General features: G+C 39.8%; 1 protein-coding gene across 1 annotated transcript; it reads left to right on the forward strand.

The window, feature by feature from the left end:
• Positions 1-44,501: 44,501 nt before the first annotated feature.
• GPR78 (G protein-coupled receptor 78) lies at positions 44,502-49,913 on the forward strand (the record flags this gene model as incomplete). Its single annotated transcript, XM_082050791.1, has 3 exons — positions 44,502-45,169; positions 45,673-45,786; positions 49,676-49,913. The coding sequence occupies 3 exons, from the start codon at positions 44,502-44,504 to the stop codon at positions 49,911-49,913; spliced, it is 1,020 nt and encodes a 339-aa protein (XP_081906917.1).
• Positions 49,914-60,948: the final 11,035 nt, after the last annotated feature.

Raw genomic sequence — 60,948 nt, forward strand, 5'->3', positions numbered from 1 at the left:
TGGTTCTCTTTAACATTGTTTCTTGTGGTCCCGGAGGACAGCCATGGTGTGCCGGAGGAGGAGTGAGTATCACAGCAGCTGCTGCATTTCCCTCCCACAAAAATTTCCAGCACAGATCTGGAGAAGTGCTGACTTTTCCCATGGTGATGTGGCATTTTTTATTCCCTGCCACTAGCAAACTGATGCTGCCATAGGGATGCTATGCTATTGAAGTAGGTGTCACATGTGTTCAAAGATCCTGAGGACACTCATAGAGGGTCAGGGAAAGCACAAGCTGCAGTAGCATGTCCCAGATAGGGAAGATGACAGTGAGAAATGAAGAGATAACCAGTGTATCATATAGGGATTAAACCTCAAAGGAAAGAAAGGAAGAAAAAGCAGCTTCTGACAAAAAAAAGGGGGGGCGGTTGTTGTTTGAGATTAGTTGAGGGTATTTCTCAGAAGCGATTGGTAGTTTTCTTCCTTTCAGGGAGTCCTGAACATCTCTGTTTCTCTACCACTGCTCAGGAAGAAGCTGCCTGGTTAAACAGGGAACTGCTCAGCAAGCTCAAGTGGAAGAGGAGCATTTACAGATCATGGAAGGAGGGGCTGGCCACTCAGGAAGCACATAGGGCTGATGTCAGAGGATGTAGGGAGGCAACTAGGAAAGCTAGAGCCTCCTTAGAATTAAATCTTGCAAGAGGGGTCAAGGACAACAGAAAGAACTTTTTTAAATACATGGCAGGTAAACCTAACACTAGAGGCAACATAGGCCCACTGATGAATGAGGTGGGTGCCCTGCTGACAGAAGATACAGAGAAAACAGAGTTACTGAATGCCTTCTTTGTCTCTGTCTGGTCTGCTGGAGGCTGTCCTGAGAAGCCCCATAGCCCTGAGGCCCCAGTGGAAGTCAGGACAATGGAGGAGTTTGTCCTGGTTGATGAGGACTGGGTTAGGGAGTGATTAGGCAATCTGAACATTCATAAGTCCATGGATCTGGATGGGATACACCTGCGGGTGCTGAAGGAGCTGGCTGAGGTCATTGCTAGGCTAGCCTCCATCATCTTTGCCAAGTCTTGGGAAACAGAAGAGATGCAGTCAGCCTCACCTCCACCCCTGGAAAGGTGATGGAACAACTTATCCTTAATGCCATCTCAAGGCATATCAAGGATAAGAGGGTCATTAGGGGCAGTCAACATGGCTTCATCAAGGGGAAGTCAGGCTTGACCAAGCTCATAGCCTTTTATGAAGACATAACCAGGTGGATAGATGATGGCAGAGTGGTGGACGTGGTCTACCTTGACTTAAGCATTTGACACAGTCTCCCACAGCATCCTTACAGCTAAACTGAGGAAGTGTGGTCTGGATGATCAGGTAGTGAGGTGGACTGTGAACCGGCTGAAGGGAAGAAGCCAGAGAGTCGTGGTCAGTGAGGCGGAGTCCAGTTGGAGGCCTGTATCTAGTGGAGTGCCTCAAGGGTCAGTACTGGGACCAGTACTTTTCAATATATTCATCAATACTTCGGATGAGGGAATAGAGTGCACTATCAGCAAGTTTGCTGATGGCACGAAGCTGGGAGGAGTGGCTGACACACCAGAAGGCTGTGCTGCCATCCAGTGACCTGGACAGGCTGGAGAGTTGGGCGGGGAAAAATTTAATGAAATTTAACAAGGGCAAGTGTAGCGTATTGCATCTGGGTAGGAACAACCCCAGGTTCCAGTATAAGTTGGGGAATGACCTACTAGAGAGCAGTGTAGGGAAAAGGGACCTGGGGGTCCTGGTGGACAGCAGGATGACCATGAGCCAGCACTGTGCCCTTGTGGCCAGGAAGGCCAATGGCATCCTGGGGTGTTTTAGAAGTGGGGTGGTTGGTAGGTCAAGAGAGGTTCTCCTTCCCCTCTACTCTGCCCTGGTGAGACCACATCTGGAATATTGTGTCCAGTTCTGGGCCCTTCAGTTCCATAAGGACAGGGAACTGCTGGAGAGAGTCCAGCACAGAGTCACGAACATGATTAAGGGATTTTGTCTACGAAAAATGTAGTATCTGTTTTTCAGCATTTTTTGTCTACCATCAAAAATGACTAATATTTTAGAATAAACCCAAGCATATCAAACACTGTAATCCACTTATATTGCCATTCTTCATGTATTTCTTTTTTTTTTTGTTTACTTTAATCTTACAAAGTTTTGAAGTTTTCTTCTTCCTCTTCTTATGCAACTTTAGTACTGTCATGTCAGGCTTCTGTCATGAAAACCGGTAATGAAAGTACTGCTTTTTTTAAAAAAACCCCTCATTCATTAATCATGGTGACACCTCATTTTAACTAGTTAATGTATAAAGGCCTTTGGACATTTATGAATCTGTCATTTCAGAAGAACTAAAATGAAGTAACAGTATTTCAGGCAACCAAAGAACAATTCACCAAGGGCAAATTTAACATTATGCAACTGTTCCAAAAATATTCATTCTATACACAGAACAATACACTTTTTAAAAGTAAAAATCAAAACACACCAAAGATTTCACATATGAAAGCCTGGCTGCTTTCTAGGCAGAATGTCAGTTCTGTATTGAATCCTTACCATTCAAAGGGCCTCTTCCTTGCAATCAAAAAACTCTTTGAAGAGAACAGGAAAACATGCTGACTAAATTTCTTAGGTGTTTTTTTAAGGTAGTATTCATAGTTATTTGCTAGTGATCACTTTATAGGAAAGCGATATATCATGCGAATAACTACTGGTTTTATGATACTCTTGCTGCCTTATGCCTTACCTAACAAATAGTCCCACAGATTTCTAAGGGGTTTTGTGTTATTTAACTGGAGTAAATTTTGAGACCTGAGTGTTTCTTACTAGCACGTAAGCATGCTAGATAAGGCTCTGAATCTCATGTGTAGTTTGTCACTGTCATTAGATTAAGTTCCTTCTAATACATTCAATACGCAAATATAACAAAAAGTGCTAAAAACCCCTATATCACCAAAGAAGCCATGCATGCTGGGAAAAGACTGTATTTCACAAATAGAGATAAATTACTTGAAAACATTGAAGTGAGGTGGAAAAGCAGAATGTCCAAAAAAAGAGAAATATTGAAGAAAAAATGAAGTTAGAAGAGCAGCTTTAGAGGAACATACCTGAAATGTGACCTGGCAACATCTCATGCTATGATCTCTGAGTTGCTTTTCACACCTGTACAGAGTATCACGGAATCACAAAATGTTAGGGATTAGAAAGAACCTCGAAAGATCATCCAGTCCAATCCCCCCGCTGGAGCAGGAACACCCAGATGAGGTTACACAGGAAGGTGCCCAGGCAGGTTTGAATGTCTTCAGAGAAGGAGACTCCACAACCCCCCTGGGCAGCCTGTTCCAGTGTCTATCACCCTCACAGTGAAGAAATTTCTTCTCATCTTTAAGTGAAAACTCCTGTGTTCCAGTTTGTACCCATTGTTCCTTGTCCTTTCATTGGTTGTCACTGAGTCACTAGTTTTTTTCTCTTTTTTTTTCTTTCTTTTTTTTTTTCCTTTTTTTGTGAAAGAAAAGCACCTCTTTTGACTGAGTATGTATGAGGGCAGTTTTCAGTTAACCATGCAATAACAGTGAATAGGGGTAGTAGAAATGGGTCTGTGACCTCCGATCAGGGTGACCCACATGCAGGCTTGCTGGAGTTGCTCTTTACTTCTGCTGTACATTTCTGTGCAGTCTCTGGTAGTTGTCCAGGTGCATGTTAAAGAGCTCAGTGTGGTATTACAAGTCAAATTAATTATTTAGTCTGTGTGAGTCTTGAATTCATTACCTTGTATCTCCACTGAGCACAGGGATATGGCTGCATGAATAAATTACTGTGAGATAAGACAGGCTGTGCACTTAAAAAGTATCAGCTGCCTTGTGGAACTTGTCTACTTGCATGCTTTCACTCTTGAAAAATATGAGGGAATTTGGGGTAACTTGCCTCTCAAAGTTTATGGTTGGACTTGATCTTAAGGGTCCTTTCCAATCGAAGTGATTCTATGATTCAATGCATGAAAAACACCTTACAGGATAGTTCCTGGGAGCAGTTACTATGAGGCAGCTGCCATGCTATATATGTCCATACTGGTTTTGATGTTTTGATAACTTTGCAATGACTCCCAAAATATGGGAATGAGAAGATTTGTACGCTGTTCTTACCACAATGAATTATGGTGGGATTTTTTGCATTTACAGCTAATGCATCAAAGAACTGAATATTCTTTAAGAGTAGAACATTTTCTGGCAAATACTCAGGATGTTCAAAATTGACACTTTAAACTGTTGCTAATGAGGCTGAAAATGACCTGGAAATGTTGTTTACTCCATTCCTTATCCAAAGACAGGATCAACAATACATTTATCATTCTTTACAGAAGTTTGCCTAACCTTTAACATGACCTCTGGTGCAGAAACTCTGTGACTTCCACAGCCAGTGAACTTAAATTCCTTTTAAATCAGAGCTTGTAATTAAAGAGTTTTCCTGGTGTCTTACATAAATATTTGTTGTCCTTTCTATCACAGATTAGAAGAAGGCTTTACAAACTTTTTTTTTTTTTCCAAAAGAAACTTGAAAACCATCTTGCAAGACTTTAAAGAGTCTTTTTGAATGTAGATGGTTTACTGCTCCACATCAGTCTTCCAAAAACTTTGATTCATTCAACTGTTCCTTGCATGCAACCAAAAGCAATATTTTCCAGACTTCTGTCAGGCTCATGACTTCTTTCTGGACCTTCTTTCTCTCCGCACTCTATTTCTGAATTGCATTTCTGCAAAAGAGCTACACAATCTGTTGTTCACCAACCTGTCCACTTTGTCACTCTCATTTATTTTTAGAACCTTGCACTTGCTGAATTTCACCCCAGTTTTGGACCATTCTTCCAACTTGTCAGGATCACATCCTATAGCCTATGCAGAGTCATTTCTAGCTTTGTATTATCTTTGCTTTCAGTTATTGACCGTCCATCATCCAGATAATAAATTGAAATATTGTACAGACTTTTGGAGAATCCTGCTTGAGAAGTCTTTCAATTTTATCAGTTAATTCAATGAATTAGTCTCCGGAAATGAGTAGCCAAACTCTTTTTTAGCAGAGTCATTGAGAGCACTGGGAGTCTGTCCTAAAGCACAGTTAGCGGACTTACTAAAACCTAGATACGTGATACCTACTTTGTCCTTCTATCCACAAAGGCTGATGACCCTGTTATAGAAATAAATATCTTTTGGCAGAGTCAAAAAAGATTATACTTAACAACTCTGTGTTATATGCTCCTTGCTTCCTTGCTAAGAAATGGTTGGCTAATCAATATTTTCTTTGTTGCTCTCCTTTTTAAAGGTAGGCATGTTCTTGGGCTTCCTAGAGTGTTTCAGTGCTATAGCTGTCATTGCTGGAGTCTTATAAGCATCATTAGTTGTTCTGAAATTGCTTCTTTCAATTCCAGCCAACAACATGCTGTACTATACCTTGGAGAATGAAACACTCAGGTTCTGTTTTTCACTGATAGCTTGGTAAATAGGAATACCGAAAACAAATATGTTCCTCTTGATTTACATTGAACGAACTGGAAACACAAAATTTGTTTCCATTTGGGTGTTGCCTTCATGGTGCTGATTTAAAAAATTACAAAAGTGATAAAGAAAGCATTATTCATTTTACAGATAGTGCAGAGATCAAATTAAAAATGAAAAATTTCTTCTGCCTTTCCCATAATGGTTCTTTCTGTTGTAATGTCCTTCTTTCCTGGCTATGATTGATTGCTTTTATTAGTTAGTTACAGGCTGGTGTATCTTATTTCTTTCACACACACACAGACAAAAAACCAATCCCCTGTCGGTATATTTAGTAGAGAGTCTAGTCCACAGTTTACTGCATTAACTTTATAGTGAGTTGGAAGCATGTAGGGAAGACACTTATAATTCCTGGTTCTAAGAGCTAACTATAGCTAAAAGTAGACTTCAGATCCCTGGTGGGCTTTCTCTAAAGTGAGTAATTAATATTGGGTACTTTGTGTCTCTACTCAAGTGACTCATCTTCAGTGTCACTCTTGTTCAGAAACTATAGACCGTAGTCCCATGAGTTGATTGTGGCATCAGAGATTGGGTCACATCAGAAGTCAAGTTTGGCAACTGAATTCTCTGAGGGAAAACTGGATCTAAATAATGGCCTCTTTTGCTTTCTTGTTAGTTCCAGCACTCTGTAACAGAGCAGGATGTCTAATCTTATGCCCTTTTTTTGTTCCTTTTACTTAGTCAATGCGTTAAACTCTTGTCTTATTTCTTTCCTATGTTTTGTAATCAAACGAAGTCAAAACACACTATTGTATTCCCCATTTCATTAAAATTCTTGTTAGTTATTACTTTTTCATTTTCTCTCTTTCGAATGCCTCAACATCTGAAATTATCAAGTGGTTCCTTTAATGTACTTCAGTTCATGAAAACTGCTGTACATCTAACCTGAGAATGTGACAAGTCATTTGATCTTTCATGGTATATTGCTTGATTTCATCTGTTCTTGAGTGGTGAATGTGCTTACCTTTGGTCAGCCCCCTGGTTTGAACTGTATCATACATATGTTTTAAAATGCTGAGTGCCCTCTACCCAGGAGCTGTTTCAGATGGCCCTCCTTATAGATACTCCCTTATCACTACATTCCAGTGTTTCTATTATTCTACATAGTTTTCTTTACAAAATAAAAGTAAATAAAGAAGAAAGCTCTCTAAGGGGACTGTGAATTTTAGCTCTGCTTTTCATTTCAAAAGTAGGAGCTGGTTTTCTGCAGTTGTTTGAATTGGTGTCCTTTGAAGAACATTATTGCAGGCGGGGGGAAAAGTTAACTGGGTCTGGGAGAAGTGATGGTAGTTGTATCCCAGTTGTATCCTGGTAGCAATGGCTTAACTGGGCTGACATGCATCCCTGAAGCTGTTATGGAGGCATTGAGTAGAAAGAAGATGATTTTCCTCATTTGTGCTAATTTGATATTTTCTAACTTGGGCAAAATTCCAAAAAGTGGAAAATAAAGAAGTTCAAGGAAGATGAAATAACAACATTGAAAGACATGGTTCTCATACAGCAGGGACACAGATCTGACATTGACACCATCTATGTCAATCGTTTCTTCTTAGCCCAAGCTGGAGCTGAGATAAGCACCTCTAAGAAATGGTCAAAGTTTGTCTTTAAATTTACCAGGTAATATGTAATATTCAATTAATAGCTATCTGCTACGGTTTTTGAAGAGGCAAGTTCTTACTGAACTGCATAAAATAAAATATGATGTGATGTTATGAAGCTACCATGGAGCTCGACGTATGTCAGCACTGAGAGTTATGTGGCCATTGTAACAACCTCAGGATTGCAGTGAAACAATTATATTGCTAGGTCAGGGGAATCTAAAGTAAATTATGGTCCTATATCTTATGTAATTGTTATTATGGTCTCAAATAAGTGAATGAGAGCTCTTCTAACTTCATTTCTAATAAATATTCTTGATGAATTTTTTGCTGGTGAATGTAGCAACGGGCTTCTGTTCCATATATGTCAATGAAATTAGTGCCTTGTACTTGCAAAATGTATCATCAGTAAAGTGTAAATCAGAGATGAACAATTCTGGTTTATTGTTATTCTTGTAATAAGGAAATACTTTTTGAAGCTGGAATCATCCTATTTTATTTTGCTGTTACATTTGGGAAAACTTTATGTGAAATTATGTTTACTTCTTGGCCAGCAACAGATTTTTCTGTAATGGCTTGGCAGGTAAACAACATTTCATTATTTCTGCACTCTGTTTCATTACATCATGTTAATCTTCTTATGTAGGTACAAATGAACATGAATTCAACACTGGAAAATAATGCATGCTGAAAGACTATTCCTCTTGAAATATTAAATCTGATTTTTCTAATGTGAAGAGAGATCTGCGTACAATGGGCCTGAGTTTTCTAACAGAGCCAAATTTTTCCAGGAACTCAGCTTTCAGACCTAAAGAAAAGTGGGGGTTTAAATCTAAGAAGTGTCTAATTTTTTTCCAAAGATACCAATGGATTATGAAAGGATTTGAAGTATTGAACTCTTTTAAGACACCCGATCATTGATTTTGTTTCATGTTCTTTTGAAAATTGCGTCTACATTATGCATTCTTTATGTCTTGATCAATTTCGTGTCACACCTGTGAATTGCTATTTTCATAGAGATTCATAGCTGTAAAGCTGTTCTGATACAAAGCTTAATGCTTTTGAAATTACTTTATTGTGTGAACAGATGTGTCTGAATTACAGACCTAGAAGTGGAGGAGTTGGTATCTCTAGTATTCATTTTCTTTGTGTCATTTTCTTTAATTAAATCCTCCAAGGAGTGACAAATTCAGAGATAAACAGCAATTAATAATTCACAGTGGCCAGAGGGAAGGAACAGCCGGTTGCACTTCATTGCACAGATCTAACAAGTAACACATAGCTTGGACACCCAATTGAAGGAGTTGGTCACTAGCTGATTCTTCTTCAATTCAATCTCAGTTTGGATAAAATGGATCTGTAAACCTGAATACTTGTCTTCATAAAGCAATGTAAAGAATACTTATTTCTCTAACCATTGTCTTATTAATGCAATCTGTAATCTATTCTGCAATGCACATTGGTATTTTATCTCACTAAAATGGGATTCTTTTTAATCATCTGGTGTGCAATAGAGGAAAAAAAGTCCCTTTCATGTCTTTTCTATGTTCGGGAGACTCACTGTGGTTACACACATGGTAGCCCCATGTCATTTCCTGGAGTTTACCACCATGGAAAGTGACTATCACAGCCATTTAGTCATTGCAAATGCAAACATAGTTTTTAAAATCTTCTCTCATATTCAGGCTCTCTTCAGTCCCCATGAAGACTTCTTTTGCCTTCAAAACCCACTTCTTCCTTCCCATGTCTGTGCCTTGGCTCTTGCCTGTTGACACCTTCCCGTTCTCCAGGGATTGACTAAAAAGCTTTTCTACGTTATGGACTTCAAAATCCATCCAAAATGTTCTGCTTGGGTCACATCATGTCTAGAATTGCCTCTTCTGCTTTCCACATTAAATCCATCTTCAGCGGTCACATTTTCTAAACCAGAAAAAGACAGACCTGAAGTGAATATTTCTGCAGACTAATCTCCAATTCCCGTGATTCACACTGGCTTTTTTTTCCTTTTTTTTTTTTTCCTTAGGACCTACTAATGCAGTTTTCTTCAACTAATTTAGATCACAGAAACACAGAATATTTTGGGCTGGAAGGGACCTTAAAGGGCTTGTCTAGTCTAACTCCCTGGAATAAGCAGGGACATCTTCAACTAGATCAAGTTGTTCAGATGGTGTCCTCTTGAAACAAGACAAAATTTTACCAGTCATGATAGAACCTCTGTGACAAGGAGTTCCACAGTTTCTTTTGTTATTGCTTCAGATTATTTTCGTCCTGCCATATGCTCTTTTAATTTAGGCTCACTTAGTGTTTTTACAGGACATAGAAATGAGCAGCCATACTTTGTTTACTTTTTCCCTCCCATCTGAACTATACTTTCCTGTTGTATTTCTTCCTTAGTCATGTCTTTTGCAATGCAATAGATTCCTGATCTATTTTATCAGCTCTCATGCAGAAACTATTTGATTTTCCTTATCCTTTGCACTTACTTGAAATCAAGACTTTACAATTTGTTATATGCAGTATAGACAGATCTCTATTCAAATCCTAATTACATGTTTACTTTGCTTCAGCAAACTAAATATGAAAAGTATGTCTACATCTGAAAATGCTGACTGATAACCTTGGACTATTATTTTATCCATATTAGATTATAAACTACATGGGTTTGGTACCAAGTGCCAATTTCCCTTTTGAGTACATCTGCATTAATATTGAATAATAATAAGTAATTGAATATGCAACTGATGTTTAAAAGTCACATCCATTATGTAGAGACTTTTCATTGAAAACAGGCAAAATAGTAGTCAAAGAGTTCCAGAAAGGATTAATCAGCTTGATTTCCTGTATACTAATAATAGTTTAAGTTCTGAACGCTCAGTAGTGTTTTGTTTTTTTTTTTTAAGATAATGTATCTATTTGTGGTATTTATCTGGACTTAATCTGGTGTTTAGTGGTAAGAATTGAGCACCTTTGGCTTTTGAGCAGCAGTCAGAAACATCCTGGGAGAGTGCAATAGGATCAGCTTAGCTCAGATACTTTGGTAGCGATTTCAGGCTGAATTTTGCACCAGCTAGGGGCAAGGATTAGATTTTTCACTAAATACAACATTTCTTACTGTTGCTAACATAATTTTATTTTGACATGTAGTAAGGACTATTGCAATTACTGGGCAATTCATATATTATTTTGAGGATTCTGAACTTAAGCTATTCAAGATCTTATATTTGGTAAACAAACTTTCTCCCTTTTTTTCCCTTTGGTTAATATTTTTCATAAGCATACTGTTTCTTGTTCCATACACTTTTTCCCTGAAAGCATGCATTATTTACTTTTATTTGTCAGAATTCATCTTATCTTGCAGCGTGCTGAATTATAGATAAACTAGAAGGTTAGGTGAGCTGCCTCAAACTTGCTGAGAGATCTTATCTATTCTTATCCTGTTTCAGGAAAAAAACTGCTCTGTTAAGGTGGTTTTGGTGAAAGTCTAAAGTCAGCATTCAGAACATGGATATAACTTTGAAAAATATTGCTGGTGAGTAGAGTGACAAGTATCAGTAAGATGCCAGAAAGAAGCAAGGTTGGAAAACACATATTCTCAGTCATAGGACAGCAATGTGAAGTAGTTTTGTTTTGTTTTGTTTTCAGAAGGATGAAGGCTTTTCCAAGAGTCAGTAAGTAGTGAAAAAAATGTAAAAATGAGATTATTTGTAGTTGTTGGAGAAAGCAGCAGGGTCTATCTCCCCCAAATTAACTTGTTTTGTTGGCTCAGGTAGCAGCTTTTTCTCACAGTTTCTCTTTGAAACTCATGCACCTGAAAACTGTGGATAAAACCTCCACCTGGTGTATCAGGTCTTCATACATATATTTGTTTGGGGTTTTTTTTGCTTGTTTGTCTTGTTTTGTCATTTTTGTTTTGTTTTGTTTTGTTTGTTTTCTTAGTTGTTGTTGTTGGGTTTGTTTGGTTGGTTGGTTGGTTTGTTTTTTGTTTTTTGGGGTTTTTTTGTATATTTGGTTGGTTGGGGGTTTTTTGTTTGGTTGGTTTTGGTTTTGATTGTTGTTTTGTGGTTTGTTTGTTTTTTTTTCCTCTCTCTATTCGCTTAATATGCAGTGAAAAGTAGATTCTAAATTTGCAGGTAAAGAAACATGCCAGGAATCAAATGTTCTCAATGTTGAGGAAGTAATTTGACACTGTCTGAATTCCCTTTCATAAAACACAAGCCACTTCAGAGCTTTTTTCAGGCTGTGTAACAAGAGTGAAGTGATGGGGTCACGGCTGAAATTAATTACACAGATTCTATGGATCTTGTCATGGAGGGCGCCATGAAAGTGCTTTTGACTGTGATTGGGATTGTAGAAGCTCATTGACTAAATATAAAAATCATAAGCATCTCTCTAGTGAAGTAGTGTTTTCAAAGTGAGTAAGATGTGGCAAGGTCATTTTGACATCTTGTAAAGCTGTTGTTAGTCAGGAATTTCCAAACTTGCTATAGAGCAGATAATAATAAATACAAGATCTGTAGACTCATCTCTTTGTAAAAATGCAGTAACTTATAGTAACTACAGCAGTTGCAATTGTATATAATTATTCTTAAATATTTTTAGGGTAAAGTGCCAGGACATTTCTTAAAAAAGTAGAATTTTAACTTTTATTTTTGTTTTCTGTACTCAGTCCCTCGGTACCATTCCTGTCTTCCCTTTCATAAAGTCTTCTCTGCTATGTGTGTTACTTTTGATTATTCTAGCTACTTCTGCACTTTGGATACCAAATATCTGTCTGTTAATCTGACAGTACTTTCTACTAGTGCTTCCTACTACCTATTAAGAGTCCATGGCAGAGAAATCTGATTTCTCTTTCAACGGAGAATGTAAGAACATAGTAACAAAATAGACCACAAAGATCATCACATCCTTTCCCCTGGGAAAGGGAAGGATTTTCCTTCCCTTCGTTGATTCTCTGTCTCACCATGTATTGCTTTTGGTTTGCCTCGTTTCTTCTTTTGGAACTGTTCTTAGATAGCAAGGAAGATTGCATTTTGACTATAATTAATACCACTTCATTCATTACCAAATAAATATTCTTAGCACTATTTACAGCTATGGCTATTTTAAAATTCTTCCAATGCCAGCTTACAGATGCATTGATTAAAAGCTGATTATAAACCATAAACCAGTTTACCATTACTGTAAACTAAGAAAAAAACTAAAATAACACAAATAATGGTGAACCAGCAGATTCTAAATTTTCATTCAGGTTTAATAAATTAACATTATCCATAAAGTGAATGATACATCTCTAAAAATACTTAATACTTTCAGCCAAACATTATATCTCTCAGTAGCAATGTCTATCAGAAGAAACATCAACACATCTGTAGCATTCACCATGTTCACCTCTGCTAGAGCCTGTGGGAACAGTGCAACATGTACAACAAACTGAACATCTTTGTAAATCCTACTCAGACTGTTAGGAGTATTAATGCAGAGGTATTATTCTGCTAAGGAGAATGTATGAATCAAAACATGAGCCTTTGCACCTGTCTGTCCTTGGCCATAATTTTCCTATTTTTTTTGTAAGAAAGGATACTATGGTATTGATTTATCAGTATTCATCTTTGTCCTTACTTCTCATCTTAGATGTAACCAGTTAATTCAAGAGGTTGCTAGAAACACAGAAAAAAATAATTAAAATTTAAAGATTTTTAGTTGCTAATGACTCTGTCAATGATATACAGGTTAGACATATCTGTATTCATTATTTAAAATAATGTACACACCCCCATGCTTTGATAGACTCTGTAGCTGACAAGTTCAGCTTCCATTTCATTTATTGCATTTCTTTATTTGTTCTACTTATTGCTTCCATTTCATCCTTCACCAGCAGAAGCGCTCTAAAATGTGTTCTTCATTTTGTTAAATAATTTTTCATTTGTCCCCATTGCCAGTGTACTTCTGCAAGGCTCCATTTGCAGAATATACTGAGAAGCTAATATGGGTTTGACAGCAAAAGGAATCACTGGAAGAAAAGGGAATAAATTGTAGCCTTTACTAGGATTGTCCCTCTTTGTTGTACTGAGAGTTAAGCCTTTATAGCTGACTTCTGAGTTCATTTTTAATAGCATGAACTCTAAATGTGCAAAACTTCCTCAAATCTGCCTATTACTGTTAAAAGTCTTTGGTTTCCTGGGGCAGAGGTTTTAGTCTGAGGTGTCTCATTATTTAGACATCCAAGTGTACCTGCAGATTATGTGTCATGAGTCAAATCCTGTGGTCCTAGCATCATTGTGCCTGACCTCTGAAGTCAGTGGGAGTCTTATATGACCAAAGAAAATGGCATAATATTGTTAGGTTTTTAAAACAAAACAAAACAAAACAAAAAAAACAAAACAAAACACCACATCTCTGGTGTGAGAAAGAGATGGAATCCAAGGTAACACAAATTAAGGAGCTGAACAGTGAATTAATAATTCTGAAATTACTGAATAGTGCTATCAGTGAAAACACCAATAATACTCCGTGCTTATGCAATGAAAAAAGAAACATACAGGTATTTCCAGTCTTTCATTTTAATGTTTAGACAATTGCATTTATACCTCCAGTTAAAAAAAAAAAAAATCTGTTTAGCAAGTGATTAATTACATTTACTGAGAATATTAAAAAGTCATAGATTCATAGAATCATAGAATGTTTTGGGTTGGAAGGGACCTTAAAGATCATCTAGTTCCAACCCCCATGCCATGGGTAGGGACACCTTCCACTAGACCAGGTTTCCTCAAGCTCCACCAATCTGGTCTTGAACACTTCCAGGGATGCGGCATCCACAGCTTCTCTGGGCAGCCTGTTCCAGTACCTCACTACCCTCATGGGGAAGAATTTCTTCCTTATCTCTAATCTAAATCTATCCTCTTTCAGCTTAATGCCATTACCCCTTGTCATATCACTACATGCACTTGTAAAAAAGTCCATCTCCGTCTTTCTTGTAGGTACCTGTAGGCTGCTATAACGTCTTTCGGAGCTTTTGCTTGTCCAGACTGAACAACCCGAACTCTCTCAGCCTGTCTTTGTAGGAGAGGAGCTCCAGCCCTCTGATCATCTTCATGGCCTCCTCTTGACTCACTCCAGCAGGTCCATGTGCTTCTTATACTGGGGGCCCCAGAGCTGGATGCAGTACTCCAGATGGGGTCTTGTAAGAGTGGAGTAGAGGGACAGAATCACCTCCTTTGATGTACTTGTCCCACTTCTTTTGACACAGCCCAGAACATGATTGGCTTTCAGGGCTGTAAGTGCATGTTGCCAGCTCATGCTGAGATTCTTATCAACCAACACCCCAAGTCCTTCTCCCCAGGGCTGTTCTCTGTCCGTTCTCTGACCAGCCTGTATTTATGCTAGGGATTGCCCCAACTAATGTGCAGGATCTTGCACTTAGCCTTGTTGAAATAAATTATTATGTGAGAAAATTAAGTGTAAAAACCGGAACCAACTTATTTTAAAATGACAGGAAACAATAGCTAAGATATAAGAGAGTTAGGTGCTCAGACATTAAATGTTGTGTTGTCCTAGGTCTGAATTTACACTTATTTGCCTTTCAAGTTAAAACAAAACCAAACCTTCCATTATGTCAGATTTGTTCATTTCTACTCCTATCTTAAACCTGGCAGGACCATTGTGATCACCTGCTCTGATTTCCTGCATGAAAAAACAAAAATAAAATACAAGCAACAGAGCATTAGCAAGTAATACCTGTATCAGGCTCACAGACAGCAGAGACTTTATTTTTCAAAGAAAGAGATTTAATCTTGATCCTAATATTAAAAGCCAAATGCATAAACTAGACTGAAAAAATGAAGACTCTGTTTGCAATGCCTTTGCAAACCCATATGACTAACTCATTACTTCCACTTTAAAGTTTTCAACTTTGAAATGTTTATTTGCTCTATCTATATATTATAACCTGTATATAAATTATACTTCTCATTGTGTCTGACAGCTGAAAAATGTTTTGTCAAACAAAAACTCTCACCGTTCCACTCCCAGTGCATTTTTCCTGCTGAGTAAGAGGAAGAACAGTGAAGGAACTTATTCCTCTGTTGCTGATTTTTATCAGATTTCTTTTGATGAGGGAAAAAATCTCCACATAGAATGCTACATGCAGTCTAGAGGGATTTCTTGTTTTCATAAATGTAATTATACTTCACTTACCTTTGGTTATTACATTTGACAGAAAAATAGAAATGTGCATTGGATTAAAGGTAAAATAGGAGTATCGCAGTACCTTGGTTTTAAGCACGTAGTCCATAGACAGTATCTAAAATCCAAATTCAAGTAGATAACATCTTTATATATGTAATTTTCATATATTAATGTATATATATAATTTACAAAATATTTATTATATTTTATGGAAGACCGTAATTATTAATTATTACAGTTAACAGAAAATCTCTGGATGGTCTGAAATCCCCATGCAGCTGGTAAGAAGCTGCCTGAATTTAGGAAAACTGGTGAAAGGAAGGTTGCTGAAACCCTTCATTTCCTCAGAGCTTAGCTTGACTCTGGTCTTGAGCCAACTGTAATCCATGCTGAGCTCTCTACCATGCAAATAGTAACTCTTGTCAGTTAGCTAAGGAAGGGTTGGGGTGTTTTGTTTTGTTTTGTTTTTTTTCCTTTATAATGCCTCTTTTGTTATTGTCTATAGCTGTCTAATGGCAATATCCTACACAAGACATATGCGTTAATTGACATTCTTCAGTCTGATGGAGGAAAAACCTCACAGCTGCAGCCTCCTATAATGTCCAAAGGTACATTTATGGGGAGGGGTATTTCCCATTTCACTATGGATGTTGTGTCATAAAATAGCCTTGAGGAGAAAAAAGTGTAAAATGGCTTTGTAGCTTTTCTTCCATATAAGTACAAGACACTTAAGAGTCCTTCTTCCAAGTTATTTCCAAGGTCAGGTTTTTGTGTTTGTATTCAAAGACTCCTGAACGTACAATGCTCGAAGGGGTGTTTTGAATTCAGGTCCACAGAACAGTCTCCATCATGAGAAGATAACTGTTCATTTCCTCTTTTCCAAGCAAGCAGCCTCAGTGCCCTCTCCCAACTGCCCAGTCCCAACAGAAAGTAGAGAAAAACACATGGATTCAGATATCACCCTTCTTGGCTGCAGATCTCTGTATATTTTACTGTTGCTGCCTGGGTTGTAAGGAGAAAGTGACTGCAACCCAGTTTTAGGGGGTGTTCCTGGCTGTGCTGGGCATGGCCCATACCTGTTGGATGGGGTAGGAAACCAAGCTGCCACAGCACTCCACCTCTTTGAATCAGTGAGGATGGTAAAGCAGCTTAGGTGGCATCCAGTAGTAGACAGATGCTCACCAGAGATCTTGGGGCATCATCTCTTTTCCAGATAAACACTCCTGCTTTTGTGGATCACACAGCTCTTGCAAGACTGAAAAATTTATTTTCTTGGTTTTCTTGAGATACCAACCTAGATGGAAGTCTCACAGCAAATGGCATTATCATAACAGTTTAAAAACCTACATCAGATTATGGTTAAGCAACATTCCTACACAATTTCACTTTTTTCCTGCTTGCAAGGAAATGGCAAATGGTTGTACAAGTCCACAAGTCCTGTTGTAGTTTTATCCAAGACACTAAAATGAAAGGGAAAATTTTATTATACTGATTTGTTCCTCTTCCCTTGAAATTTGAGTAGTTCAGTGGGTTTAATTTCTCTCTAAAGAAATATGAGTCCACATAGTATTAGATTAAGAATTAAGTGTTAAGAATTATAATGAGCTACCTAATATGTGATTTCCAGCTGCTGAGTACTAATCTTGCTTCAGTGAAGCTCACAGAAGAAAAATGCAAAACAAACCAAATTGGCATAAAGCCCATTTTAGCGATAAATACGTTAAACCTCTCCAGTCAACCACTGAACATCATTGACTCATTCTGCTGGCAAGTGAAAAGGAGAGCTGGCTTGCCCATGTGTTTATGACAGACTCAGCTGGATTTCTCAGAAGAGCTGGCACGGAGGCCCTGAGTGCCTCCAGGGCAGGTGGACATCTCTAATCCCACTTTTTAATTGACTTGATAAAAAACCTGGAAACTATAAAATACAGGAAACTAGAAGAAACTACAGAAATTACTTGTCTTATTCTTTTTGAATAGGGAGGATTGATGCATTTAAGAGTGGGCATATTTGCCAGCAGTAGCGGGTCTTTGAACTGGAACTACCATTTTCTCTCTGAGGGGCAGTGGACAGTGCACCTCTCCCTTCTTCCAGGCAAGTCTGAAAGCACAATCAGGACTTCCATCCTGGCTTTCCTCAGTTACAAAAAATATTTTTCCATGTGGCCACTCATCGTGTTGCTAGACTCTCTGACACAGAAATAAAGAAGATTCAAAACCTCTCCTTGACAGCTGTAATTTGGCACAGAGCAACCCCATTGCAATTGATTGTCCTAGATACCCACATCATGGTCCTTTCTGGGTGCCACAGTATAAGCAGGATATAAAACTACTGGAGAGTGTCCAGAAGAGGGTTACAAAGTTGATGAAGGGTTTGGAGGGGAAGCTGTATGAGGAGTGGCTAAAGTTTGTTCAGTCTGGAGAAGATTAGACTGAGGGGAGACCTCATAGCAGTTACAGCTTCCTCACAAGGGGAGGAGGAAGGGCAGGTGCTGATCTCTTCTCCTTGGTGATCACTGACGGAACCCAAGGGAATGGCTGAAAGATGTGCCAGGGGAGGTTTAGGTTGGACATTAGGAAAAGGTTCTTCATCCAGAGGGTGCTGGACACTGGAGCAGGTTCCCTAGGAAGGTGTCATGGCACCAAGCCTGGCAGTATTCAAGAAGTGACTGGACAACGCCCTCAGACACATGTTGTGAATTTGTGGTTGTCCTGGACTCGATTATCATTGTGGGTCCCTTCCAACTCAGGACATTCTATGATTCTATGAAATTTTCTTTCTATAGAGAGCATAAGGACTCTACAGAATAAGTGAGGCCAGTGTTTGTGGCCCCTTGCACTACAAGCGGATATTCTACCTGCCATCTTGACAGGACACACATTGTTTTCAATTTTATTTTTATAATCATCTCATGTTGGCTTAGTTTAGTTTTATAGTTTATTAAAGTACACTAGAAAACAGGAATTCAGGAACTGAAAAATGTATTTGTGCCTCAAATATAAACAAATGCTGCTGAAGCTCACACTTCTGAATGATGCAGCCATGCCAAGCTCCTGCCAAGAAAGCTTGCCTACGTGCAGTCTCAATGTGAGTCTCTCTGTCTGGCTCTGTCTGCTGTAAATAAAGTTACTCATTGGTGAACATCCCAGGAAAACTTGCTATTCATATGCACAGAGAATACAGATCCTCAAAAAAAAAAAGACAAAAAGAGGAAAGAAACAGGTGATGACCAAGATGAATTGAATGAACCATGAAATAATAGAACTGGATTTCTTTTCATTCCAGGACAATGTTCAGTTAATTAGTGAACCATAAAACTGGATGAAAGAGCAAAAAAAAAATACAATTTTATCATAAAACAAAAATCAACAAGCACCCTATCAATAGTTACTGGAGCAGTGCAGTGTTGTTTTGGGTTAGCAAACTGAATTATATGTCTTGCTTGCAGATTTTGATGAATAGAATTATCTGGAAAAGAAAAAAATAAGCAGTTGTATTTTATTGGTTGTGAAGTATTTTTATCACTTCAGCTGAAGTACCAGCTCTATAGACACTTCACACATGTAAGTCATTATAATAAAGTCGAAAAAGCTACTTGGATGCATGGGGTTATATAATGGTATCTTCAAGAGCAGGCTTTACTTTCCTTGGGTTTTACATTGGACTTTACAAGAATAAATACCAGCTCATGATTACACAGCAGTAAATAGTCTTAGTTACTCAGGTTGATATTTGCTGTAGCTTAATTAGGAATTTAGGCAGCTCAGGTAGAGAATGGAAAGAGGTACGCTCCTACAGAGCATGATTCAGAGCAACTCATTTAGTAGCCTAATAATTGCCTAGCCCACATGTTCTGAATATTCTCCTCGAGAAGTCTGCCTGCCAGGGAGGGCTGGGCATGTCCAAAGTCAGGACTTAGGAATACCAGGTTTGCCTCCATGGTCCTTTGGCTCAGCTCAGCATCAGGACTGAGGACAGCTGAGCTTGGTGTGAAAGAGCATTAGATGGGCTCTGTGTCTGTTGAAGGTCCTTTTATCAATTTTGTTAACATCTTGTTGGCATGGCCTTGTAGCCTTCATTCCTCCCTGTTTCCATACCACAATATGTCACTAAACCCACAGCATTGATTTTCAGACTCAGAATCCAGATTCTGTATCCCCCAAAAGGCAGCTTAGCTTCAGCTGAAAGGCTCACCAGAAAGAGATCCCTCCTGTTCTCCCTTCAGCACAGGAACAATCTAGTTCGCAATGACTCTTATTTCACCATGGCTTTATGAGCTGCCAATACACCAAGTGGCTTATTCAGTCTTCTCTCTGCCTACCAGTCAGCTTCCTGCTAAGAGTAATTGGCTCGGCTGACAGCATCCCACACAGATTTCACTTGGGCAGATAAGGTGGAAACCATTAAAGGAGGTGTTTGGAAACCAGTAAGGCTTCCTCAGTTTGGGCTTTCCTTTGTTGGTTCTCAACCCTGATGGGAAGTCAGGTTTGTAGGAATTCAGTAGGCTTCTGAAAGATACTCTGACCTGCAGGACAGTGGCTTCCTCTCCAGCTTCCCTGGTGCAATCTCTACATTCTGAAATTTAAATTTTGATTTGCCACATGCAGCTGTCTCTATTACAGCATCAACCCATTCATCCTCAGCAAGTGGGTGGACTTTGTTAATAGCAAAACTGCATTTAGCCACTGTGCATTTCTGTTACTCATATCTGTTCCTAACAAGAGAGTCACACTTTTCTTTTTCACTTCTCTGGGTTTAGAGGAAAAAGCTCTACAGTGGGATTTAAATCTGACACTGATCATTGTTGGCAAAAAAAAAAAGAAAGTTAATGACCAAAAAAGACAAAAATATTCCTTTGATTCAAAAAGCACCTGAGGTACAATCCTGTCATGTGGAGCACATGGATTGAAAAAAAAAAACCCTGATCTTTAAGCCAAGTCTAATAATGTAACATTTCTGGGGAGTTTACTTTCTCTCCAGCTGATTTTTCAACAGGTCTGATTAGGGTGTGAAAGATTTGATCCCAAGACTACTGAAATCAAAGTAAATGTTCCCAGTCATGCCTGAACTCTGTTGATTCAATCTAAATTATTAGTTGGATGAACCTGTTTCAGAATTGTGGGTTTGTTTGTTCCAGTAAGTCAACTTCCATCATACATAACTGACCACATTTCACTTACAAGAGTGAACTGACCACATTTCCTCCATTGCAGGCTGTCCCCAGGGTATCTTCTATCTCTTCCATTTGAAAATCTCTTCCTTCAGACCTTTAGGGCTTTCCTGGAGTCAGTGTTCAATGGTAAGAGCTTTCTTGGTGAAGGGAAATGAATCCACATGGTATCAAACTAAGGCCACCCTCTTCACGAGTACATTCCCCTCCATGTGTTGTTCTGTGAGAAAATCTCTATAAACTGCAGTTCTGGTAATTTATATTCTAAGATTAATCAATATTTGTGATTCCAGCTAGCATATCTGAGCTGTGGATTTAAGACCTCACCGCCCTTCAAGTGTGAGGACCCTAATGCTTGCCCCAGATGAAGGGACATCTCAGCTGAGCCAGCAGTGGGACGTGTGAGCTGGTACCTCAGTTCTTCGCACTTATAGTCCCTTGATTGAAGTGCATTTGTGCAAATACACCTGAATCTACAACACGGACTTCACAGTCAGAGCAAGCAGCAAGGCAGATAGCTTAGGGGAAAGCAAAATCTTACACTGCCACAGCAAAATCCTTTATCGACGTCTTTCACCTCAAGCAAGCATTGGATGCCATTGCATCTGCCATGCCATTTGAAGTTCTTCTGTAAAGGTCTGATCGATGGACCCACAAAAAAGCCAGTGTTCAGGTTATAAAGAATAAATTGGAAAGTTCCAAACGCTGCTCTGTCATTCAGCTCAATATTTTGTAAAGTGTTTGTGCTAATATGGAGTTGAGAATTTTATTTAAAATTCATTAGTGTGCATTTCAAGGTGACTGCACTCTTTATTCTGAAAACTTCTTCTGCATTACTTCATTCAGCCCTATAAACACTTATGGAAAGCACTCTAAATATAAATTCCATTTGCACTTCTCTCATTTAAATTGCTTTCAGGAAAATGCTGATATCAGGAAAGAGGCACCCACATCCATATGTTTACATTTATAGCAAGTCTCAGTCACTTTTCTAATGTTAATTAGGAAATTATGCTATTTGAAAAACCTGTAATTACTCACAGAGCAGCACTCTGTCTTCATATTCACTGCTCTTATTAATGTTTATGGTACCTACAAAAATTGCATTCAGATTCAGGGCTGAGGCACACAGCTGAGGCAGACAATATAAATAAAAAGAGATACACTTTTCCCTCAGTGTGATGACAGGTCAGAGTGACCACCACTGGGCCGTGTATAATGCTGGGGAAAAGGGAACCACAAGATGAAAGCTGTGTTCCTGCTGCAGAAGCACACATCATCTGCCTGCAGGAGACCTCCTCAGCTCAGGAACAGTTGTCTAAACAGGGTTAGTGACAAAGAGAGGTTCCCCTGCCCCAGGCACTTCACAGGGAACAATTTCTCCAGTCAATCATGTTGACAGATGGGTCTGCATGGAGGAATCCAGCTCTCCTGGATGGTTGCTGGTGGCAGCTGTGGGGTGCAAGCTGATGCATCTCCTCTGGGGCAGCAGGGGAGGGTGCCCTGCCAAGAGGTTGCTGCGTGTGGAGAGGAATATGAGGCTACAACAGTTTTTGAGATTGGGAATTGAGCTGGTTTGCCACTGGAACAAAACCCAAGTCTTCAGCTGTTTGGAAGGCACTCATCATTCAACCTTTTCTAGCAAAATGAAGGTCGGCTTTATTCTTCTCAGAAAGATCATGAAACCGATCATAGAAAGGTACTCTCTATGCAAAAGAAAATCCTCCGACATCTCAGTCCGTCCCAGGCTACTTGTTTGCTAACTTTCTAATTGGAAATATTATAATCTATCAAAAGCCTTGGGCAGGTGTGAATAATACATAATGCGTAGATATATTCTATGGGTGTGCTCCTTATGTAGTAGGTCCAACCTAGTCATGTCTCACCATGAGAAGTGCAGGGTCTTTGATGCTCTGTGTGAGTAGCTACTTCCTTGGTGAGTTGCTGAGGTCTCTCTTTAGGCACCAGTGTGATGTATATAGTAAAGAATAAGTACCACTTTGTGCACTTGAGAAGTATTGAAAGGTTGCATGCTGCAATTAAAATGTTTGTTGAAAATCAACAAGATGTTCAAGTTTGAAATGTAATTATATTGCTGGGGGGAAAAAAGTTGTTCTGATTGCTGCTAACTCTGGAAACAGTATTTAAAAAACATTTTGTATGGACTTGATGGTGTCTATTGTCTCAGTGAGAGATGGCTTTTTACAGTGCCATGGAGTAGCTTGTTCTTGTTGTACAGCTCATGAGTACATTAGAAATAAAAGGTAGTCACCTAATTACAGAGCAGGTACAGTGTTATTAGTGACGTGTAGTTCAAAATGGAACCATAATTATGCATGAAGATCACTCCAAGAAACACTTAATTGCTTCACTTAGGGCTAACAACTTATAGCTACCAGCATGCTGCTGAGTGATAAAAGCAATTCTTCCCCACACACTCCTGGGTCGTATAATATGCTAAATCTCTGCCAGGATGGAGATTGAGGAAAAAGGTGTACTTGCAGCAAGGACTGAGATATAGCTCTTTAGAATAATAAGTTTTCTGTACAGCCAAGTGGAACTGCTTACATGTTTTTTATTGCTCAAAAAAATATCCCCTCTAAAAAGCAAAGCTTCTCCCAATGATTCTTGGTGTTGTTTGGATTTTTCCCTCTGTTGTCAAATGTGTAGCACATAAAACAAATTATTAAAAAGTGCAGTTATAAAACAGATTGTACAGATGTTTTTGAACATTCTGTTAAAAATTCATAAATTCATATGCTCATATTCGCATATTCTTACAGTTTAGTGTAATTTCTTAGATTCTATTTTAAAAAATAAAAATGTCATATTTTTAGTTTAATGTTTCTGTAAAATAATCACGAACAGAAGAGGTCCATTCTTAATTTTATCACATTTTGAAAAAAAATCCTGAAATTTTCCGTTCATCTTTCAACATGTTTCAGCTCTATGAAGTGTATTGAGTTTTGTGATATGAATTCTTGAGGCAAGAATATAAACATATTTATCAAACAACTTAGGGATGATTTTCAAATTAATCTTTTACATTAAAAAAATTCAAACTAATATACATAAAAATAAATGTATCTGCCGTACACTTCATTTAAACTCGTTATTAAGAATGCGCATTTTTGAGATAGAAGAAGAAAATATTGAATGTGCACATTTAGATATTCCTTTTTGTTTTCTTGCTTCAGCTCAATATTTGTAAACCCATGATAATGAAGACAGCCCTATATTATAAGTTTAAATTCAGTTTTCACTTTTAAAGGCACGAAATAGAGACCAGGCTATGTATTTGATTTTATTAGAAACATCAGTTTTCTATTTTTTTTAATATGATATAATTCTGTACACATTATCTAGTTTTTACTTGTTTTCTTTGTATATGTTTGCAAATATTATTATTACCTGGAATCGATTGTATTTATTTTTCTGCAAACCTTGGGGTAAAAAAAGGCAGAGCTTTTGTCTTTCAGTGAAAGACAAAATGCTGGGAAGCATTCTTGCTGGGAACAGGATGAACAGATAATTTCAATTTCTTAAATGGTCAAAATCCAGGTCTGAATCTGACCTTTTAATCTTTAAGTCCTCACAAGGGAATGGTGAAGAGTTATGTGCAATGGTCCACCCTTGGATGCTAACTCCAGTTGGCAGGTGTCAAGCTACAGAAATACCTAAGCAGTGGCATTTGTTCCCTAGGGAAGTCAGCATCCAGGGCTGGAGGCTTTGCTTATTGCCTCAAGGCCTGCCATAGTGTTGTCCTGTCTTCCAGATTTCCTTTTGCGTGGCTGTTTCCTTTATTTTTAACTCCCATGTCTGTCTATGAAATAAATATAATGTCCACCTTCTGGAAATGGGAAACTTCGGGAAGTCTGTAGGATATGCACATATACAAAAACATACACACACACATAACATATATTTGCAACCTACATATACGTCTACATATTTACAACTAGTCCCACAACCTAGTTTATTCCGAAAGTTAAACTGTGTCTTCAAAAAACCGCCTGGGGAATGAAAATAAACAAAGAGAACCTGATGGCCCTCCAGATGCCTTCTCAAGGAGTCTTAGCAGTGGGGAGAAAATCCCCACACAGCTGACAAAATAGATGATCCAATAGTGGGAGATGCATACTTAGATCTTACATCTGGGAAAGTACTGTGGGTCATGAGACCCCACATGCTGTAACCCAGTATCTGTTCTGAGGGTAAAGGCATGGGTGGTATGGGGAGAGTCTTATGTTTGCTCCCAGACTGGAGTCAGTGCCTTGGACAAAGAGAGAGCTATTTCAGTAAGATTTTGCAGGCAATTAGCCTAAAATTGGGAAAATATGCCTGCAGCTTATACCAGATGCTTCCTACAAAAGAAGTGGGAGAAAAAAAAAATGTGAATCACATTTAAAAAATTATTTAATAGTTATACACAGCAAAAAAGATGATCTCTTCTGAGATATGGACTTTCTTCTAATACAGTAAAAAGAGAAGTTAATAACCGCTATCAGGAGGTTTGTGTGTCTCTCTGGTAATCTCCCTGAAAATGTGTAACGTCAAAAAGAGATGAAAAAAATCACAAGTGAAAATCTCTGTGAGAAGGAAGGGAAGCAGAAGATCTTCAATTCACACCACTCTACGGAGGTGAGGCTTTCCATGTGCACCAAAGCCCTTATATATCAGTAACTCGAAAAAAAGAGTAAAAATTGACTGAAGGGGGTGGAAGGGAAGCGCTTTATAAGGAGGACAAGAAATGCACTATGAAATTGCAGTCAAATATATAAATCTGTGTGACTGTAACCGACTTCTCAGCATGATGTTGTAGCCATGTGTTTCTTGCCATTTTCACAAATGGAAAAGCGCTGTTTCCTGAACTGGCAATTGATCTGCTCCCCAGTATTAATGTTAGCATACCTGGGACTTCACAGCTGCTAGCTTTGTGGCTGTCCAATTTATGAGAAATATTTTGATTACTGCCTTAATTAATCCAGATTCTGTCACCTTCGGTCATCTTACATGGTATCAATTTAATAAATAGGGTCATTATGTTTCTTCTGCCAAGTTTCTCTTCTTTGTCTCCTTGGCTCTGGCTTTTCTGCCTTTAGCACCCAAATTAGATGCTTTGCCTCCTAAATCCTGCCTGTCTGCCCATTGCTTAAAGCATGCATGAGACAAGCTCATGCTTTCAAAATCAGGGCCAGGCTTTACAACATTTCAGAGCATTTGTTAACATCTCTCTTACAGAGTAAGTCAGGTTTTGCCCTAAATGCCTGGGTGGGAATGCTCTGAAGGCTGCAGTGCTGCCATGGTGGGACTGGGGGGATGCTCTGTGCCCAGATGCTCTGTCGGCAGGAGGCAAGTTCACTAGGCATGGCATAGTACGTTTTCAAAAGCATATAAGATGGCTGTATCTAGCAGATATTCACATGGGGATCATCAGGCTCCAAACTCACTTTTCTCCTTCCTATCCACATTTTTTTCTGGTTCTGCTAAATTTCACAGTTCCTTCTCCAAACCAGAAAATGAAAGAGCAAACCCAAATAAACAGGAAGATTTCTTTAGCATATTCAAAATAATGCATATTCCCTAATCCTGGCATTTTACTTGATTATTTTTTAATGTTTACATGGTTTCCTAAGGAAATGTTGTCATACTTGTCTCTCAGTTCCCATCTAATATCTTGCACTGGCTAGTTTCAATCAAAAATGAACGATGCATAGAAGTCTGGACCATTGCTTTTACTAATTCTATTAAAGAATTTAAGGAGAGATAACCCAAATTAATGTCACCGCTGAGGGAAGATAGGCAGAAGGTTGCAGGCTGTAGGTCAGTCAGCACAGTTACACTTCCTTGCACTGCTGGGAGCACATATGTGCTTCCTTACACACTCAGGTTGCTGCTATGGATTTATATCCAGCCAGCTCAGTTCTGTTTGCACATGCTCAGACTGACATGCTTCTGCGTTATTGAGAAAAACCCAAAAACTTTTAATATCAATATATGAGAAAAGAACAAACTATTAAACTCTGGTTTAAGGAATAGAAAATGGGTAGTGATTTTGAGGGAGCAAATATTGCATTTGAGAAGCAGGAATATTATAGCTGTAGATACTTATTGTCTCTGTTCATATGCCTATTTTCAAACAATTGATTTTTAAAAACTGGTATTATTTTTAAGTATGCATGTTCCTTGCCAGTGTCTTTTAGCTGCTCTAAACATTTCAATCTGTGCATAGCTAACAGAAACCTGTGATGCCAAAAGCTGGTCAGACACAGAAGAATAATTACAGTTAGAATGATACAAAGGGAGAACTAAAAGTATATAATGATCTGAATTGGAAAAAAAAAAAAAAAAGAAGAAATTGTCATTGGAGGCAACACTTTCCTGGTTGGACAGTTATAAGGAAAAATATATAAAAAATTAGACAGGAGAGTCCAGAGATGTGAGGATGGCAGATATATATATATATATATATATATATATATATATATTTATAATCTTCAAAAACTTTCTTCGTGGAGACAATGAAATGCCTAAGTGACATAGTGAATATTAGGTGGTTAAAAGGTCAAGAATTTGTGAGTAGTCTGGATTGTCATCAGCACTGAGATGAATGAACGCTGTTCTGTTCAGGTTTATATCATTTACCATGTCTGCACCCCTGCAGTCACTGTCCATCATATGTGTGAAGTGGATGTCCAGGAGGGTCCATAAATATAGTTTCTACACCTGCCCCCCAAAGCTGTTAAGTCAGAAGACTTTTCTGACTTGAAAGGCCAATAGACATAAAACCACAATGTAGCATAGGAGGAGAGGAGACATAAAGAACATCACCCATGTCCTAGATGCCTGCAACAGCAGGAAATTTGTTAGGTGAAGATGACAAGGAGAACAATCTCAGTGAGTGGGTCCCCTTTCATACCACACAGCAAGGCAAAACCTCAATAAGCTGCTACGACTGGCAGTCTGACCCAAGGGGAAAGTCCTGTTACTGAAAGGGCAAGTGAAGGATATGAAGGATATGAAGGGAACGAAGGATAAGTGGACATCAGACTCCCTGCCCAACACAATTTGTTATAAAAGTGTGCAGAAACAAAATAACACAGTTGTCAAGCAGTGTGTTGTTTGCATTATGACTAATTTGTTCCATTTTTTGTTTATTTTTTTCCATTTCTCTCAGATGTGGCCACCAACACTATTGCTGCAGGAAATAGCCTTCTGTGCCTTGTTTACACTGCTTAAACACACAGTTAAACTAGTGACCCAGTGTTTCCTCTAAGACACATCTTTATCTGTAATGTTAACATGAATGAGTACATCTTGGGAATTCTACCTTTAAAAGATATCAGAAATATGTGCTTTACTAAGATATCTCAAGACCACTGACTTCTACTAATGACTTTTGGGTTTCCTTATTTTTAATCCCAACCTTGGTTCCATTCCCATGGGATGGTAAATCTTGGCATTTGACAGTTTTACAAAAAATTGTAGGTTGTTTGTTTGGTTTGTGAGATTTTTTTTGTCTGTTTGTTTGTTTTAATTTAGAGGAATGCAGCATAAGGGATGTGATAAAAATGAGGACATGGCTTCACAGAAAACAAAACTAGTGCTGAAACACAAGTATTCTTGAATGTTGTCACAAAAATTTCCGTGGAAAAATGCAGTGAAAAGTTACTGTACTGAACACAGAGATTTAGTCTATCAGCAGTTAGCATATCAAACAGATATGCATCCTTCTGTAAATGGAGAGCACAGTGCCTCTCATGAATACAGCTGACCAAGGAACAAACATCTCACAAGAATAAACTGAGGTTTCAACATTTGTCTCTATTCTGATGGGTCTTGAAAATAAATGCCACTGTTTGTGGGGATTTTTTTTAAGAGAAAGTGGGAGAACTTCACCTGTAGTAGTGGTTAGGACAGATTGGTGAGATATAAGAAAAATACTTGACCTAAATCAGGCAGTACAGAAGTTTAAATCTCAACCTTTTTCATGCCTTCTGGAAGGTCAGTCCCAACAGAGCATGAGGAGGGTGATCTTTCTACATAGGAAAGCTAAAGACAGAAAATTTTGATGACCTTCTTGCTTGAAGATCTTATCAAAACAGACAATCCTGTTAACAACTTTGGTTTAGTGGATTGATACTTTCTAGTGGTCACAGAATTACAAAATTGTTGAGGTTGGAAAGAATCTCTGGAGGTCATCTGGTCCAATGCCCCTGCTCAAGCAGGGCCACCTACAGCCAGTTGCCAAGGACCATGGCTTTTGACTGTCTCCAAGAATGGAGAATCCACAACTTCCCTGGGCAACCTGTTACAGTGTTTACACTCTCACAGAAAAACAAACAAACAAACAAATAAAAAAAAAAACCAACCCACTTTCCCGATGTTTAAAGGGAGCCTCCTGTGTTTCAGTTTGCCTCTACTGCCTCTTGCCCTGTCACTGAGCACCACAGAAAAGAGCCTGGCTCCATGTTCTTTGCACCCTCCCTTCATGTAATTATACACACTGACAAGGTCCTCCCTGAGCTGCCTTCTCTCCAGGCTGAACAGCCCCAGCTCTCTCAGTCTTTCAGCACTGCAGAGATGCTCCAGTCACTTCATCATCTTTGTTGCCCTTCACTGGACTCTCTGCAGTCTGTCCATGTCTCTCTTGAGTGGAAGAGCCCAGAACAGGACACAGCACTCCAGGTGTGGCTTCACGAGTGCTGAGTTGAAGGGAAGGATCACCTCCCCTGACCTGCTGTCAATCCTTTGTCTAATGCAGCCCAGGATACTATTCACCTTTTTTGCAGCAAAGGCACATTGCTGGCTCATGTTCAACTTGGTGTCCATCAGAACCCTAGGTCTCCACCTGAATCTATAATCACCACTAGTATCTCCACAGCATTTTCTTTCCTAACCAGAATAGGGTGAAACAGGGTATTTTCTCTCATTTATGTCAAAACCTCTTTCTGCTGCTCTGGGAAGCTGAAGAGGTATAAAATGATTACTTGTACCTCCAGTTCAAAGCCCATCCTCTTCACACTGTCAGAGTGATGCAAAGGGAACTTGGTGAAAATATAAGTGAAGTCCATTACTTGAATGTCATGCTGATAATGAACCACTGCATGGAGTTAGCTATAGCAATTTTAAGAGCCACAGTGGTTTAAAAGTTACTCTTGCAAAATTCTTTTCTTTTTGATCTCTTCCTGCAAGAACAGCAGTGATTTTCAGCCGAACAGTTGTGCCCTGTCAGAGCTCTGACCTTACATGTACTCTGTTCTCAGGGGATTTTTTTTTACCCTGTTTTAACTTGTGCTGTTCAAAGTCACCTGTGAAGCATATTCCCCACTGGCACACCAGTCCTGGAAGACCACCATGCAGTTTGCTTCGTCTTCCCTGCAGGAATCCCTGAAGATGTGACAATCTTCTCCTGGTACTACAGATGAGGGACAAAAGCACCTTTGATGGGATTTTTTTTTCTTTTCAAAACACTGACCCTACTGATTATTATCTGTTCGCACAGCAAATACAGGGAGAGAATGCACTAGAAATAGTTGCTTTTCTTCCGATGAGATTATGAGACATTAATTAGGGTTGAAACAATTCCAGGGTCTGCCATTAGTCCATTTTCTTCTTATAGCTGGGAAGGCACTGAATAGAGAAAGTTTAGGAAGACTAACACTTGATTTAAAGATGTAGTTTCTTTTTTTGGATGCAAGCATGATTTTTTCCAAGTCATAACAGGACAGCAGTGGAAACCAGATCCCTAAATGCCTTTGTAAATTGAAGTGAAACTGTAAGTTAAAGTTAATGGGTTCCATGCTTAAATATGCATGTCTCTGAAAATTTCCCTCACCACTCATTCTAATATAAATGTGTGAAGGGAAAATTGAGGATGTTACATATTTAGAGTTCAGTAAAGCACTTGGCACTGTGTTCCATGAAATCTTGCTGCTAAATTGATTCAGATTGGCTTGGATAGCGGCACACTCATGTGGGCTGAAAACTGCCTGACAGATTGTAAACATGTGGCAGTGATAAAGAGTCCTCCTTCTACAGTGTTAAAGATATGTGTCTAGTGGCATATACTATAGGGACTGTGACTAATCAAAACTCGTTACATTATATTAAGAGTATGAAGATCTTCAATGTTAGCTGAAAAGAGAGACCTAAATCTGGAAGGACTGAAGTATATATGGCTTTGCAGAGGTTTATTAATCTTTTTGAAGTTTAGAGATCAGAAGTCCTGAAAATAGTAGCTCCAGTAGATTAGAAATAAGATTATTAATAATTAGGACAGGAAAACAAACAAACAAATAAACACACAATGTACCTAATAATAAAAAATGCAATGAGAGGTGATAGACTGGAAAAGTGTAATGGTTTATTGAGAATAATATGATACAGGAACAAAATAAGGCAGTGGCTTCAGAATGTGTATACAAAGTTATGATGTAATGGACTAATTTTGTTCTGATATTAGCTATTAACCATGCTGATTATAATTATTTCATTACTATTGCTTGAAATAATCTTCTTTCTCCTATGGAACATTAAAAAAATCAAATGGCTCTTCCATTGTGTGGTGGAACAGCAGTTTGTATAGTGAAGCTCTGAGGCATCTCTTGGTATTGCAGAAATACAATGAATAGCACCGACACCTTTTCTCTAAAGCTCTGAGATTACTATATCCTTCCTAAAGACTGCATTATTCATATTACCTGAAACACATCCAAGGAAATTCAAAGAAGTACAACAAATAAACAAAAAAACTGAACTGTGTTTGTCTGCAAGGAAAGAATGAGACAGCTGAACTTGCAGAATTTTCTACAAAATGAAGAGGTACTAGTTGTTTTCCTCCTTGAAAATATTTAGAGCTATTTTATTCCATTACAGGCTCACTGAAATCTACTGGAAAATCTGTGAGTAAAAACAAACATTTTGCATACTATTGAGCACTTAGCACTCAAAACGTGTATTTTGCAAACACAAAAACTCAATCCCTGGACTGAGTAGCACGTAAATCAAGAACCATTCTACAATCATCTCACTGTAGTTTTAACCTGATACAACCTTAAGGTATGTCAGTTGTTTCACAGGACCCTCAAAAATGCTACATCTTCAGCTGGGTGATAAATCTGAGTTCCTCTTCAATGAAAAAGGAGTTATTTACTAAAAAATAATATTGCCCAAAGAAACAGGTACCATTGATAATTGGTAAATGTATAGCTTGATGACATAATGACACTATGTATTTGCATTCTCATTAATGTGTCAACATGTGCAAAAACCTCTTATTACACCCACATCTTGGGAGTTCCATAGCAGGTACAAAGGATGCAGCCATTTACCATCAAAAATTGTATTAAAAGCTGGCAGGTAATCATGCACTCACAGGTGTTTAATGTGAGCTTTTACTGATAGGTGGGAGGGGGATGCTTCTGCTTCACATTTAAAAGAGAGGAGAACATGTAGGTTTGATCTGTCAAAATGTGAAGTCTTTCTGGCAAATGGCTTTGCATACTCATGAAGGGAATTGATCAAGTGGGTTCAAACACAAGGTAAAGAGAAATGTCATGACCTCGACCAAACTCTCAAACAGCTGGTTAATAGACAGCAGTACTTACCGATCTGTATTTGGGTACAGTTTCACAACAAACAGGCCTGCAATGTATTCAAAATGGTTGTGAACCAGTTTTGAAACAGAACTTTAATCTGAATGAAGCAAAAAAGAGTGTCTAGGTTAGTTCACAAATTAACGTAACATATATTTGTATAGCTACATTGCTACTTCTACCCATTTTTTTTCAGATATGTGGACAATAAACTCATGAATTGGCAAAATAACCTATTTGCTTTTAGCCTGGACTGGCAAGGCAGAGAGGTTTTCTTGTTAATCATCATCCATTAATGCTTAGCCAGCTGAAAAGAACTCTGATTATGACACTCCTTGCTTTCCAGCACTACCACTATAAATTGAGAATAATTAAAGGCAATCAGTGATGAGAGAACTAGAATGCTGCAGTTTATTCCCAGTGTGGCCAAATATATACATGCCCAGGGGGAAAAAAGACTTAAAATTCTTTTCTCTTTTTTTTTTTTCTGTTACTTAAAGAATCCAAGGATGGAGGATATAGTTAGCAAAAATAAAATTAAATTAAATTTAAAAAAAAATATAAATATATATATATATAAACCAAACTGCAGAAAGAGAAATAAAATGTAAATAAGCAACTAAACCAAAGACTTAGACATTTTCCCCACTTAACACAGATACATCTTCTACATTTGGCGTTTTGGATATAAACTTTTTTTTTCCCATTATTTTGTTTTCATTTCATTATTTTATTACTTAAACCAGAGGAAAGCACTATCAGTTTAAACAGAAATAATGGTTTGCCCTTGTCTGTAGACCCACTTGGAAAAGTAAGGTACATGCTTAGTCACTCCAGTTTAATCTTACTGAGTGCCTTTGGGAACCAGGAATCTGAGGCTTCGGCAGAGCTGCTGGCTTGAGCTCTGCTGGAAAGCTGCACGGCCAGTGAAGCCTGGAATCAAGAAAGGGAACCGGTATAAGCCCATCACCTCTCTGCTGGAGAGGGCGAAACACTGCCCTCAGATCTGCGTATTGTTTTGCTGTTAACCTGGAATCATCAAGAATTTCATCAGTTTAAGATAGGCAAAACTGGTTTTATACCACATTTGAGAAGAAATAGGAATAAAGCTTGCACGTCAGGAAGCCTCGCTGTGCTTCCAGCAGTCACTAAAAATGCTGGTCTTATAAAACAGCACATACTGTTTTATGAGATTTCAACTCTTGTTTCTGTTAAAAAATTGCTTCTCATAGACTGCAGAATCATGCTGCATGTCACTTATATTCAAAAACATCATTTGAAGAGTCTGAATGCAGAAATGGCCAGATTTCAATCATTACTTTAATAAAAGTATTTTTTAACAGTGAAATAGGGTTGTCAGTTTTTATTTGTGAGGTAGTTATTATAAAAATCAATTTACATAAAAGGCAACCTTAAGCTGAGAAATACCATTGAATGGTTATATTCCTTAGAGAATGCCATGGGAAATTGGTTTTGGTCTGTGATATTTAATACTTTGATCAGGGACTTGGGAGATAACGAGATCACTGATATATCTTCAGCTTAAAAAGCAAATGGAGATAAGTAAGAATAAAGAGGACAAGTCTGTAGCTTGTCGTGGTCCAGATCACTCAGCTAAATAAAAACTACTATACAGTATATTCTCTAAAACAGCTTAAAATCATACCTGTAGTGCCATTTAATTTAGTTTATATTGATAAGAAAGAGCCTTCTGAACTTGGGAAGAAAGTACTGTAACAAACATTTTTGGGTAACACTGAAATCAACTGTACCTGATGCCACAGTGTGATGTTGTTTAATATAAGCACTCAGCACACAACAGAGTATCTGCATAATCAATGTGGTGGGTATTACTACTTGTTGTGAGCACATCTGTGCTTAATTGTGATTTCCACCATTAAAGACACATGTTGAAATGGAGAGTGCTCAAAATAAGCACTGGAAATTGGTGTCCTTGAACTGTTAGTTTACAGTAGCAGATTTTAGGTAACTGGCTCTTCAATCTGGTGAATAAGTGTATAGCAATCCCCTGGTTGAAGTTGAAGATGAACAATATCAGTTCAGAAATGAGCCATACCTTTTTGAAGAGCAATCAGCTGGGACAAATTTGGTAGATCACCTTCAACACATTGCCTGCATAAGACTTTTTTGTCATCAAGAATGAATTTTTATTTATGCTGTGGTGCAAACAAGATAATATCACAGCCATTTTTGACAGAATGTCAGAATACATTATCAGAGTGGTTCTCTTTATTTAGTTTTAAGATCTATAAATCCTCTTAATACACCTGAATTATTGATTTTTAACATTAGCTAACTAAAAAGAAATAATGGCTTTCAGGGCAATGCTGTCTTTTAAGCTGTCATGCATAAAACTACTCAAAGTTAGCAAACACCTTGTTTTCAAATACGATTCTGCAATATAATTGGAAAGGAATAACACATACATAATCTCAAAAAACATTGACAATGTTATGAAACGAGCTTAAAGAACTGTTCTTGGCATATTTTTACTAGATGTAGTAATCATAAACAATGAAAAATGCTGCTCATAAGCATCGTGATTACTAAAGCTGGCAATCAGTTATCTTGATCTATTGTTGTGGTTGGTGATGACTCTTCTGCAGCAGAGCCTGTACTCTATGTAGTTTACTCACAGTCCATTATACCTTGTATTTGAGGCCCATCCCTGCCCTCCATCCAATACATCACTCAAAGGCAAATCACTCCTGCACCAAGCAAAACCTGTTCCTGCTGACCTGGCACATTTCTCACCTGGTGTGGTGCTTCCTTCCTATCACTGACCTTGAATGATCAGGCATGTGACCAAAGATTCCAGTATCTCATTTTCACAGAAGACAATTTTTAAGGAATTTGCATATAGGGGCCCCTGGCAGGGTGGCACCTCATAGGCAGAGACTAAAAGACAGTGATTTTCACCTCTCCTGCACATACGTTGATGATGTAAACATGAGATGCAAATTGTGCAAGTGAGAGAAGTGGGAGTTTGGGAAAGGATGGATAAGAAAATACAAGATAACAGGAGTACAGGCAATGGCTGCTAATCAGGAATGGACAAAAGCAATTTTGTGAGACATTTCAAAATGTTAACATTGTTTCTATTCAATGTCAGAACAAAATGAAAGCTTTCCAAATGTTTCACTAAACCCTAGACCAGAAATGGCTGCCTTCTTTCACCCAGCAGCTTGGTTGCTGACCTCTGCAGGCTCAGACCCCTGTTTGGGTTAAAAAAAGGCAGATTTTTGATTCCTCAGGCAGATTAGAGGATCTAAAGTTTTCCTGTCCTAGACTTACACCTGAATTGAATTAGCCCAGCTAGTAAAAGGGCTTTCCCAACTCCGGGAACTTTTTTTATTTTTGTGGGCAATGAAGGCATTTTTTCATGTCTTTTCCTTTTGTTTTTGTTTTTGTTTTTGTTTTTTTTTTAAGTTGCTGTGCCAAAAGTACCAGCAGCTGGGCCTACATTGGAGCAGCAGGGAGAGTGCACAGCAGCCCTAGACACCAGTTGACCAGAACTGCTCTGTGTGTGACAACAGACCAGTGTATGTTTACTTGCTCAACTCATTGCATGAAGCTAGATGATGGTTACAAAGCTCTGCCTGGCTGTTTCCAAGACTACTGCTATGTTAATGAAAATGATTACCCAGGGAAGAGGCAAAACCAGAAATGACCTGAAGAGGCACAAAAATGAACATAATTATCAAAAATAATAGTTTAGAATTCAGAATATATTAATAATTTGTAGCACACATCCAAAGAAATTGCAGAGGTTACAAAACTCAAGGAACCTCATCAGCATAAGGAAAAAATGTTGTTCTGAGAATAACTGATTTGCATTGGACTCCTAAGCGAAGGTCAGGCAGAGTACAGGGCAAATTTTCTGGTACTTTTGAGCGTCTGTGCCTAGATAGGCATAACTGAGAGCTTCAGCCACAGATAATCTCCCAGAGCCCTTGCAGAGCCAAGGAGCAGGTGGCATTTATTCTTTTACTACCTGTGAAGGACGTACATGCCCACCACCCTCCCTCAGGACCAAGGTCTGAGGAAGCAACATGGAAAAATGCTATGTGAGAAACAAGCAAGAATCCAGTCCAAGGACTACCCAAGTCCCTGCAGGCACCAACACGGGGTCAGGGCAAGGTTATTCCACTGTAGAGTATTGCGGAAAAGAGACTTCCTGTGGTTTCCTGTATAGGTGGGCAAAAGTAGGTGTGGAGCTGGGTAAGGGGAATGGCTTTAGAGAGCCATCAGCCCCAGCCTGTGCTTTGGTTTCCCATTCCTGTGTGATTCTGAATTTCTTATCAACTTTGGCAACATTTGTTTGTGGTAGGGCTCCTGGCAGAACTGGGGACCAACTTGTCTCTTGTTATTCAGATGAAAGCCCATCCCAGGTAAGAGTGAGACTCGTAGATGGGTGTGATATTTTTCACTTCTATGCTTCTGGTGGGAGACTGAGTCTCCCTTTATAATCAGAGGAGATGATTTGGGGCTACTTGTTATTATTGTTCCTAAGCAACATCACTTACAGTGGGAACCCTGCTATGCCAGTGCACAGAGTTTGCATTATACCGTGTGAATTTTGTCCTGGCAGTTCCCTGATTTTCTTTCTTTACCCTAATGAAAGTGGGGTTTTTTGGTATTGTGGTTTCTTGTGGTTTTTTTTTTTTTTTTTTTTTTTTTTTTTTGTAGCACATTCAGTGAAACATTTAGTGAAAGGTGTGTGATAATAGAGACTCTGCGATAGCTGTGCATGCACAATAACCTGTGGTCACATTTAAATGTCTTAGCCCCAGAGAGTATTTTTATGAAAGCAGCATAGCACAGGCTTATTTATCACCTGCCAACTCCATTTCTTTGAGTGAAGTTGCTTTTGAGCCAGTGTTTTTTTCTGCAAAAGAACGTGTTCCTGTGGATGGATGTGGGGGTGGGTGGATGGGTGGGTGGGCAAGGGAAAGGGATGGATGTGATGGGAGGACAGTACCTAGATATTACAGAATTGCTGTAGAAAATATCTTGCTATTTATTCCTCAAAGCAGATGGTGCCAGTTGATTACCTTCACCAATAGAAGCTGTACCTGTTAGTGGGGGTGTGGAGAAACCTCTCTGCAGTGACAGCTTAGGGAGAGGCAAACTATTGCTTAAGGTCTTCAAGCAAGAAACTGCCACAGAAAGATTAATGCGTGAAGGTTAAAGACCTGGGGCAGGAGAAGCAGGGTCAACTCTGTACAACCCAAGGCTGTTGCCCTGAATTATGGGGACTGGTCTGCTATGCATCCATGAGGGGATAAGTTATGTGACACATCCATCCCTCAGGAGGGAATTTGCAGAGCTGAGAGGCACTTGTGCCTTAATGCCAAAGCAATTTGCCCCTCTGTGGCTGCCCTGGTCACATCTGAGTTCAGCCCACAGTGACTTGCCCACTCCAAAACCCCCTCTGTTCCTTTGATTCAGCATCTGTTTAAACTACTGCCTAGCAAACAGCTTAAGAAAGAGTTCTCAGCTGTGTGCGTGCACTCCTTCCCCTACAGCAATCTGAAGGGCAAGCCTGCTTTGCACATCTCTGTCCCTGAGTAGCTCAGCAGTGATCTCTGTCAGATCAGCCCTCTCACTGCACAAAGTGATGTTAATTTTTTTCTTAATATAATTTGCTGAGTGTTCTGTATAATAAGTAACTCTAACCAACATGGCTCCCAACACAGAAACTTAACGCTGTTTCTACAGCCTTATGCTTGATTGCTTTAATTTCCACTGTGTTGGTTTTCCCAGTGGCTTTAAGAGACTTGTCTTGGGTTTGCACTGACTCAAGGAAAGCAGAATCAAACCGTCTGTGTAAGGAAGAAGTGTGGGGGATTTTAAGCAAGTAAGGCAGGAAAAGGAGAATTTATACAGTACAGGAGAAGAACACATGCTGTTTTTTTCATATGTTGGCTCCTAGAACTTCACTGCAACAGTAAATAAATTGCCTCAGCAGTTTCTGAAAAATGCCATTTAATGTTTGCTGGCCCCTGGGAGTGCTAAACCTTGTCACATTTGTTGAAAATGCCAGTAAAAGACTCCTGGGAATTTCATCCCCATGCCTGCAGCTTTGATAAATTTTATAACAAGCTGGTGTAGTACAGCACTGCTAGTATGAACCACAGTGTTTGTGAGGCACTGTGGAAAAACAGCAAGAAAAATGTACTCTAATCTTTATTCCTATCAGGTTATCAAATTCCTATCAATATACTAAATCCTTAAGATGTGGACAAAATAGATGAAAATGGAAGGAGAGTACATGTGCTCTTACATTGAGATTCAATATTGAGAATCCACTCACCATTTTTTCTCAAGACTGCAAAAGAATTGTACCCTAATGAAATTAAAAATTCTGGTTATGACCCAAGTCCCGAACATTCAGTTGAACCAGGAGTAACTCTGTTGTAGAGCAAATGTGAGGAAAGAACTGAAATAGTCTGGGTATTTTGAAGAACTTAATGCTCAGTTATAGAAGACAGAGATTCAAGTTCCTGTGCCATTTGCTTGGGGGAACAGTATTCCTCCATTAAAGTTTCAGACCTGCATTACAGCCATAAAGCTGTTCTGTGTAAAAGCTGTTAGTGTTTGTTTACCTCCTGACACAAACTTCACTCAAATCAATCTATTTTTCTGCTCAGTAGAATAGCATATTTTTGCATTCACATTTTTGCATTGTACTCTAAGAAGAAAGTCCAGAGAGCTTTATTCCAAAGCTGAATCTTGCAATGCAGAATGCTAGTTCTATCCGCTGCCTCATGTTGTGGATGACAAAGACAAAATGCACTGGTGGAAGAAAGAGGAAGCATTGACACATATTCATCCGTATCTATTTTTAGAATTTTATCTCAGCTGAAACTTGTTTTAATTCTCTGAATATTTTGTTGTTTTCCTTTCATCCTCCAGTATCTGTGTACTTTCATTTCCATTAAGAAACATCAAGAATAGAATCACAGAATCATAGAATCCTTTAGGTTGGAAAAGACCCTTATGATCATGAAACCAAATCCTTAATCTAACACTACCAAGTCCACCACTAAACCATGTCCCTAAGTGTCATATATACATGTCTTTTAAATACCTCCAGGGATGGTAACTCAACCACTTCTCTGGGCAGCTTGTTCCAGTGCTTCATAATACTTTCCATAAAGAAATTTTTCCTAAAATCCAATCTAAACCTCCCCTGTTGCAACTTGAGGCCATTTCTTCTTCTCATAGTATCACAGAATCATTTTGGTTGGAAGAGACACTCAGGATCATCAAGTCCAACCATAACCTAACTCTAGCACTAAACTATGTCATTAAGAACCTTGTCTAAATGCCTTTTAAACATCTCCAGGTGACTCCACAGCTTCCCTGGGCAACCTGTCCCAATGCCCAACAACCCTTTCTGTGAAGAATTTTTTCCTAAAATCCAATCTAAACCTCCCCTGGTGCAACTTGAGGTCATTTCCTCTTGTCCAATCACTTGCTACTTGGGAGAAGAGACAAACACCCCCCATGCTACAACCTCCTTTCAGGTAGTTGCAGACAGTGATAAGGTCTCCCCTCAGCCTCCTTTTCTCCAGGCTGAACAGCCCCAGTTCCCTCAGCCACTTCTCATCACACTTGTGCTCCAGGCCCCTCACCAGCCTCGTTGCCCTTCTCTGAACTCTCTCCAGCACCTCAGTGGGTTCCTTGTAGTGAAAGACCCCAAACTGAACACAGTATTTGAGGTGTGGTCTCATCAGTTATTCTTGTGGCATTATTACCTGTTTCATCAGACCTCAGCTCCACCCTCAAAGTCAAGTATTTTATGCTTGTATTATTTTGAGATCAATTTTTGCAAACTGTAGGAATATGTCTCGTGTGCATAAACACGAACATGAGCTAAAAGATTTTTGCAATTGTATAGTTTTAATCCAACTGCAACTTCATCTGTTGAACTATGAGATTCGTTGTTGTAGTATTTAAGAATTTTGAAGTAATTTCAGTATGCAGAACTGCTGTACAGTTAAGCTTCATATTTCTTTTGCTGTTCTCCCTTCCCTGGTAGTTATGATAAATACACATACTTTTTACTGCTCTATGTTTTCCCTGCAAAGTAGGGGTCTACAGGAGGAACGTGCAGTCCTTTCAGTTTGGATTTACTCCATTTGAGGAAGATCTTTATGACAAAGCTATTCCACAGGTGGTAAATGTGCCCACTGGAATTCTGCCACAGGAACAGTGTTGTGGAGTTGTATTAGACTGATGAGTCAGGCCTCACATCCTTTCTGAAGAGATTAACAGCATGTCAGTTATTACGTTACTACTGTCTACTTGCTCATTTGTCATATTGTTGCAGAAAGAATAAAAGCTGTGTTAATCTAGTAGGTAAGGATGCCCTGCTTGCTCAAAGACCCTATAGTTGAAATAATAATAAAACAGGACTCTGAAAAGAAATGACAAGAGAATAACAAAAAATTAAGGTGCTGCTGAGTTTTGATGGGCTGAAGGACTCTAGCTTCACTAAAGCTTCATTAACTAAAACTAGCAAGACAACAATGACACACATGCTGCCATTGTGGTGATGAGAATATGTTTCCATGTTCTTTTTGAGAGCTATGAGTACCAGAGCTGTTTGCAGAGCATGCTGAAAAATCTGACGGGTATTAACTATTCTTCTTCACTTTTGAAACTGATCACTTTTAGCAAGTGGCCTAGAAGTGAAAAGCTTTGTTCTTAATGTTGGTTCTGTGAGCCATTCCATTTCCCCCCATATTGGTTAATATAAATTAAATTCCCTCTCTTCACCTATTATAAGACAAGCTTGGGGAAAGGGTTGCTTTTCTCTGTACTTGCAAATTATTTGCTGTAATTTGTTTGAGACCTCCTTCTTTCATCATGCTTTCTTAAAATTAGAACCAAATTAAATGTGTTCCTAGCCTTTGCAGAATACATTGATTAGAGCTGAATTATGCTCAGTTGTGATCTACATTGAAATTTGCATGACACATCTCTCCTGGAGTGAAACTAAAAGGGAATTTCAATCGTCCCCTATTTCTTTTCAGTGAATACAGTCCATTAACCATTAAATCCAATAAGTTGTGGTCAATATTTAGAACAGATGAATGTGTAGATTTAATGAATGATGCAGCTACTAGAACAAAAGTCTCAAGTACTTACCTAATCTGTGCTAACTGAATAGTTTATGTCTATTAAAGGATAATTAATGACAAGCACCTCTCTTTTTTTTTTTTTTTTTTCCCTTTTCTTGTTTGTATTGCAGCAGTCTCCACTGTCCCCAGTTTCAATCAAGACAGCATCCTTGATTGTGAAAGTAAATACTGTAAGATCTTGATTGGGAAAATATGTAGGTTTAGTATGACTCATTCTTATCATTTGCAGTGATTTATGTGTGTCTGCTTATATGCAAAAAGGTAGCATGAGCATATGTCTTTTGAGGGGCTAAGGTAGCAGATGCCTACTTTCATAAACCCACAGTGGCAAGTTCAAGCCTTCTGGTCTCACACACATGCAAATTTTCAGCCTCATAAGCTGTAAATGGGTATTTGAACATTAAATTGAAAGGTGGTTGGTATGAAATGTTATAGTTTGCATCCTGTAAATGATAAAGGGTCAGCAGAGGACCTACATCCCACAGAAAGTCATGCATATGCTTAACTTGTCATGTTGATAAAGTTCCACTGAAAATAGAAGGGGAAATCTAACAATTTCATTTCTACTGGGTCCTTTGAGCCCAGGATATTGTTTCAGGGGACTGTACAGCTCACTGCACATGTGAAAAAGCAGAATCATTTTTTCCTGGCTTTCTGCTGCTTGCTACCTTATTTTTTTTTTCTTGTCTTGTTTTGACGTGTTCTTTCTCCATTAGTTTTCAGAAACAATTCATTCTTCATTTGAAAAGGTTGTATTAAAGAAATTATGTGTGCATGCATAGAAGAGAGTCAGAAAGAGACAGAAGTTGCCTTCTGTCTGGATCCAACAGGAAATAGCTTCTCAAGTAGCTCTCACAGTAAGAGTAGAGCGCATCTAGGTTATCTCTGTGATGATATAAAATAACATCCACCCCACCTCACATCACTACACAGAGAGCCTCTAATCCCAGATGTCTAACATAAAAGCTCCATAACCTTGTGATACTATTAAATGAAAGGTAAGTTATAGATGGGTTCTGACTAGCAGGAATCTTAAGCATTGCTGCTATGAGAGACGGAGTAACTGCAGAACCTCTGCTCTGAATGGATACAGCCAGCTTCTCCCATGACAGTTCAATTTTTCCCAACCCTCTGTGCAGCGTTTGACTCTGCAGTGTTAGTTCTCTGATGACAGAAGTGCAACAACTGAACTCTGAGAGAACTGGTATTGTCATGCTTTTATAGATTTTTTTTTCAAATGCTTACACAGATATATATTGGATCTTTGTTTGTCAAGCATAAGCACTGTCAACTGCATCTGCTCTTTTTTAACTTTGGAAATGACAGCTTTCTGATCAAAGAAAACATTAAATTTCTTTCCATCCTGAGGAATAATACAGTTCTGGTTCTCTTCCAAATAACACATCTCATGTCTTGTTGCTTTGCTCTTTCCTTAAGACATACAACTTACCATAGCAAGCTTTTCAATTAGGGCCTGATCCAAAGCTTATAAATGCTGTTGGAAAAACAAACAAACATACAAACAAACATTGCCTCCAGGCTCTGCCAAGCACTTTTATGTGTAGTTATTCACACAGTGGTCACACTTGCGTGACAAGGCTACATTGTAGGAACAATATATACAATGCAGCATTTCCTTAGGATATTAATAGTCATTTTGGATAGTGGGAAAGCTACCCTTCTCCTTTTCTTCCTGTCAGTTCTGGCAATCAACTGTAAAATGTGATGGTGATTAGATGTGGCAGATTTTTTCTGTACCAGTTCTTTTATGCACCAAAACTTATATCCTATTTTTTCCCACTTCTATATTTCTTTTACTTTTTAATCTAAGACAAGATTTATAGCATCTTTGGGCACTAGACACGTGATCCACTTTCCTGACAGGTGCAAAGGGAGAATCTCTGGCCTCTTTCATATTTGTCTTTTTAGCTCTTGCCACAATGTGATAACTGAAAAAAAACCCTTTCTTACCATTGCACTGTTGTGCTAAGACTGTAAGTGCAAAATGGTAAGAGAGAGACTTTAGTTTTCCACAGAATGTGCCAGCACGACTCTAATGTGGGCAGTTGTTCACCCAGCTGCAACTTCAAAAGTGTGAGTCAAAGTGGCCAAAGTGAAGTCGCTAACCGAACAGCATCCTTCCCCCTATTGTTGACCAAGGAGGACAGTGGGGATGCCCACGGCAAACACAAACCCTCTAGGTGCTATGAAATCAAAGCAAGGGAAAGAGCAAGTAGTCCCTCAGATGGAGAGGGGAAACCTTCCAAGGGCACAGACAGTAGCTTTTCAATAGGTTTCATGAACGCTGAATGCAGCCGGTGCGCTCAAGGCGTTCCTGAGCACGGCACAGACATTAAACTACCAGCGATTCCCCGCCAGCTCTGATCCTTCCTGAGCTGCGCATTAGCGGAAAGTTGGGCTTCCTGTTGCTGTCGCCTGCGGTCCGGGAGTGAATCAAACCGACTCCGCGATCTCTGGCTGAGCCTGTGCCTCGCAGCCGCTCGTCTGCGCATGAGTCGCCGCGGGAGGCTCCGCGGCTGGAGTATTTCAGGGGCTGGGCAGCGGGGGAAGATGCTCAGTGCCTGAAGGCGGCCGTGCGCCCGTCGCAGGGGGACCCGGAGAGGGCACCGGCGCGAGGGGCGCAGCAGCCTGAAGGCAGCGCGGCTCGGCCGTCGGGGCAGCTCCCGCTTCAGCACCGCGGACAGCGCGCAGCGAGCACCGCGCTTCGGCTCCGGACCCCGCTCCCCACTCCCGCGGCCGCGCTCGCCGCTACCCCCGGCCCCGCTCCCCCGGCGCCCCGACCCCTCTCCCCGGCTCCGATTCCCGGGTGCCTCGACCTCACCCCTACCTCCGGCTCGGGTCCCCGGTTGCCCCGTCTCCAATTCGCCCGGATCCCGCTCCCCCGCTTGCTGGCACCGCTACCCAGGTATCCCGGTCCCGCTTCCCCGCGGGAGCTCTCCCCTCTGCCCCGGCTGGCAGCCCGCCCAGCCCCGTTCCCCTCGCCCCTCTCTCTGCACCTTCCTCTCTGCTCCCCGCCCCCTGCTCCTCTCCCTACACCTCTCTGCCTCCGGCTCCTCTCCCCGCTCCCCCGGCCCCCTGTCCCCCGGTCCGCGCCGCCGGCAACATGCGCGGGCGGCCGCGGGCGGCGGCAGGCGAGGCTGCGGTGCCGGCTCGGATGCCTCCTTCCTCCTGCCCTCGCCCGCTCCAGGCGACCCGCTGAGAGATGGACTTGGCAGGCGTGCTGCTGGCGTTGCTCCTCGTGCTGGTGCTGGTTGTCTCTCTGCTCTCCAACCTCCTGGTGCTGCTATGCTTCGTCTACAGTACGGAGATCCGCAAGCAGGTCGCCGGGGTTTTCCTGGTGAACTTATCCTTTTGCAACCTGCTTCTCACCGTCCTGAATATGCCTTTTACCCTGCTGGGGATCCTGAGGAGCCAGCAACCCCTCGGGGGCTGCGTTTGCAAGGCAGTGGGTTTCCTGGAAACTTTCCTGACTTCCAACACGATGCTGAGCATGGCAGCACTCAGCATCGACAAATGGATTGCCGTGGTGTTCCCCTTAAGCTACACCAGTAAAATGCGGTATAAGGACGCAGTGATACTGATGGGCTACTCGTGGCTCCACTCCCTCACGTTCCCCTTGGTATCTTTGTTTTACTCGTGGGTAGATTACAGCAGCGTTTATGCCTCTTGCACCTTGCACCTGAAGGAAGAGACGGAACGGAGAAGGTTTACAGTGTTCACCATCGTCTTTCACTCCACTAGTTTCATGCTGTCGCTGGTGATCTTGTGTTTCACCTACTTAAAGGTGCTGAAAGTTGCCCGGTTCCACTGCAAGCGGATAGACATTATCACCATGCAGACATTGGTTTTACTGGTGGATATACACCCCAGGTAATGCATGCGTGTTGGCATTCACAGCCCCAGGGCAGTTGCGGTAGGTACCCCGGGAGGAGAGCATGTCCTGCCTCCCCAGCACCCTTTCCTTCACTTCTGACTGCCCTGGCCACATGGCGAACCCTTCTGCCTCTAGTTTCAGACGCTGCTTACACTGCCAGAAGACGGTGGCTTGTGCGTTTGTAGCCTGCTTTGTTTAAATGCTAGTCCCGCTCGCCGGGTGCTCCCACTTGCCCTAGCTCCCTTTAACAGGGAGCCGCTGCTTTGGTGAGTGCGATCGTCCCCAGAGTCGCCGGAGCCGGGGCTGCCCTCCCCTCCCCAGGGGGCTGCCACCCTCCCGGGCTGGGGCTGCGCTCCCTCCCCCGGGGGCTACCCTGCCCTGCCCTCCCCCAGGGCACGATCTCTCCGGCCGGGAGCGAGTCCCTTCCCTCTTCCCGGGGTTCACGTCTTTCCTCCTCGCTTCTTGCCTTAACCCACCGACTGCTCTTTTCCCTTTGCAGTGTGAAGCAGCGTTGTCTTAATGAGCAGAAGCGGAGGAGGCAACGGGCTACTAAGAAAATCAGTATTTTTATAGGGTCGTTCGTGATCTGTTTTGGTCCTTACATTATCACCAGGTTAGTATCGTCTGTTGGGGTGGGGGACTTTCCGGGACCAGTATACCCTCAGACGCACAGGTGCTCGGAGGGTGCTACAGCTAATTTTGGGGTGCCGGAGCCGAACACCCGGGTCTGGTTCTGAGGGGCAGAATACACAAGCACACATGCACTCACACTTACACACACGCCGACCCTGCCCGCACGCCCAGCCGCTGGTGAAGCCTCGGCAAACTCTGGCTCTCCTTTCTTCATTGCAGCCAGGTCGGGGTGCCTCTGCCAAGAGCAAGAGGCTTTTAGGACAGATACCAGGAATTAATTGCATGCCGGTGGGAGATAAAAGCAGTTTAAAAGACTCACCACCTTTCCTTATTAGCACGACCAGAGCAAGAGAGAGGAAAGCAGACAGCTTTTCGTGATTAGCTCAGTATTTTTTTCTTTTTTAAAGCCATAAGGCCAAACTTATTGGAAGCTTTGGTGACATAATTTAAATTTATCCAGGGTGATAATTTGTCAGTTAAACTTTGTGTCTGGAAAACTTAATGTCTGTAATGGTGCACAACAGCCTTGTGATGAGGTGTAAGAGTCATCTCCCAGGAAAACTAATAATGTATAAGAAACATCATGCTCCTCAACTGGTCAGAATAATTGGCATCCACCCTGGTGATTTGCACCTTTTTAAACAGTCATGTATCATTCTGTACTTTCTTAGTCTTTAAACAACATATGGTTATTATTTTAAATTCTTGCATAAATCAGTGAGCTGGAAATCAATTTAACTCTACTGAATTGCAGCACCTCAGGATTGAACCTTTAATATCTAAATTGAAATGGGCTAAATTTTTCACTAGTGTCTTTTTAAAAATTATGTCCCTTTTCACAGTGTTTTCAAGACACATTTAAAGAGAACTACTTTTGTCAAGGAAGGTGCACTAGTCTTTGCAAAACCACCCTAGTCAGGGTTTCCTCAAGGTTTCTGCCAAGCTGCCAGGGTCTGCAGCCACACCAGCTTACAGAAATTGTCCGGCTTTAGAGCACTGATCTTTCACAGTCACACGTATATAGGCCATTTATGATCACAGTCATTACCCTTCTTTTTGTATGGGCAAGGGAGACATTGAGCCCAGTGCACAAAAATGACAATATTTGTTAACCTTTAGGATGACATTTCTATCAGTTTCCCTTTATCCGAATGCATGTCAGGGATTCCTGACAGATCGCCTGGATAACTCTTTTTTTTTTTTTTTTTTTCAGTTGAAAGGATTATTACAAGTATTAACATTACATCAGAGAGTTTAAAGGTTAATTGTACTGTTCAGTACATTCTGAGTCATTTTCTATTAACTTCTGCCATAATCAGGATAAAATCATATTGAGCAAAGTGGATTTTGCCATCTTCTTTCCATCTGAACATTAGCAAGCTCAGCAAATTCCAGTGTTGTCACATTTTTCAGGGCGGAGATAATTCTCATAAACTCTAAAATAGAAGTGACTTCCTTTTTCAGACCTTGCATTGGGCAAATGTGAGACGGTGCATTTTCTACCTGTGACAAACCGGTATCTTGTGTCACTAGAAAGAAGACTGAGAGTTTATATAAATGTGCGTTTCAAGTTACAGCTTCTGCCTCAGTCACTAACACTTGAGGTGGTCCAGTGACAGCGAAATGGGAAGTATTTGGGGAAGACAACATCAAAGGCTTTTTGCCCCAAGGGCAAGGCAGTGGCACTGGTTAAAAGGTGGTGGTGGAGTCGAAGTTGGAGGACTTGCTGACATGCACAGTTCTCCATTCTTCCACCATTCTGGTGTTAGGGCAGGTGACACTGAAGGAATCTCTATGGAGGCAAAGTCAGAGATCTCCCTCCCGTTTTCTTGCTCTTTGGCCTGGTGACTCAGTTTGTGTTGTGAGCTCAGTATTTGCTCCTCATTTCAGAAATTTGAATGAAATTATGATCATTAGCAAAATATGCGTCTGTTCACTAAGAGCAGACAGATTAATTTCATCTTTTCTGTAGCAGCACTGAAAACAATAACATGATACTGAGATGCATTCAGATGGATATTTCTAAGGCTGACTTGATTTGTACAGGCCCTTCATCTTATTAAAATCTAGGTAATTTTTCTTATGTTGGCTACAGTGCAATTATGTTTGGGCCCATAGTAGATTAAAGGGAAGACATAGAAATATATCTGTTTTCATGACTGAAAGATACCTAATTCTTCTTATTTAGTGTCTTTATAAAAACATCAAACATGTAAATATCAAATGTATATTTCTTGTATCAGGGTGATATATAGGATGCAACAAGAGTAATTTATCATACATTTATTTATTCCTCACATTTTGTGCCTTCCTATTCTCTGTTTTGAATTCACTGGAATTTTTCCCAAGCAGCTTCAAACAGAAGTCATCTGTTTTTTTAAATGCACATGCCACAGGAATTATTTCAGTTTCATGCATATAAATAAGAAATTTTCCTGACAAAGTCCAACCACTTGTTACAATGTTCAGTCCTAGTGGTGATAAGTCAACTTTTCTGCATGGAGGGATCAGAACAACTTCAAAAGTCAATGCCCTGCAAGCTGGGAGCTCTGCACTTTGGAAAGAGGCCAAAAGGTTCTTCAAGCCTTGACAAAGCTTCTGATCTTACATCTTCAAACAATGATGTTTTAGGGTACAGGAAAAGTTATTTTTTCTTGTGGTACTTTTTTTTTTTTTTTTTTCCTTTTGGAATAAATATAGCAAAACAGTATATTCTTAGTCTTGCAAAAGGCTTCACAAAAGATATCCAGATAATAAAAACTTCTCACCATGTTCTTTCCACTTTTCTGGAAAGTTTTCTCACTGCAGATGCACTGTATGCTAGACATTTGCTGAAATAGTCTGAAGATTTGCTCTCACTTTTGTGGAAAAAGTGTTTAACTTGGTTGCAGTTTCTCCTCCGTGATTAATATACCCATCTCAACTGAGGTGCTGAGGCCACTAATCACCTACAAAACACAGACTAGGAGACACTGGCCTGGAGGCAGCTGGCTGGTCATGTAATGATGATTAAAATGTTGTCTCCTTGTTTTCTTTGGCCAAATGTGGTCAGTCAAGTACACACAGAAACTTTCCTAGGTAAGCAGATGCAGTTGTGCTCTTAAGCATAGTGTGGATTTGCCACTGCCACTTAAATCTTTCTGAAATATTGCCATGTTGTTCTTCATACTACAATGGTCTAACATGAATCCTTTTTGCATATGTGATAATTCAGAGCAGTGGTGTAATTCAGCTTGACTGTTCTGTATCTGAGGTACTGGTTTCAGTGGTCTAGTACAGGTTTCTTGTGTCATTTGAGTGATGCATAGTATCCAAAACCTTTACATATGTTGGCAGATATGACAAAGGACCTAGAGGAGACCCACAACTTGCAGAAGTAGTAGCCTGATGTCAAGGGGGTTACGCCTGAATGTCTCAAGTGTTACTGAACAACACCACTCAGTCCACTGAGTTGAGTGAGCCTTGATGCTCCCAGTCACTTGTGTCTATCTCAAGCTTGCCATGGGAGAGGGGTAGTCATTTATGTTACCAAAATTTTGACCACTTACCAGCACAACTCTCTAAATTCAGAAAGTTAACAATAAATTCCAGCACTTTCTTATCTCTGATGTACAGGAGCATTAACTTCGAAAACACACTTTTCTCTCTTTTCATACTGGGAATGATTGTTGTCTCCCAGCGGCCTTGCTAGGAAAGTTTCCTTTGCTTTTGCTGAATCCAAGGAGTAAGTACAGGACCCTTCTCCTGCAGAGACTGTGTACTGTAAGAAAATAAGTCTCACTTTAATGTTTCATGAAGCATGAGTTGAGCACTGGGGTCAGTGTGAATATAACACTCAAGTGTTTCCTTCTCTCTTTAATGTTTAACAGGTTGATAGAGCTCCTTCCTTTTGTTACCATAAATTACTACTGGGGAGTTATAAGCAAGTGCCTCACCTACAGTAAGGCTGCATCAGATCCATTTGTTTACTCGCTTTTACGTCAACAGTACAAAAAAGTTCTGATCAACATTGTCAATAGGATACTCAAGAGGGACCTGTATCCATCATCGGGGTACAACAGCTCTCTCGACACTGAAAATGATTACTGCTTGCACAGAACAAACTAACAATATGAAAAGCATTCCCCTTCGAGTGAGACAGGTGTTTGCTGCTGGGAAGCTGCCTTTTCCCTCTTGTGCTCACAGTGGTGACAGTGTCTTCAAGGTGTGAAAGCTGCATTAATGTGATGCAGTTTGTTGTGGACTTTTCCCTGGTCTGCAGCCAAGTACAATACATGGCAAAGCCTTGACCCTGAGTGAGCGGAGTAGGCTTGAGGGTTTTGAGAGAGCCTTTGGATGCTTTAGAGAAGCTTAGAGAGCTTTCATTTGTCTCATGTCTGAAGACTTGGTATATTTTGGAGCGTCCCACTTCACGTGTGATATTCCAGCATCTTCTGGGACCACAGGAATTCCCAGGTTGGAAGGAGAGGTACAGAGTCCTCTGTGCTGTGCATGTAACTTGGCAGCCGTGGATCTGCTCTGTTAGTTTCAAACATTTCAAATAAGTCTTTTAATTGACTGATTTATTGTATTGGTGCCTCAAGTGAGTGATATGGGTCAGCACTTTGAATCTGAGATTGTTATTATTATTATTTATTACTAGGCATCATGATTGTAACATAGCCTTTAGGAAGTGGTACATATATTTGATATGCCAGTATTCTATCAAGCATAACCAAAGTCCACATATCTGAGTTACTACTATTTAGCACTTCAGTGGTATGTGATTACAATAATTACAGCAACAGTAACAAAGACATATATGGAATTAAGTTAAATCACACTGTAGTTCCATCACTGAGCTAGTAGTCCTGTTCAAACAAGCTTTTATTGAGAAAAAAAAAATTAGACAGTAGAAGTGACAAATACCGCTGTGTTTAAGGTCTATTACTTCAGAAGCTGTTTTCAAAGAACAAGCTAAAATATATTAATTCTTTTTAAGGGACAATTAATGTGTAAAATATTTCATGCATCGGCTATATTTGGTGGATTGTAATAATATTGTACAAACTTTTATTTCATAATGATCAATTAATCTGGTGATTTTAATGGATATCAGGAGATGTCTGAGAATTATTATAGCAGACCTGCTGCCAAATGCCCAGAAACACAAAGCTGCTTTATTATTACATGTATTTTTCTCTTTTATTTATTTTTAAGTCTAAACAGGCTTTGGAAAATGTGGGAATTATTTTTGAACAATATTCCTTTGATTATATGAGACTTGAATCAAAGTATTCTATGGCATTCAATAAGCTGCTATTTTCTAATTGAGTACATAAGGGGAAAATTAAAGCAACTCTAAAGTATATTTTAAGAAAAAAAAAAAACAAGAAGACAGTAAAGAACACTTATTTTTTATGTAACAATGGACTTGACCCGATTAAGCATTGAGAAGGCTATTCCTGGTCAAACTAACCGTATAAGCATGTGATTAGCCCCAAATATAATTTCCTTTGAAGTTAATAGCTCTGTTCACATGCTGAAAATTAAGTACCTGCTTAACTGCTTTGTAAAATCACTGTTGAGCATTCAGCACATGGAGAGGGATGTTCCCACCATCCACAATGAGGAAGGAGAGCGTCTAATTGCAATCCCACTGAAGTCAAGGGAAGGTGATGCTGCATAACAATTACAAAGTTCTCTTATCTCCTACTTTTAATCTCTGAGGCCTTTCTGATGCTTTTTTTTTTTCTGCCATGCAAGTACCTTATGCCTCTGTGTTTTGCATCTATAGTTCTGCCTGTGTTTAAATTGAATGTACTATAATGGTTTTGTCTTCTTAGTAAAGTATTTGTACTCTCTCCAATTTTGTGTAAATACAGTATTTCAGAAAAAAAAAAAACAAACATGTTGTCTATGGAATCTTTCCAGTTTTACTATCTTCCTTCTGCCTTCACACACCTCCCCCTCTGCCACCTGATGCTTCAATCTTTCATTTCAGCTGCAACGTAAGGACCATGGATGCTAAATTTTTGGTTATTTTTTGGTCAGTTTTGTGCCAAAAAGTTTTGATAGTCTGAAGCATTTAAATGTGAATAAACGTGAGTTTAATGATACCTACAGCTGTTTGCTTAGCTTTGGTTTCCTAAACAAAATGGGGCTCAATTTAAGAAATTTATATGTTACATACAGTTCAGTGTATTAATTGTCACCTTCAAGACATACTAATATAAATAAGTCTTTACTTTGTTTTTTTTTCTATCTTAGTATCAAGGAAATAGTAGAGGAGAGAAAAAATAATAAACTTTAGTGCTATTACAGCAATGAACTTCTAAAGCTATTAAACTATAAACCACATTTTAAAAGTATAAACCAGGAAATAGCTAAACTGCTACATCTGCTATTAAGTTAATTAATGAAGCTTATTCATGCCAGTTGAGGGTGTTGCCATGCACACACTTCACAATACCACTCAGCCTCACAAAGCATTGAACATTTCTGGAGGTGTTTAGGTCTAGATGGAAAAAAACCTTTTTCTTTTTTTTTGAGCTGTGCTGGGTATTCCAGAACATCTTTTAGATTTGTTTTCCATAGAGAATTAGTAAGGTAAGGTCTACAATATGTTCCAGATGCGAGGTCGCCACAAACTAAGGAAGAGTCAGGAGAACTCTAGTCCTCTCAATATTGATTTGCAATGAAATTTATGTGCCTTTAGCATTATCAGAAGACATCTTCCTTTGCTCAGTATGCACAGCCAGTTCTGCAGGTAAATTTTTCTTTCTCCCTTCTTCTCTCCATCCCTTCTCCACTGTCCACCAGAGAAGGGCTTGCTCTACTTTTCTAACCAAGTAGGAAGCGTTCATCGAGAGGTGTTGATTTCATTACTCGAGCTTCCTGACCTAGGTAAAACTCCTGTTAGCTTGGTAATTCATTCACCATTCTCATGGAGGGACCCTGAAATTAGTTTTAGGTGAACAACCAGGTCCAAAACAGACTTTTATTCTGTCCGGAAAAGTCCAGGAAAACAACCAACTAGAAACGGGGTTTATACAATCAGTTAGCACTCCGGTAACATAAAATACAGGTTCGGATATCAGTTGAGGAAATTATTGGGGTACAGCAAATAAGAATAATGGAGATCCACAGTGTGCATACACATGGCTCACGAAAAACAATGCCTGACTCCAGGAAAATACACTCACTTGTCTAGTGAGGAAAGCACACTTACTTATATTAAAGAAAAGAATTATATTAAGGGAAAATACACTCGCCCATTCGGCAAGGAATTTTTAAGGAAAATACACTCACCAGTCCAGCAAGGAATTATTAAGTTATCATTCACCCACATGCAGAGATGAGGCAGTCCCAGTTCTGGGAGGTTACCTTAGACGGTACTCCAGTCTAAGGGGATGGTCTCTTGGCTGCATTTTAGTCCGCTGCTCCGAGCGGACACACACAAAGGGAATCCTCGGTGAGAACCCCGTTCTTATAGTCTTGTCGGACCTGGCTGTGGGAATTCCAGAAGCTTCTCTGCACCTCCACTCTGGCTATGGGTGCTCCAAAACTTCTTGGCACCGCCCCCCCCAGCTCTGGCTGTGGGTGCCCAGAAACTTCCCGACTCCTCGGTGCCTCTTCCTCTCTCCTAGCTAACTAACAGAGGGTTAAATAAAAGCAGCTATTAACTGCCCCATTGCAGGAGAGGGAGGATATGCATGCACCTTCCACATTGAAGAAAAAAGTGGGGGGAAGGAGGGTATGCATCTGCCACAACCATGCTCTGGATTATTCAGGGGTAGGAGAAGGTAGGGGGAAATGACACTTTCCCCCAATTTTTTTGGATGCTGCAAAACAAATCAAAGGATTTGGGGCTATACTGGGGGTGAGAACATATAGCTCACATGATGGGAGCATTCACCAGAGGTGGCAAGGCTGTGGATTCCCCCATACTGACATTTTAGATAAAACAAACATTGGATACGCAGTCCTGATGAAGAGAAGCTGCCAAATTAATATATATTGTGATTAAGTTATAAAAGACATACCCATCATTAACCAATTGACATGAGATAAATGCTTTCTGACCACCTGCAAAACAAGGGGATATTTTTCAAGTTTTAGATCATTCTGCATGACAAGAGGGAGACAGAAGATTAAGTGATACATTGTTTAGAAACAGAGTGCTTAGTTTAACTAATAATTAATAGATGTATTGTAAGTAAGAAACTAGACAACTATAACTAGCATCATCAATTATTTCTTGTATAGATGTATTGTATGTAAAAAAATTCAAAATTTGTAACAGATATGTAATAATTATGTGAATATAAGCAACACAAGAGCATCCAGTCTTTGGAGCACTTACGGAGGATGATCCCCAGAGCTCCTTAGCGCTGTCAATAAAAGAATGCTGCTTAACAGTATAATTGACTCTGCTGTTAAGTTTATCCATTTCAATGAGAGTAGGGTTTAGTTTGAATCAGAAGATTTCAAACAGTTGAAGTATGCTATCCAAAACAGCATCTTGCCATTGGCATGCTCCAGGAAACTTTATCTGGATTTCCTACACAGCGGTCTGGAGTGAGTTTTGCTAAGAGATAAGAGACTGGCCAATATCTTGCAAGTGTGTTTGTGGAGTTGGAAATGCCATGGAGTCAACAGGAACTGCCTGACACAGTGATGTCTCTAGTAGAAGGAGCTGTCACCCACCTGTGGCTGCTTAGGGAAAACAATGGTGACCTGTTGAAAGAGTGTGAGAGGGAAACATCATTTTTCTAGCAGCAGGGCCCAAAAAGCTCCTGGGCTGTGATTTTTCAGCTCCTAGTTGCAATGTGAATCAATAAAAAAGTTATCTCCCCTTCTCCAAACTTGTATTTTGTCTGCAGAGACTGAAGTTGAGAACTGCACCTTCTCTGGGTGACACACTCATCCTAATGGCAGTCAGAGCATAAACTCTGAAGCACAACAAACCTTTAATGATTCCATGCAACTGAGGAGATATTGCCTTATTTATTTATTTTTCTTTCCTTGATAAATTGCCACCAAGCTATGTCCAAGCCTGATAACTTGGATATTTTCTGGGAAGATTCAGGATTGAGTTGGTTCGAATCTGCCTTTTCAGAGGAAGGAAAAGAGTCTGTGTGCCCCATTTCTGAGGTGAGTGCTCTGATGTTTATTTAGTACGAAGATAGTCACCTCTTCAAAAGAAATAGAAACTAGATAGAAACTTTTTTTTCTAGCACCTACATTGCAGATGAGCTCTGAAACTGACAGACTTTCTGAGGCAATAAAGCTGAAGTAGTGCTTAGACTACAGATTCTCAAAAAGTTTAGGTGCATGCTGGATCCAAGCCTGCTAATTCCTAGCAAGACAGATGTGCTTCACTCCAAGTGCAAAAGAAAACCCTAGATTTCTCGGGTTGTGCAATACTGAAAACGTATGTGTTTCTTAGCTTAGGTGGCAGCTGAGAAATAAACACCTTGGGTTCTGTGAGTTTTCACTGCACAAATTCCTTAGCCTCACTGAAGAGCAGACATGTTATTCATTTGGGTAAATCAACACCTAATAAACTTTTGCAAATAATCTGCGCTGCTCAGTGATTACTTATTATATATTTACCTTGTCTTAACATGAGTAATGGTGGTACTGAGCTCAGATTTCAGAGCTAATTGCCATGTTAAGCTTATTATATGGTTAAACATGTGGGAACCAAAGTTCTTTAATGCTAAATGCTTTTACATGACTACAGAATAATCATGCTCTTTATAACTATGGGTTAAAATCTGAGCTCTTTAAGAAATGTAGCAGTGTTGAGCCTTGTTGAATAAAATGACCTGTGACAAGATGTTCAAACTTATCTAGGCAAAGTGCTTAAAAAAAAAAACAAACTGAAGACAGCTACCCCATATGCACAGGAGGGTTTGACTACATCACCTGGAGGGCATATTTTCTGTGGTATTTAATACTTTTTTTCCCAAAATAATGATGTGCACTTGTGCAGGCAGAATGAACAAGCAACTGTGTGTCTGTCTCAAAAGAACATGGAATATTTCAAGACTGTGAAGAGCAAATGTCTTGTTCGGTCTGGTTCAGGAGGACACCTGGTTTGTGGGAGGTGTTAATTACACAAGTAAATTAGAGGTTCTGCTTTTTATTTTTGGAAAGCAGGTCCAATTAATATTTAATGGCTCAGCTGGAGACACAGCAGAGATGACCTTAAGAAAGGTTGTAAATATATTAACATCTTTCAGTGCCAGAAGCTTAGAAGAGCAAAATGTCACCTGGCACAGTATATGCAACCAAATCCTTCTCTGAGCTGGAGCTGCTTTTCTCTGCGGCTTATGAATGTGACACGGGCCAAACGACAGATTAATGCATATACCTCATTCTTCTCCCTGTAACAACGGGTTTTTCTTGTCAGGACATGAGGATGCACAATGCAAACTAGGTGCTTCTCTTTTTCTGTAGGTGAGCAATGTATGAACCATGAGTTGCTCCCAGCCAGGCTTCTCATACATTCTCTATGCAAATGAAACATATTGCAAAGCATGTATCTTAAATGTCATAGGGTCCATACAGTTAAAGGTGGTTTTGAGTGTTGAGAACTACAAATCATTCCAGTCCTCTCACACCACTTTTTTAACCATATACCTTCAAAATATTATAAACCATAACAGAGTTCACTACACTCTCACGTATTGCCTGTGCAAGGTGCTGACCAGCCCACCGTGGACAGAAAAGACTGTCCAGACAAAACCCAGGAACATCCCCTTTGGGATATAACCTAAGTTATCTCTTGTGCATGTTTCATCGATTTCGCTGTGTCCTGCTCTTTGTACATGGCATATAGAGATTTGCATCCAGTAAATTTGGAGTAAACTGTCCAGCATGTATTTAAGTTTCCAAGTTCAAAACTTAATCAAAATGGATTGAAATCTTGAAACAATTCCCAAGAAGATCCCTGCTTCTAATGCCTAACCCTAGAGTAGCTTTTCTTAACTCACTTTGTCAATTTGAATTTTTTTTTCAACTCAAGGCTTAGCACTCTAATTGTATTTCAGTGAAGCCTGACCTTAAGTGGCAGACTCATTACCACCTTCTTTTCACTTTTATGATTCCTGTCATTACATATCCAACCATTCTGTTCTCTTTGCTTGCAGCTGTCAGCCCTGAGGCACATTTTCGGAATTCTTTATCGAAACCCAATAAATTGCTCAGTGCCATTGCTCCATGGCTGTGGACTGGATATGAGGTTTGTGTGAGCATCTTCATGAGAATATTTAAACAGGTTTTAAGTCTTCTGTTTCATATTTGTCCTTATTCATGATAAAATAAAATGTCGATTGGTGATACATGAACTTTGGTTTACAAATGACTGCTGATCGCTCCTCACAGGTGCATTGCTGAGACTGGCTTTCAGCTAGAAATCTGGCTTTTCAGCTAATCAGACTCTTATCGTTGCTGATGAAGCCTGCTTTAGGCATTTAAAGGATCATTTGGGCTCCCAACACAGTAGTCTGAATAGTTCATTATCTTTTCATTCTTGCTACCTTGCTGGAAGCCAGGGAAGTACTACAACTGCTTTTCTCAGAAGACCTGAGACACAGACAGATGAAAGACCACACAGCCAAAAAAGGATCAAAAAAGGATCAGTTTAGAAGTCACCTAGGAATGAAAGACAAACACTTTCACCCTGAACCTGTATGTTGATCTATTGTGCCAAATTTCTTAGGCCTTTGAAAAATGTTTTTCTCATGATGGCTGAGAGTGCCTCAGAGTTGACAGTGGAGCTGAATTTCTGGGAGAAGACTAGTTAGGACAGAATCATAGAATGGTTTGTGTTGGAAGGGACCTTAAAGAACATCTAGTTCCAACCCCCTGCCACAGGCAAACACACCTTCCACCAGACCAGGTTGCTGAAAACCCTGTCCAGCCTGGCCTTGAACACTTCCAGGGATACAAGAACAAGATGTTCCTCCTCTCATCCTGAGGAGCTTGCCACACCAGCACCATGTAAAAAGAAGTTACAAACACCTCTTTCTCAGAAAACACAGCAGCATGTGTTTAAGCCACAGCTCCCTTTCATGTGCTTCTAGGTGGAGCTTCAATGGGTGTGAGAGATGTCAGGCTGAGATCTCCTTGAAGAATGTCACTTTGGCCAGTCTGGAGGCTGGATAGAAAGTGGTCCTGCTCTTTCTCTTTGGAAAAGAGAATTTGAGATGCTGTGTATAAGACAGCATGAATGCTGCATACATGATGCTGAAGTTTAGCGAGTAGGACGCTAGTTACAATGGGGGAGATGATGCTCCTGCTTTTCTCCTGAGGGCTGCTTATATCCTGTCTATGTGTTAAGTTCCACTCATTTTGCTAGTGGGCAGAGGCATAACTGAAGGGGAAAATACAGTTAAGGGTAAGAACCTGGCTTCACTAAGTTCAGGTAGAGGTAAGCCAAGGTTTTACCTGAGGGTTTTCATCAGTAGAGTTCAAGTCTCTGAGCCCTGTTTTTTCCCTCAGCTTTCTTATGTCTCCCTGTGTACACCCCTGCTGTCCTCTCTGATGGATACCTGTATCTTGCTGAGCACCTACAATCACTCCAGCCAACTAAATTTAGCACTTGTAAACACCTTTTCTCTAGAACCGGAGTGGTGACAGTGGATCTAAAAAGTGATTCAAACCCAGGGTTTGTTCCTTCTTTCTTAAAAATTCTGTTTATTCTTACTATTCATAATTTCCCATATACTTAGTTATTTTCACCTGTAGGCTTAGAGCTGAGCAGACACAGGAACAGCAGCATTTGCTCTTTGCATCTCTGCTAGCCTGTGTTCCCTTCACAACTGCTGAAAGCTCAGTCAATCCCCATGCTTTCCCTACCTTCATAATCTTTTAAAGTCTTTACCTGCCCTCTGGTTCCTCACCTCACCTGAACATCAGGACATTTGAACCCCTTCTTTCAGTTCATGTATTCCCTCAGGCTATTGTAGTGGCATTCACACCTTTTCTTCTTTTTTTTTCCACTCTGGTTTTGTTTTTCTGTGCCTGGTGTGTGTTGTGATTTTGTTTGTTTGTTTGTTTGTTTGTTTGTTTTGGTTTTGTGTTTTTTTTTTTTTTTAATATTTTTTTTTTACTTACTTTTGCACTGACAGCCTTTTTAGTTTTTAATTTTGTGCCCCTGAGTAGGATTGTAACATGCAAATTAATTAAACTAGAAAGTAAACTGTGCTTTTCACTTTTTGTGCTTGACAAAGAAAGCAGGTAAAGGAATCAAACCAGGACACTTACTGAATCTATTTTATCCCTTGGAATTACAGCCTACCAATTTCTGCAGTCAGCGGCACAGAGAAAGTAGCAATATGACTACTGTCACACTTTCACATTCAGATAAAATTGCCAGATAGCCATTTATGGCTGAATCAAGGTGTTCAGCATTAATTCCTCATAAAAATAAAATAATTATTTTTGGAGTTTCAAGAAGACTTCCCACCTACTATCCCAATAAACTTCAGGAAGGGAAGATTGGGTGAAAATGCAACCTACCCAATGTGGATGCATGGTGGTTTTCTCTGGGCATATTCTGCAATGACTAAATGTCTGTTATTGTCCTGGTAGCTCATAACCTTTGCTTCCAATGCTGATGCTTTTAGGTTCAGCTGTTGGAGTGTCAGTCACCTTTTGAATTTCAATTGTACATGACATGAACCTGCAAAAAACCCTCAGATAAATGGATCCCAGGACCTTTTGTCTTGTAATTTCCCATACTGCTGCTGCATTGATTTGATGAGTCTTGAGGGTAGTTGTTGCTTGGCAACTTGAAGCTAAACAAGTCCAGCATGAGGTGGAGTATGTAAATGGCTGGCTCTGAGCTAGTGAGGTTTCTTGACATACTGACATCTTCCTCACAGGGGAAAGCTGGAGGTTGGACTTGCCTCCTGGTACAATATAGTTTACTTCAAGGAGAAACAAGGAGCTATTGAGAGATGCGCCTAGCATATTAATCTGTAGGAAAATGAAAAAATTCAGGTCCAGCAGGAAGATATCTAGATATCTGTGATCCAAAGATGTCCTGTTTAGCAGTGGTTCAAAGGAAGGCCCTGACTAATCTAAATTTTGACAAGTTAATATTTTTGATGAGCCACTGGTTCGTTGTACCCTATTCATAGTCGAAGAGTAGAGGACAACCCAGTGAAATCAACAGTTGAGGGAAATTAGAAAAATACAAATTCCCAGTTGTCATAGAGAGCTAATTTTTGGAGTAGGTTGTGGAGCCAATGATATGGCTAGGACCACATACAACGGCTTTTGAGCTGCTAAGGGCCTTGTCCCGAAGCCCTGTAGGCTAAAGAAGTGGAGAATAAACTTAATCTAGTTTGATATGTGGATGATATAGCATTTCTCACATCTGTACAAAACTCAGCAGTTCTGAATCAGATCTTTAACCAGAGCAACATAATGATATCAGTAACTCTAGATGAATTTACACTGGCAGAGGTTTGAATCCAAAACATTGGCTTTTTTGAAAAATAGGGAGAATGATTTGCCTAATTGATGGAGCTGTTCCCAGAGTTCAGCCCATGCCTGGTATTGTTCCCAGCATTTAGCCTGTGGCTAGTATTTAAGACCTATAGTCCTTCTTTTAGACTCTCTGATTGCCCTGATCTTGCTCTCTTGACCTTTCATAACTGTGGCTTGGCCTGTTCTATACAATTTATGTTTTTAGAAGCCTCTCACATACTTGAAATACTTGTAGATGACTCCTGATTATCTAATTACTCATTATTTGGCCAAGAAAAATCCATATTCAGTAGCTCAAATTATTTCTCACAATGAGTCAATGCTTAAGCCCCCATTGTATTTGTTACCTCTGTCCAAATTCCTTCCAATTTGTTAAAGCTTTTACTTTTAATGTCATTGGATGCACAATAAGATGACAGAAGAGTGGGACATATCAGTGCTGTGCAGGACTTTAGCTGAACCCTGCAACAAGTCACACAAAACAGCCCTGAGCCTGTGACCCACCACAGCTACTGTTACAGACTACACTTGCAATAGACATCCATATCCAGGAACTAACTACTTTCTTATAAGTAACTTGGAGAGATGACATGTTACATATGGGTCTGGCATGGCCATGTAGTCTACATGCCCAGGTAGACTTTGACAGAGCTGG

This window comes from Streptopelia decaocto (assembly GCF_964273445.1).
Source record: "Streptopelia decaocto genome assembly, chromosome: 4".
NCBI classification, from domain to species: domain Eukaryota; kingdom Metazoa; phylum Chordata; class Aves; order Columbiformes; family Columbidae; genus Streptopelia; species Streptopelia decaocto.